Source organism: Meriones unguiculatus, chromosome 14 (genome assembly GCF_030254825.1).
Source record: "Meriones unguiculatus strain TT.TT164.6M chromosome 14, Bangor_MerUng_6.1, whole genome shotgun sequence".
Lineage (NCBI taxonomy): Eukaryota > Metazoa > Chordata > Mammalia > Rodentia > Muridae > Meriones > Meriones unguiculatus.
Window position 1 is genome coordinate 2,277,261 of NC_083361.1, and position 60,948 is coordinate 2,338,208.

A 60,948-nucleotide genomic window follows, 5' to 3' on the forward strand; every position below is an offset into this window, starting at 1 on the left:
AAAATAAAGTGCCCTTTTTAGAACAAAATCACAAAGCATAACCATAATTTTAAAAGTCCAACCCAAATTTTTACCAGTGCAAACAAATCCAATCTCTAAAATCAATATTAATTTAAAATGATACTTGTCTTCTTTGTCTAAATTAAATAGGATGATGAACAAAATTCATTACGACTAAGAAGTTCTGTAATTTTTCTTTCTTTGCCCTGACCCACACCATGTGGCAATTTCAACATGGTAGCGTCACATTATGTGTCATGGCAAGCCACATGTTTGCATTTTAAAAACAGTTGTGCTTCTATAGATCTTAGAAACACATATGCACACACACACACACACACAAATAATATATATATATATATTCTAAACAAGAGTTTGAATTTAACCTTTAAACATATCCAATAACTGTTAATCTGTAACCAAGACATACAGATCATATTAATCATTTAAGATAGGTCAGAAAGAAACATGTAATGGCCATACATACATTTAAACAGACAAAACTTTTCTTACTCCATCCAGCTGTAATTTCAAGCCCTTTGTTATCTGTTAAATCTACGAGGGAGTTTGGAACTTGCTGGCAGTGTTTCCTGGGTTGCCATATGATGGAGCCATCCCTTGTCATGCCTCCTTGCCTCTGCCTTCTCATGCTGACCCTGGAAAGGTAGTGGACACCACCACAGTGGAAGTTTACCATTGCTATTTTCTCTACCAGAAGGCAGGCTTGCACAAGTGGAGCTCATCTAAGCAGAGAGAGCTCCACACCTCTGCCCTCCAGGTAGAAATGTGCCCATCAGCCTGGGCGGCTCACTCCACACACCCCATTCTTGGCTGCTCTCTACCTATCCTGATTGAGGCATGCTCCCACCAGTGACCAGAGGTGCCTAGCTTGTAGCATTAGAATCACAGGGCAGGCAAAGTCACCATGGTGCATAGCTGGTTGGTCTTATTTCATCCATCTACACCAGCCTATATTTCCACTAGACCAGAAACCAGAGAGCAATGGTAGAGGTGCCAAGATTGAGGCTCCCTTGCCCAGGGACTAGGCAGGTGCTGTGCTGCTATGGGCAGGGTTGTTACCACTGGGTTGGGATTGTCTGGCCACCACAATACTGAAAGTATGCTCACTGGCTGCTACCTGGCCAGAGCAGTCCGGGACAATTTCATTCCTAGCCCCACCCTCCCATCCCCACCCTGGTGCCTGCCACCGGCACCAGAGCACCTGTCACCAAAGCGCCCACTGCCAGAGTGCCCACTGATCCTGCAGCAGTGGGATGTAGGGAGGAGGATAATGAGTGAGTGGAGGGGTCAGAAGGGGTTAGAGGAAGTCTGTCCCATAGCGTCCATCTTAAGTTGAAACAAAGACCAAGAAAACACAAGGAACAAGACAGACAGACAAATCCACACAAAGTAGCCACTCCACAACTGAAAACAAAAACGGAACCAAGTGCTTGGCCTCTGCTAGTGTCGGGGAGGGTAGTGTTGGGGAGGGCAGAAATGGTACACAGAAGTGAGAAGCCAACAAGGACTTGTTTTCTCTATTGAAAATTCCTCCAGAAATGAAATAGGGTCCCCCCCCTGAGGCAAACTCAACATCAGCCCCAAAGAGGTTTTTTGTAGATGAACAAAGAAGCCTGTAGCTGTTCCGCAGTTGGAAACAGAAGTGGATCCAAAAGCTCAAACTCATAGATTCATAGACTCCCTCTATGGCTTCTCTGTCATTGAAACCAAGAGTGGTGGGTGGTTTCTACCTGAACCACCTCCTGACAATGGGACTCTACCTGAGTTCCTGCCCCAAACTGACTAGCAGACAAGCCAGGAATATCTCTCTGACTTATTCAGTTGTGATCCCCAGGTATGTCTTTCCTAGTCACGTCATGCCACTTGTACAGACACCTCGAGGTTTTTCAGAACAGAAAGTAAACGCAAACACGGACACTGTACAGAGACAGTTAGACCATTACGGGCCTGCACAAGACCCTTGTTTGGGGGTCCTGGGGTCTTGGGGGTAACAAACAAGCCCTCAAATATTATTCCCAGTTCATAAGACCCCCCAAAGACCACCAGGAATCGACTCAGCTGCAAATACATGAGGGTTTATTCAATACAAGCTCAAGCTCAGGACGCAAACCTTCCTGTGGAATCAGAAGAGGAGTGCAGCCCTGAGGTCCAGGGGAATGGGATTTTTAAAGAAACAACAACAACAACAACAACAACAACAACAAACAAACCACAAGCCTGGGTCTCCAAGCCTTGGCATTAGATGATTGGGTAGGGAAGCTGACCTTTAAAATTATTGGCTTAGTTCAGGTACCAAGACCATAAACCGTTCTGGCCAGGCCATGTGGGCGGGTTGCTAGGAGATAATATCTCTTAAGTGTAAAAAGGACCGAAGAATGCCCAGTTACTCCCTGCAGCTGGCTGGACATATCTCAACATGGCCTTTCTTTTGTTTAGACTTATATCCAGGACCCTAGTTATATGGCTCCAAGATTGAAATTTTAAATCTTGGATCTTTCAGGACCTAACAGATATCTGCAGAACATTCCATTCAAACACAAAAGATTATATCTTCTTCTCAGCACGTTATGGAACTTTCTCCAAAGTTGACCACATACTCGGACACAAAGCAAGCTTCAACAAATACAAGAACATTGAAATAATGGATTAAAGCTAGACTTCAACAACAACAGACACAATAAAATGCCTCCAAACTAATAGAAACTGAATAACTCTCTACTTAATGACCACTGGCTCAGAGAGGAAATAAAGAAAGAAATTAAAGACTTTCTAGAATTCAATGAAAATGAAGGTACAACACACCAAAACTTATGGGACACAATGAGAGCAGAGAAAAGAGGAAAGTTCATAGCACTAAGTGCCTTCATAAAGAAAGTAGAGAGCTCATACTAGCAACTTAACAGCTCACCTGAAACCTCTAGAGAAAAAGGAAGCAAACACTGCCATAGCCCTGCCAGCAGAGTTGAGCAGTTATTGAGTGGGGAGTGGGGATTGAAAAAACAAAAATAAAAACACAAGACATAATGAGAGCCCACCCAAGAATGAAAACAACTGTAAAAGAAAAACAGCTGTGCTATTCCCATCCTTGCATTAAAGCCAGAGGCACGTAGCTCTTAGACGGCAGGATGAAAACTGCTCTGAGACAGACTTGAATTGAAACCAGAGGCAGATAGCTCTCAAAGGGCAGGGTGAGTTGTTTTGAGAACACTCACAAATGGCCAAAAACTGCAAACAACTAGCTGTAAACTATCTTCATGCTATTCTTGCTGACCAATCAATGTATAGAGCAAAAGTGGCCAGATTTTTAAGTATAAAAACCCTGTGCTTTGCATGTTTGGGGTCATCTCCTGCCTTTGGAGGGGAGACCCTATTGCAATTGGAATACAAAAAAAATCTCTTGCTTTTGTATCGAGTTGTGGTCTGTGGGAGTTTCTGGGAAGGGCACGATCTTGAACTCCTGAGCTGTGAGACCCCAGGTCTTACAATAAGGGATCAGCTCAAGAGGGCTGTCAGTAAAAACTGCTGCTGCCTGGTTTATTCTATAATTCTTTTCTTTAGTCAGAGCAAAGCACCTCAATACAATGAAGGAGTTCATTGAGAAGTCAAACTTGTTTACCTCGACCACCTCTCTTTGTGAACCTCACACAAACAAAAGGAAGGAGCTTGGCAAAACATCCTGTTTATCTCTGTCTCAAGGCAAAGGCCAGGGTGAAAACATGTTTTTTGCTGAAAACTCAGTAACAAAGCAGCCAGACAAACAAACAGCTCTCCACAAGTCTCCCTTTTTCATATTTTTACAGAGGACCATAGTTTAAGAGCTATGAAGCAGAAGATTGTGCCTGTCTTAGGTTGTCTTTCTTGAAAGATATATTTTCACCCATCAGTGGTACATGAATTCCATTATTCATGCTCTGCCTTAGGTTGAATATTCCTCAGAGAGTTCTTACTCGTTTTTGACTACCAACTTCTGCCAGGGTAGATGCTGGAGTTTAATCTTATGCAGATCAGCTTTAACATTCTAAAAGGCCTTGATGAAGGTTTTAATTATCACTGCTCCTGTTGTAGACGTTATTAATATTTACTATTTGTTTATCTTCTGGTAAAGCTGCTGTTAATCCTCAGCAGCTGTAGAACCAAATCACCACACAGAGACTGGGTTTTAGTTAACCTAGAACACAATGCTGGGCAATATTTACTGCCTCCTAAACCTCCAAGCCCTCAGTTTCCTAACATTTAGATTTCCCATATTATACTTGCTTTTTGTGAAATCTTAGGTCTGGTTCATGCTCCAAGTCCTCCAAGCTCTCTCCTCCTGCTCTGCTCTCCTCTTGCTCTCCTCTCCTCAAGCTCCTCCTCCTTCTCGCCCCTTCCTGTTCTCTAGCTCCTCCCCTCTTTCCTGTCTTCTGGCTCCTCCCATTGCACAACATTGTATCTAGTTGCTTTATTTGTGTCCTGTTTACACAAGAGTTGAGACAGGATGCTTATAGTGAGTATCACAATGCAATATCCAGATTGAAACCAGAGAGTTGGGGGTGGGGAAATCAGCATTTGAATTAACAAAGGTAAGGCATATACATTTTAAAAGAACATTATACCAACAGCTCCTAATAAGAGTAATAATCAAGTCCAGTAACACTCCATAAAAGTGACATAAAAGATGACACCTTATCAAAATATCAAGCCTGGGAAACATTCACAGGACCCATAATAAAACAGAGCTGTCAAAGAAACAGAACCTGTTGTCCATTTGAAAGCTTAGAAATAGTTTTTTAGTTTACATTGATGGGAAGAAACATTAAAGTTTGAGTCTTCTCCTGCTGATGTGAGATCAGCCTTGCCAGGCCACAAAGGAAAACAATGCAGCCAGTCCTAGTGATACCTGATAGGCTAGTGTCAGATGGAAGGGGAGGAGGACCTCTCCTATCAGTGGACTTGGAAAGGGGCATGGGAGGAGATGAGGGAGGAAGAGTGTGATTGGGAGGGACTGAGAGAGGAGCCTATAGCTGGGATACAGAGTGAGTAAATTGTAATTAATAAGAAATTTTTAAAAAGTGTGAGTCTTGTATAAAAATGTTAACATTTCCAAACAACAAAGCATAAGGAGGATTTACACAGGTAGTTACAGGGCCTCCCAAGAGTTTTTGTGGATCTGTATAGGTCTGCTCAAAACCAGAATCAGACCACCAAAGTCCCACAGTCAGTCCTCTTTCCCATTCTTCGTGATTTTGTTGAGAATTGTCCTGGTTACCAGACCAATCAAGTCCAGTCACATTGTATCTAAAAGGTTTCTCTGCCCAACATCTACTCCAGGGAGCAATGTAACAGGCACATAAACCCAATACAGCTCTCCATTCACCATCAGGACAGAATTCACCATGGTCAGCAGAAGGAGCATTCTCCCCCTGGGGAACATCTCCAGTAAATCGCACCAACCTTTCTGGGATCCACCAGGCTCCTTCAGTGGCCTGTGGAAAAGCATGAACATGCCCTCTTCCCCATGTTAATACAGGTTCGGGGCCCTGCCATATTCCACTAATTGGATCTTTTCATGTCACTTGGGAATAATTATGTTTGATATTAGGATGCCACAATCAATCAGCTGCAGAACAGACTTGTATATCCACATTCAAAAATTTTAAAGTAAAGAGAGCATGATTACGATAATTCTGTGGTGTTTGGGGATATAACTCCACCACCCTGTTTTTTTTATAATTGGTTCTTAAGAGATCCCTGGGCATGCTCCACAATTCCTTGACCTTGAGGATTTTATGGAATACCTATTTTATGACTTATATTCTTTTGAGCACAAAAACACTGAAAACCCTGACTAGTAATTTATCCAGTGCCATTATCAGTCTTTATAATGGAAGCAATACCAATTGTAGCAAAACATTTTAAGCAATGACTTATAAAATGTTTGGTGGTTTTGAAAGGGTTATACTAGCTTTGTAACCTATATGTCTTTTAAAGCCTATAATTTTGAGTTTTAGGTCCAGGTTAAGCTAAAGCCTCTTAGTACCTTTCCAGAGAGCAAAGAAATGTGACCCTATCTGTGAGGACAAATATAAAAAAAGGGCAAGCAAGCAATGACCTTCACTCAGCAAAAGAAGGACCAGACCCTTGTCCTTGAGATAGCGTTTCTTAGCAACGAACCTAGACTTCTTCTGAGTAGCTTTTGACCTCCAGCCAAAAGTTTGTAGCCCCTAATCTTCAAGGATGAGCTAACCACCCCCACTTAAATTGGAGCTGCATCCACACTTGGCAGGCCTGGCCAAGCCTGAGCACCTAAGACTAAACAATTATCTTACTTTATAACTTCCTCATCCAATCCTAAATTGCCAAAACTGCAACTTCAAATTTCCCACAATTTTTCTTTTAAAAACCTAAAGGCCTTTGTCTCCAGGTGCCACTCTTTGCTGACCAGCGGGGGTGACCCCATTGTACAATGGTAAATAAACCTCTTGCTTTTACAACAAGTCTTGGTCTGGGGGAGTTTCTGGGAAGGGCACGATCTTGAACTCCTGAGCTGTGAGACCCCAGGTCTTACATTTTTGGTGCGTTTGGCCGGGAAAGGGCGTGCCCCTTCCCCAACCCTCATCAGACTGAACTCGGAGGTCGAGCTCGGAACAGGTTAGTCTGTTTCTGTCTTACCAATCTGTTTCTTGTCAGAGATGGCTGCCATGAGGCAGCCTCTCAATTAGATTTCTGTGGTACCAATCTTTTTCAGTTTAGGCTCCTATCTGGACCTTTTTGGTCATCTGATCAGTCATTGCGATTGACAGATGTGTCAGAATATCGCTTGACTGGGAACTGGGGGATGCCCCACTTTCCATTTGGGAGGTTGGATCTGAGACGGTCCTCCTCCCATCTGATTTTCGTAGAGAACGACCGCCACCAGGCAGCTGTTCTGTCAGAGCACTGTGGTACCACTCACAAGGGCGTCCTTGTTTGATTACTTGCCTAATTTTTTGTGTTTCTGTTGTTGTTGCCTCTCTGACTCTTTTGACAGAGAGATGGTCTAGCTCGAGAGCATCTGTAGAAGGGGTTCAAGTCCCCTGAGTGGTTTGAGGCCACTCGCCTGGAACAGTTTTATCAAGGCAGACAGACATGTCATTAATGCCAAGTCCATAGGACATCCTGTAGGACACTCACTTGCCCCTTTCTGTGAACAAGGAGGAGCAGAGAGATTCTGCTCCCCCAGCAATTAAAATCCTGTGTTTCTCATGTATGTATGTATTTTTCTGTGTCTGTTTCTTTGTAGACTTGGACTGATGAAAATTTGGACAGAGGATAGTTAAAATTAGAACTAGTTCTCGGCCTGGGAGTGCACATGGCTGCATGGAAGGACACCAAGCAGTGTGCTCTCCCTCCCGAGGGAGCCAAGGAGGGAATGCTTTCAGGTGGCTGGGGAGACATGTGGAGCTGGGGCTGGAGCTTGGGCAGGCAGTGCTCAGGCACTTGAGCGTCTGTGGAATAACAATGCACACCCAGCAGGGCATGGGCTTGTTGCGCCATCCCCTTGTTGCAATGGACAGCCAAAGAGCATGGGGGAGGGGAGAGTCCCAGCCAGGAAGCAGGTTCAGGACCTGCAGGGGAGGTAAGCTACAGTAGAGCTCACAAGGGAGCCAAGGGAGCAGGCAAGGCTCATGGGCTTGCTGGGTGGAAGTCCTTAGACATGGCTAGGCGGGATTGGCACCGTAGCTGCTCCATGATAAGAGCTGCTCTGGCTGCCGAGAGTGAGGAAAAACTCCCCCCCCCTTGCCTTCATGCCAGCTTAGCAGGGAAGTGAGCAGCAAGAGCTCACCATGCCCTCTTGCTCCTCTCTTCCCTCCTCCCACCTAGGGGGCTTGCAACTTACAGATCAAACAGTAATTTAGAAAAAAAAAGCTGCACTTGCTGTAATGTTTAGAATTGCAGCTGAGTCTGTCTGTTTAAATATATGGCCATTATACGATTGTTTTGAACTGGTCTTAAATGGTTGATATGATAAAAAAATAATTGGGTATGTTTTAAGGTTAAATTCAAATTCTTGTTTTAAACACGTATATGTGCCTATGTGTTTGTAGGGTCTATAAATGCATATGTTTAAATAACAACAATGTAAATTGCCACATGGTGTGGCTCAGGAAAAGAACAAAGGTTGCAAAATCTCTGAGTCAAAATGATTTTATTTCCTTTTAGGATAAGAAGAAAGTCTTATTCTAAGTTGATATTGGTTCTGAAGATTGGGTTGTTTTCACTGATAAATTTTGGTCTTAAAATCTTGTTTCAACTTTTAAAATTATGGTTATGCTTTATAAATTCACTCCTAAAGAAGATACTTTGCTTTGATATTGCAGGGACGAGTTTTAAAAATTGTTTAGATGTTTAAGAGGATAAAACATTTACAGTTTATCAGTTTTTTTAAGCAATAACTCTTGGGCAGTCCAACAATGAACTTAAAACAGTTTCCCAACCCTTGGGGAAAAAAATTAATGGGAGTTTTCCTGTTGTCTGAAAAAAAAGAGAGAGTGAGCAAGAGATATTAAAAAAAATAGCTTGTCTAAAGCAAAAATGTTGGTTAAGCCAGAAAAAGAAAGCTAAAAACCTGAAGGTATATAGGATGTTGCAGAAGGTTAGTGGATGTATTATAAAAAGCCAGAGAGTTAATATGATTTAAAAAAAAAAACTGTATTTAAATATGTTATAATTCATTTAAAAGGCTGGTGATTCTTCATTGCAAAATTTTTTTTTATGCTCTTTTAAGGGGAAAAAATTCTGGCTGATAGGTTTGGTATGGCTAAAATACTTCATACAGTTTAAAAGTGTTCTGTACTGTTCTGTTATGCAGTTGGTTCTAAAACTTATTTGATCACTATGTTAAAACTTTTGGTTGTGGGGGATTATGAATGCTCCACAGTGTTTACGGTATCACCAACAGTACCTAATGGCTATGTTTGGTATTGTCAGTCACAGCCTGTGCTAACACATGGCTAGCTGCCATGATGGTTCAGGGATAGAGAGCACGTGAAGCTGTAGTTTTGCCACCATATTTGTTTAGGGCTTTCAGTTGAGTTCAGTTATACATGGCCAGCTGCCATGCTGGTCTGGAGATAAAGAGGGTGGAGGCATGAGTTCACCACCATTTTGTTTAGGTCTCTCAGTTATGTTCAGTCCTCTGATTACTGTTAAGTGCAAAGTTTTTTACTGTTCAATTTTAATACAAAGTGGTAGGATCAGCAAGATTTACTAGCCTTTCTATGAACTGTATCTGATTAAAAGGTTTGCTTTAATTTTAGTTCAAAAAGAACAGACTTAAAGCTACGCTAATGACTGCAGTTGGTTAAGGTGTTGAGCTTTACCTAGTGTCTTTGTATAGGTTTTTATAAGGTTAAACCTAAGATAAAAAACTATAAAGTTTGCCTATTTGTCTTAAAATATATAGTTCTAAAACATGCATCTCAGAAATATGCTAAAACTAGATTAAATAGTATTCTGTTTTATAGGACACAGTTTAAAACAGATGATAAAAACAAAGAGTAACTCAGATATGCTGGCCCTCAAGCTTATCAGAGATCTGATGAATATGGCATTTTAACTTATGTAAGTTTATTGTGGCAGAAGGTCCCAAAATCCTGGCAGTAGCTCCCCAAGGTCTCCGAGAAGATTTAAACAAGGACAGATGACTGCAACTCTGGATTGTGGAATGCTAACCATGGGCAATACTGCCCCAACTGGCCCACTGCTAGGGCCCAGCCTAAACTGTGGACAAAGCCGGGGACACCTGAAGAGCCATAGTCTCACATTGTGAGAGGCAAAGTGAGGTCAATCTCTCCTATTCCTCTTTCCACAGCAGCAGTTTCTCATTCTCTATGCCTGATGGCTGGACTGCCTCTGCTCAGAAAGCCAGGAGACCACATGAGCCAGGGACACTGCCTAGGTGATGGACTAACTAGTCATCTCTGTCATTTTGATTGGTACATTTACTTAGCTCATAATTTATCCTTCTCAGGTCTCTGATCACATTGACAGCTAGGCTAAAAGGCTAGGCTTAGTTAACAGTAACTTGGCAGCTAAAGAGCAGACAGTTAGGTTCACTATTAGCTCATTGGACAGTTCATTAGTTAGTTAAAACTAGTAGGTACTATATCTTTTGTGTAAAAGAAAAAAAAAACAGGTTTGCCCTGCTTACAGGCTTACATCAGTTGCCAATGTCTTATAATAATAGTTAAATAAAAAAAATATAAAGTTTATATAGGGTCTGAGGATATAGGAGTTCAGGTTATAAAAATCTAAAAAAATGTTGGTCTACATACTGATCAAAGTGAAAATTTAATGAATGTCAGGTTAACACTTAAGTAAAAAAAAAGTACAAGCAGTTTCTCATGAAGGCAATTTTACTTAGCCAAAATATAGGAGGGTTTACTCAAGGTTGCACAGAGCCTGCTGTCTGGTTACTATGGTTGCATGGAGTTTCTCAGGGTCAGAACAGTCTGCTGTAAGACCACCAAGGTCAGTCTGTGAGAGACTGGACTTTGGAAAATAGCCAAGAGGCTGAGTTCCGCTGCTCAGATGCCATTAACTCCAAAAAGGCTGCCACATGGACACACTTAAGTTGTTTATAAAAGATATAAAACAAAGAGTTGACTGGTACCAATTCTGTTGGATATAGTTTTTACCTGTTACTCTCAAAATGTTGCTGTATTAGATTTGCTGATATGTTACTTTTCTGAGTTTTTTAATATATATATATATATATATATATATATATTTCCTTTTGTGTACCAAAAATTCATATGAGTTTATAAAAATAAAAAAAAATCAAAAGGTCATGCTCGTTCTGGCATAGCTCAAATGGATTCCAGAAGAGTTTTTCCCTGCTGTTGGGATTCCTCACTTTTTCCATTTAACAGACAAATCTTAACTTCTGTCTCTAGTCTGAATTTGTCTCAGCAGATTTTCACCTGGTTGACTCTGGACTGCAAACTGAAATCTGGAGTTGTTGGAAGCTGACATGACTGCTCCCTGTCTCTTCAATTGGATCAACTAAGCAGAGACTGTTAAGGACTGCCTCATTGACCAGCCTTTGACTGGCTCCTAGTAAACTTTACCCATGTACTCTCCCCAACTTTTGGCCAGTATTTCAGCCTCTTTCAAACTGAGATAGCAACGATCAAATCATCAGCATGAAGAAATTCCAGAAGACGGATCATCGGCCCATTGTCCCATTCTACAGGCTGAAATGTTGAGTCAAAAGAAAAAACATTTTTTTTTCTTAAGATAAAATTCTCACTCTGCAGCTGCTTCATGATTGAAGCAGTTACAAGGAGAAGGGGGAAATGAAAGGGTTAGACTAACTTTGTAACCTATATGTCTTCTAAAGCCTATAGTTTTGAGTTTTAGGTCCAGGTTAAGCTAAAGCCTCTTAGTACCTTTCCAGAGAGTAAAGAAATGTAACCCTATCTGTGAGGACAAATATAAAAAAAGGGCAAGCAAGCAATGACCTTCACTCAGCAAAAGAAGGACCAGACCCTTGTCCTTGAGATAGCGTTTCTTAGCAACGAACCTAGACTTCTTCCGAGTAGCTTTTGACCTCCAGCCAAAAGTCTGTAGCCCCTAATCTTCATGGATGAGCTAACCACCCCCACTTAAATTGCAGCTGCATCCACACTTGGCAGGCCTGGCCAAGCTTGAGCTCCTAAGACTAACCAATCATCTTACTTTATAACTTTCTCATCCAATCCTAAATTGCCAAAACTGCAACTTCAAATTTCCCACAATTTTTCTTTTAAAAACATAAAGGCCTTTGTCTCCAGGTACCACTCTTTGCTGACCAGCAGGGGTGACCCCATTGTACAATGGTAAATAAACCTCTTGCTTTTGCAACGAGTCTTGGTCTGGGGGTGTTTCTGGGAAGGGCGCGATTGAACTCCTGAGCTGTGAGACCCCAGGTCTTACAGTTTCTCCTGCTAAGGAAGTTGCCAAGATAAATCCTGAAAATGTAACAATTCTTACAGGAACATAATCTAGTTTTTATAATTTTGAGATGTTCATTTGTTGTTTAGAATGTTTCTGATCCTAGGCTTTAAGTAAGTTAACTTTATGTTACAGATTTTAAACATACCCAATGACCAATAATCTATAACCAAGACATATAGAATATGGTGAACTTATACGTTCAAAACAGACAGGTAAAATGCCTTGCTATTTGTTGAATCCAATTTTTATGACCATGGAGGCTTTGTAGCAGAATTAACCATTAACTTTCTTACCAGAGAAACAGAGAGGCTGTTTTTGTTTTGTTTTGTTTTGTTTTTTGTTGGAGTGGCTTTAGCTGTAGCTTGACCTTGTTCAGCAAATTTTGACTTCCATCACAAATAATCTTCTCCTGCTAAACATTCTCTTGCTAATTACTTACAGTCTTCTGGGCAGAGGGCCTCGATAGACAAGGATTCTAACAGAGCTTTAACAAAAGTGGTGTATATGGAGCACATACATTTTCAATTCTTTTAGTTTTTTTTCTTTTACTGAGAAGCATTGTTTTCTTTTTTTATTAACTACAGTTTATTCACTTTGTATCACAGCTGTAGCCTCCTCCCCCATTCCCTCCTAATTCCACCCTCCCTGTTCTTCTCCTGTGTTCTTCCAGAACAATGATAGGGGAGGTGCTCCTTCCCTTCCATCTGACCCTAGTCTATTATTTTTCATCGGGACTGGCTTCATTCTCTTCCTCTATGGACTGGTAAGGCTTCTCCCTCTCAAGTGTGGTGATCAAAGAGTCAGCCCATGAGTTAATGTCAGAAACAGTCTCTGTTCCTATTATTGGGGAACCCTCTTGGACACTGAGCTGCCATGGGCTACTTCTGTGCAATGGTTCTAAATTATCTCCATGCATCATCCTTGCATGGTCTTCTATTCAACTCCATTGATCCATCACTCTGTTTCTATGCCAATACCATGCCATTTTTATTGCTATTGCTCTGTAGTACAGTTTGAGATCAGGGATGGAGATACCTCTAGATGATCTGTTGTTGTACAGGTTCATTTTGGCAATTCTCATTTTTTTTGTTTTTCCATATGAAGTTGAGAATTGTTCTTTCAAAATCTGTAAAGAATTGTGTTGGTATTTTGATGGGAATTGCATTGAAACTGTAGATTGCTTTTGCCAGAATGGACATTTTCACTATGTTAATTCTACCAATCCATGAGCACAGGAAATTTTTCCATCTTCTGATATCTTCTTCAATTTCTTCAGAGACTTGAAGTTTTTCATATATGTCTTTCACTTGCTTGGTTAGAGTCACACCAAGGTACTTTATGTTATTAGTGGCTATTGTGAAGGGTGTTGTTTCCCTAATTTCTTTCTCAGCCCTTTTGTCTTTGATATACAGGAGGGCTTCTGATTTTTTTTTTTTTTAGTTAATTTTGTATCAAGCCACTTTGCTGAAGGTGTTTATCAGCTGAAGGAGTTCTCTGGTTGAATTTTGTGGATTGCTCATGTATACTATCATATTTGTGAATAGTGATACATTGACTTCTTCCTTCTGATTTGTATCCCCTTAAGCTCCTTTAGTTGTCTTACTGCTCTAGCTAGTACTATGTTGAAGAGATACAGAGCGAGTGGGCAGCCTTGCTTTGTCTCTTATTTCAGTGGGATCGATTTAACTTTCTCTTCATTTAGTTTGATGTTGATATTTTAGTTGATATTTAGGCTTGCTGAATATTGTCTTTACTATGTGTAGGTATGTGCCTTGTTTCCCTGATCTCTCCAATACTTTAAACATGAATGGATGTTGGATTTTGTCAAATGCTTTTGCAGTATCTAAGGAGATGATCATGTGGTTTTTCTCTTTCAGTTTGTTTATATGGTGGGTTACATAGATGGATTTTCATATATCGAACCACCCTGCATACCTGGAATGAAGTCTACTTGGGTCTCTGTGAGGTTTAGTTATCAAGGTGACTGTGGCTTCATAGAGTGAGTTTGGTAGTGTTCCTTCTGTTTCTATTTTGTGGAATAGTTTGAAGAGTATTGGTGTTAACTCTTCTTTGAAGGTCTAGTAGAATTCTGTGCTGAAACCATCTGGCCGTGGCCTTTTTTTGGATGGGAGACTTTTGATGACCGCTTCTATTTTCTTAGGGGATATAGGACTATTTAATTGATTTACTTGGTCTTGATTCAGCTTTGGCAAGTGGAATCGATCAAAAAATTGTCCATTTCATTTAGATTTTCAAATTTTGTGGCATATAGGCTTTTGAAGTAAGACCTAATGATTGTTTGGATTTCCTCAGTGTCTGTTGTTATGTCCCCCTTTTCATTTCTTGTTTTGTTGAGTTGAATAGTGTCTCTCTGCTTTTTAGTTAGTTTCACTAAGGGTTTGTCTATGTTGTTGATTTTCTCAAAGAACCAGCTTTTGGTTTCATTGATTCTTTGAATTGTTTTGTTTGTTTTTATTTTATTAATTTCAGCCCTGAGTTTGATTATTTCCAGCCGTCTACTCCTTCTTGGTGTGTCTGCTTCTTTTTTTCCCTAGGGCTTTTAGGTGAGCCATTAAGTTGCTTGAATGAGATGTTTCAAATTTCTTCTTGAACACACTAAGTGCTATAAACTTTCCTCCTAGCACTGCTTTCATTGTGGCCCATAAGTTTGGATATGTTGTGCCTTCGTTTTCATTGAATTCTTGGAAGACTCTAAAGTCTTTCTTTATTTCTTCCCTGACCCAGCTGTCATTGAATAGTGAGTGGTGCAGTTTCCATGTGTGTGTTGGCTTTTTGATATTTCTGTTGTTGTTGAGGTCCAGCTTTATTCCATGGTGATCAGATAGGATACAAGGGATTATTTCAATCTTCTTGTATCTGTTGAGGCTCACTTTGGAGAAGGTTCCATGAGGTGCTAAAAAGAAGGTAAAATCTTTTGTGTTTGGGTGTAAGGTTCTGTAGACTTCTGTTAGGTCCATTTGATTCATGACCTCTGTTAGAAACATTGTTTCTTTGTTTAGTTTCTGTTTTGTTGACCTGTCTTTGTTGAGAGTGGGGTGTTGAAGTCTCCCAAAATTAATGTGTGGGGATCTATGTGTGATTTAAGTTTTATCAATATTTTTTTTTCCAAATGTGGGTGTCCTTGTATTTGTGGCATAGATGTTTAGGATAGTGATGTCTTCCTGGTGAAATTTTCCCTTGATGAGTATAATGTGTCCTTCCCCATCTTTTTTGATTAATTTTGGTTGAAAGTCCATTTTATCAGATATTAGAATGGCTACTCCTGCTTGCTTCTTGGATCCATTTGCTTGGAAAGATGTCTTCCAGCCCTTTACCTTCAGGTAATATCTATCTTTGTGACTTAGGTCTGTTTCTTGTATGCAATAGATTGTTGGGTCTTTTTTATGCATCCATTCTGTTAGTCTGTCCCTTTTTTTTGGAGAGTTGAGATCATTGATGTTGAGAGAGATTAATGACCAGTGACTGTAAGAGCCTTTGATATTGATGTTGGCTGTGGTAGTGTGGTTTGTGTGTTTGGCTACTGTTTGTTTTTCTATAATGAGGTTATTTATTTTTTGTGTTTTCCTGAGAATAATTGGTTTTCTTGGGTTGTATTTTTCCTTCTAGTATCTTCTGTAATGCCGGATTTGTGGGTAGGTGTTGTTTTTGTTGTTGACTATCTTGTTTTCTCCATCAATGATGACTGAGAGTTGTGCTGAGTATACTAGCCTGGGCTGACATCTGTGTTCTCTTAGGGTCTGCATGATATATGTCCAGGCCATTCTGGCTTTCATAGTCTCTGCTGAGAAGTCAGGTATGATTCTGATGGGTTTACCATTATATGTTACTTGGTCTTTTTCTCTTGCAGCTTTTAGTATATATATTTTTTGTTCTGTATGCTTACTGTTTTGATTATTATATGGCAGGAGGATTTCTGGTCTAATTTATTATTTAGGTGTTCTGTAGGCCTCTTGTGTGTTTATAGCCCTCTTCTTTAAATTGGGAAAATTTTTCTTCTGTGATTTTGTTGAAAATATTTTCTGGGCCTTGAAAATGGGCATCTTCTTTTTCCTCTATTCTTATTATTCTTAGATTTTTCTCTTTTCATGTTGTCTTGGATTTCTTTGATGGTTTGTGTCAGGAATTTTTTAGATTTATTATTTTCTTTGATGGATACCTCAATTTCTTTTATTGTATCTTCCACACCTGAGATTGTTTCTTCCATCTATTGTAGTTTATTGGTTATGCTTACCTCTGTAGTTCCTGTTTTCTCTCCTAAGTTCTTCCTCTCTATGATTTCCTCCGTTTATGATTTATTTTAATTTTCCCAATTCTATCTTCAGATCTTTCACCGTTTTGTTGATTTCCGTCATCTGTTTGACTGTATTTTCCTGTTTTTCCTTCAATTCCTTCACCTGTTTGTTTTAACATTCTTCTGTTTCTTTTATTTCTTTCTGTGACTTAATTATTTCCTCTCTGAAGGACAGAAACTGTTTGGCAGCAGTTTCCTGTATTTCTTTAGGTATGGCCATAATCTGTTTGACTTTCTCTTCCTCTAGTTCTTTACATATTTTATTTGTTTCCACCATTATCGTCTTCATAAGCATAGATGTAAGGTCATTTTCTTGAATTTCACTTATGTTGGGATGTCCAGGGCTACTTGCCCCTGGATAACTGAGTTCTGAAGATGCCATATTGCTTTGCTTTTTGTTGGTTGTGCTTTTATGCTGGCCTCTACCCATTTGTCTGTCTCAGGTGTTGGCCACTAATTTCTGGTTCCTGCTGGAATCCTGGGGTGGAGAGAACCCCTTGGCAGGGTTCTGATGCAGGTGTGGGTCTGCAGTTCCTTCTAGGATGGCAAGTAGAACACACAGGCACAGGTGCATGGCTCCACCTTGCTGCTGACTATGTACCTGGTTGCCTGCAGGAACCCAGGTTCTTTTCCCGAGAACTTTTTGGTATAGGGGTGTTGGCTGAGTGCTCTGAGTTTAGACCTGCTGTTCCTCTCCCCGTGGGGCTTCCACCCGACAAAGAAACTCAGTCTCTGGTGCCCTGTGGACCTCAGTTCAGTCTGGAACGGTGAGTCCGGTGTGCAGGTAAGACTGTGCTGGCGGCTGGACACCGCTCTCTGTGCCAGTGGCTGCACTCCTGCAGGACCCAGGTCCTTTTCTAAGGATTGTGTGGGTGACCTAAGGTCAATCCTGATTGCTTCCTTCACCATGAGGTTTTCTCTAGACTGGAAATCCTAGTCTCTGGTGTTGTGAAGCCTACAGTTCAGTCTGGGTAGGTGATCAGAGCACACAGATGTCTGGCTCTGGGCTGGCGACTCAGTGCCTGGTGGGACCTGGAAACTCTTCTGCAGTTTAGCTGAGTGACCTGAAGATTGAATCCCACACTGTAGGTTTCCTCTCACCTGGGAAACACAATCACTGCTGTTTTAGGACTCAGAGTTCCGTCATCACTGTGCAGATCCTGCTGTGCTGCTGGTGAGAAAGATGTCCTTTGGCGCTGCCATCTTAGATCCTCCAGAAAAAATGCCTGTTCCATTTTTCTCTTGAATTTTACTCCCCATGCCTGTTTCTCTTTATTTATGGTCCATGCTCACCAATGCCATGGTGCCTTTCAGTGTTTCCCCATATCTTAGGTCCCTGTGCTGGTGCCACACTGCTGGAGCACCCCAGGAGAGTCAAAAAGTTCCTAAGGGAGAAGTGAAGATTGAATAAAAAAAATAACACAAGACACACAGGGTCAACTCGAGAGGACTGTCACCTGGTTTATTCCAGGATTCCTTTCTTTAGTCAGAGCAAAGCAACTCAGTACAATGAAGGTTCACTGAGACATCAAACTTGTTTACCTTGACCACCTCTCTGTGTGATCCTCACACAAACAAAAGGAAGAAGCTTGGTAAAACATCCTGTTTATCTCTGCCTCAAGTTGAAGGCCAGGATGAAAACGTTTTTTTGCTGGAAGCTCAATAACAAAGCACCCTGAAAAACAAGCAGCTCTCTACATCACACCAAGAGGAATCTCTGGCAGGAAATAATCAAACTCAGGGCTGAAATTAATAACCTAGAAACAAAGAGAACAATACAAAGAATCAACCAATCCAAGAGCTGGTTCTTTAAGAAAATCAACAAGAAAAACAAAGCATTAGCTAAACTAACTAAAGGATAGGAGAACATCCAAGTTAATAAAATCAGAAACGAAAAGGGGGATGAAACAACAGACACCGAGGAAATGCAAAGAATCATTAGATTGTACTGATTATATTGTGTACACCACAAAATTGGAAAATTTAAATGAAATGGATAATTTTCTTGATAGACACCACTCACCAAAGTTATATCAAGATGAGGTTAATAATTTAAAAAATGTAAATCCCCTAAGGAAAAAAAAGCCTTCCAACTAAAATGAGCCCTGGGCCAGATGGTTTTAATACAGAATTCCACCAGACTTTCAAAGAAGAGCTAACACCAATACTCCTCAAACTATTCCACAAAGTAGAAAGAGAAGGAACATTGCCAAGCTCATTCAATGAGGCCATAGTCACCCTGATACTTAAACTACACAAAGACCCAACAAAGAAAGAGAATTTCAGACCAATCTCCTTTATGAACATTGAGGCAAAAATACTCAATAAAATATTTGCAAAGTGAATCCAGGAACACATAGAAAATATCATCTACCATGACCAAGTAGGCTTCATCCCAAGAAAGAATGGCTTGTTCAACATATGAAAATCCATCATTGAAATCCACCATATAAACAAACTGAAAGGGAAAAAAAAACACACATAATCATCTCATTAGATGCTGAAAAGTCCTTTGACAAAATCCAACAGCCTTTCAAGTTTAAAGTCCTGGAGAGATAAGGGATTCAAGTACATACTAAATGCAATAAAGGCAATATACAGCAAGCCAATAGCCAACATCAAGTTAAATAGAGAAAAACTTAAAGTGTTCCTGTTAAAATCAGGGACAAGACAAGGTTACCCATTCTCATTGTATCTCATCTATATAGTGCTTGAACTTCTAGCTAGAGCAATAAGATAAGTAAAGATCAAAAGGATACAAATTGGAAGAGAAGAAGCCAGAGTATTGCTCTTCACAGATGATATGATAGTATAAATAACTGACCCCAAGATTCTACCAGAGAACTCCTACAGCTGATAAACCCCTTCAGCAAAGTATCTGGATGCAAAATTAATTCAAAAAAGTCAGTAGCCATCCTTAATACAAGTGACAAAAGGACTGAGAAAGAAATTAGGGAAACAACATCCTTCACAATAACCACAATAACATAAAATATCTTGGTGTGACTCTAACCAAGCAAGGGAAAAACCTGTATGACAAGAACTTCAAGTCTTTGAAGAAAGAAACTGAAGAAGATTTTAGAAGATGGAAAGATCTCCCATGCTCATGGATTTGTAGGGTAAACATAGTAAAAATGGCCATCCTGCCAGAAGCCATCTTTAGGTTCAATGCAAGTCCCATCAAAATTCGAACACAATTCTTTACAGGCCTGGAAAGACCAACTATTAACTTCATATGGAATAATAAATGACCCAGGATAGCCAAAACAATTCTGTACCAAAAAAAAAAGAACGTTTTGTGATATCAACATCCCTGATTTCAAGCTATACTATAGAGCTATAGTAAAGATAAATAAATAAATAAATAAATAAATAAATAAATAAATCTGCATGGTGTTGGCATCGATACAGAGAGGTTGATCAATGAAACCAAATTGAAAACACAGAAATAAACTCATACTCCTATGTTATGCCTAGATCACGAGATCCCCAAAGAGAACACCAGAAACGAGTCTGATGCAAACACCAGGAACAGAAATCTGATGCAAACACATGAGGGCTTTATTCAAGCTTAAGCGCAGGCTGTCCATTGTCCCTGCTCCAGCAGGTTAGAAAGCACAGTCTCAAGCCTCAGGAGGGCAGAGTTTTTAAAGGGAAAAACTGCATGTGGTGAATTCCAGCCTCCTGGATTTTTAAGTATAAATTCCATGCAAAATGTGTGTGTGTGTGTGACCTGTGCATGTAGAAATACAATTTATTACATTCTTGCCATTTCCCCTGCTAGTCCTCACTCCAGATTGACAGTTGAATGGCCTTTGCTGTACGTTTTTCCTTTCTCTCTGTTTACAAGCAAGGTGGGAGCTTGTTGAGAGAGACTCTACAGTGCTCTGAGTGCGGCTGGAGAGGCGGGGCTGGAGAGGAGCACAGGTGTGCACAGCAGCTCGCACTGGTCTTTCTTGCTGTCTCCTTGCTCTGTGCTCTTCCTGGGTCATTGCCTCCCAGAAAACAGGCCCATTGTGCATTGCCTCAGGGAAGGGGACATTGTCTATTGTCTCCTTTTCTGTGCAAAGAAAGTCCAAAAGGAGATCGATCAGGTGATCAGCTCACACCGCCTACCAACCCTTGATGACCGCATCAAAATGCCATACACTGAGGCAGTCATCCATGAGATTCAGATTTTTAGATCTACCCCAATTGGAGGGCCACACCAAAGACACAGATTTCTGAAGACACCTGCTCTCCAAGGTGAGAGCAGCTGTGATTCTTCATCTCTACTCCATGAGCATACTCATAATAACCAGCCTCACCCCCTTTGTGGTTTCCCAGTATTCTGTGCTTCTTAGGAACTGACTGCTTTGCATATGGAGTCAGTGTATGTCAACATCTTTTTAACACTGAACTCCTGTCACACTCCTAGAACTCCTAGAACTTTGTAACTCCTAGAACGCTGAAGTGTACCCCATCCTGAGTTCAGCTCTCCGTGACCCACGGTACTTTGAGCAGCCAAACATTTCCAATCCTGCCCACTTCCTGGATGCCAATGGAGCACTAAAGAAAAATGATGCTTTTATGCCCTTCTCCACAGGTGAGACAGACCTGTGATTCCCTTTCCAGACACTAGAGGGAAGGCCCAGCCTTCTGGGACACAAACAGAAATAGGTCCCTGTTACCTGAGTCTATTCCAGCTGCTTTGCCTGTACCATCCTATCCACCCTGGCTAAAAGCACCTTGAAGGGTCCCATCCTCATCTGGAGGAATTTGAAGGAAATATTTAAGCCCTGTAAACCTGACCAAATTCATTTTCCATTTTTTCTTTTATGATTAGAGTAAATCCTTTTTAAACAAGTTAAAACCTCTCTCTCTCTCTCTCTCTCTCTCTCTCTCTCTGGTTTTTCGATACAGGGTTTCTCTGTATATCCTTGGACATCCTAGACTCACTCTGTAGACCAGGCTGGCCTCAGACTCACAGAGCTCCTCCTGCCTCTGCCTCCCTGAGTGCTGGGATCACAGGCATGTGCCACCGTGCCCGGCCCAGTGCAAAAGCAGGTTTCTACCACTGCTCCAAAAATAGAGGATTGACAGGGGAGATGGGTGCACACAGCATTTCCTTGTCAGGGAGTTGGAGATGTCTTCAAGCCAGTGCAGTAGTTCCTATGCAAAGTCTTAAAAATGTCAGAAGATAGCTCCTTCACTTTAGAATCTGTAATGACCTAAGTGAGCCATCAATTCTTTTTAGTTGCATCAAATCCATTAATTGAGGTACTTTTCCTGATAGACTTGTGCTTATTTTTTCTTTTTCCCTTTTACTGCAAATAGGTTCTTTCCCTACATAATATATCCTCATTACACTTTCCCTCCCTCTACTCCTCCCAGTTCCTTCCCACCTCCTCTCCCATATGGAGCCACTCCCTTTCTGTCTCTCATTGGAAAAGAACAGTCTTCTAAGAGATAGCAAGACATAACAAAAGAAAATGTAATACAACAGGACAAAACTCACCACATTGAAGTTGGACAGCGCAAACCTACAGAAGGAAAAGAGCCCAAGAGCGGGCAGGAAAATCAGATACCCACTCATTCACACACTTGGGAATCCCATAAAAGTACTAACTGAAAGCTATAATACATACACAGAAGACTTGGTGCGGACCCGTCTAGGCCCTTGAATACTGCTTCAGTGTGTGATTTCCTGTGAACTTTGATCAGGATGATTTAGAGGCCTTGTTCTCCTGGTGTCCTCCACCCCCTCTGGCACATATACTCTTTCAGAGACATTTTCCACAGAGTTCCCTAAACTCTGAGAAGAAGCATTTTATGGAGACTGTTGGTATAATGTGGTTTTTTTTTTTTTTTTTTTTTTTTTATAGATACACCTTACCCTTGTTCATTCAAATACTGATTTCTCCCCCACCCCACCCCCAACTCTCTGGTTTTAATCCGGATATTGCATTGTGATACTCATTCTAAGCATCCTGTCTCAACTCTTGTGTAAACAGTACAAAATAAAGCAACTAGACACAATGTTGAGCAGGGAGGAATCAGAGGACCGGAAAGAGGGGAGGAGCCAGAAGGCAGGAAATGAGTGGGGAGGAGAAAGGGTGAGAGGAGAGTTTGGAGAGAGAGCTGGAGGAGAGATCTTGGAGGACGTGGAGCATGAACCAGACCTAAGATTTCACAAAAAGCGAGTATACTGTGGGAAATCTAAATGTTAGGAAACTGAGGGCTTGGAGGTTTAGGAGGGAGTAAATATTGCCCAGCGTTGTGTTCTAGGTAACTAAAAACCCAGTCTCTGTGTGGTGATTTGGTTATACAGCTGTTTAAGATTAGCAGAAAGCTTTACTAGAAGATAAACCAATAGTAAATATTAATAGCCTACAACAGGAGACATTCCATTTAGGCCAGTGTGCTCCAAGGGCTCTTTCTCTACCTATGTAATGTCTGGGTGTTGGGTTTCTTTACTTGCTCCCTTCTGCCTTGCAGGAGGAAGCCTTTGTGATGATAGCTCAATAAGGCAAAATTTATGACTAGCAGAATGCCTTTAAGAGGATTGTTCAAGGTTTCTGAATAAACTGCATTGAAAAAAAAATGCCCACAATAATAAAGGTGTTACTGTATTAAGAAACAAAAAAAAAAAAGATTTATTTTATTGTTAATTTTTTGACCAGTAGTATTTATTTGGTTTTATCCTAGGACTCAGGATATCTCATCTCTTGTTCTTGGTTACCCCAGAAGTGCTGGGTATTCAAACCAGACATCAGCTTTGTACCGCCACTGCTCCCCAGCACATTTCGCAGGCAGGACAGCCTTGTACACCAAAGGTTTCATGGCTGGGTTGGTGTACACATTTCTCTTTCAGTAGCCTGCAGAGTTCATGACGCTAGAACATGGGGGTGAAGGTTCTATGTAGGCACCAGCTTGACCTTCCCATGTTCAGTGAGTTGTGTGGGCTTTGTCTTCAGGAATGGGTCCTTGCTGTCATTTGCAGAGAGCAACAGATTGTCTTGCCAACAGCCTGGGTTGTTTGGGGATTTCCATGGGACCCTTTTGTCTGACAACTCAATTGGATGTAACTCAGTCCCTCCTGGTACTAGAAGCTTTACTTAGTGACAAGAGATGGACATTAGGGGCTATGTCTCCCTCATTGTTTAGACACTTAATTTGGTTCACATATATTTTAGAAAGTTTCCAGTGCACTAGGTTTTCCTACTACCCTTCAGACACCCTTAAATTCTAGCTCCACATTTTATCTATCAAACCAATTTCCCCTCCCTACCTGATATTCCCATTCCTGTTTCTTCTGTTACCTCTAGACCAACCATAAAAATCTGTTTTCTCCTCACAAGGAAATCCATGTCTCCCTCCTAGCCCCTTTGTCAATAAATAACCTATTTGAATCTATGGATTATAGATAATATTTTGTCATCATATATTTAGAGGCTAACATCCACATATAAATCAATATATGCTATACTTTTCTGAGTCTCAGTTACAGCACTCAGGCTGATTTTTATTCTAGTTCCATTCATTTGTCTGCAAATTTTATGATGTCATTTTTTAACACCTACATAATACTTCATTGTATAAATACACCACATATTTTTAAATTTGTTCTTTTGTTGAGAAAAATGTAAGTTGTTTCCAATTCTGTCTATTATGAATAAACCAGAGATGAACATGGTTAAGCAAGTGTCTTTATGGTAGAATGAAACATCCTTTAAGTATATGCCCAAGAGTGCTATAGCTTCATCTTGAGGTAGATGGATTCCCAATTTTCTGAGGAACCACCACTCTGATTTCCATAGTGGCTGGACAAGATTGTGCTCCAACCAGCAGTGGAGGAGTTTACTGCTTGCTCCATGTCCTCACTAGAATGGGTTGTCATTTGTGTCATTGATCTTAGACATTTTGACAGGTGTAAGGTGGAATCACCAAATAGTTTTGATTTGCACTTTTATGATGGCTAAGGATATTGAGCATTTCTTTAAGTCTTTCTCAGCCATTTTAGTTTCCTCTATTGAGAATTCTCTGTTTAGATCTGTACCCATTTTATAACTGGATTATTTTTATATCTCATTTCTTTATTTTTTTGGATATTAGTTCTGTATTGGATGAGAAGTTGGTAAAATTCATTTTCCATTCTGTAGGCTGCCACTACATCCAATTGATGTTGTCCTTTTCCTTGCCTAAGCTTCTCAGTTTCATGAGCTCCCATTTCTTAATTTTTTATTTTTAATTTTTATTTATTCATTTTACATCCCAGCCATAGCCTCCTTCCTCTCCTCTAGGACCTACCTTCCCTCTCTGTTTCTCCTATCCTCCTTCCCCTACTTTTCATAGAAGGGAAGGCCCCTCTTCCCACCTACACACCCAGGTATATCAAGTCACATTGGAACTGAGCACATTGTCTTCCTCTGTGGCCTGGCAATGTGGCCCTGCCAAGGGGAAGTGACCAAAAATTAGGCAACAGAGTCCATGTCAGAAACAGCCTCCATCCTCCTTAGAAGGACCGTGTTGCCCATTGGCTACATCTGTGTAGGGGTCCTAGGTCAAGTCCATGCAGGGGTCCTTGGTTGGTGCATCAGTCTCCACAGGACCCCCTGAGCCCATGGTTAGCTGGCTTTGTCAGTCTTCTTGTGGAGCTCCTGTCCCTTCTTGGTCCTTCTATCCTTCCCCCTCACACTTCCACGTGACTCCCTGAGTTCAACCTAACATTTGGTTGTGCGTTTCTGCATCTGTTTCCACCCAGTTTCTGGGTGGAGCCTCTAAGAGGACAGCTATGCTAGGGTCCTGTCTGCAAGCATAGCAGAATATCATTAATAGTGTCAGGGGTTGGCTGACTCTCATGGAGTGAGTCTCAGGTAGGGCCAGTCATTGTTTGGACATTTCTGCAATCTCTGCTTTATTTTTGTCTCTGCACATCTTGAAGGTAGGATAAATTTTGGGTCCAAGCTTTTTGTGGGTGGTTTGGTGTTCCACTTCCTCCACTAAAAGTCATGTCTAGTTAGAGGGTGGCCTTTTCAGTCTCTGTGATCCCTGTTACTAGGAGTCTCATCTTGAGTCACCCTCATATCCTCGCAAGAGCCTACCCTGTGGTAGGTCTTCAGCTTGTCACAAAGAAGTCCCCACCCATAGTTTCTCTTCTCTCTGCAATCCCTACTTCTTCCACCCCCTTTATCCCCGGGTGTGATATTGACCATCATTTCTCTCCATACTCCCTCTCTTACTCTGTTCCCTCTCTTCAATCACTTCAGCTGTCTATTTTATTTCCACGTCTGAGTGGGAATTACACATTCTCCCTTGAGTCCCCCTTATTACTTACCTACTTTGGATTGTAGTATGAATATCCTGTACTACATGGTTAATATCCACTTGTAAGTGAGTACATATCATGGGTATCTTTCTTGGTCTTGGTTACTGTTCTGTCCAGTTCATGAACCCCAAAAGACCAGGAATAAACAGACTCCTCTGTAAATACATGAGGTTCTTTTTATTGTAAATTACAAGCTGCAGCTTGGGCCCACACACCCCCACTGCCAAAGCAGTGGGAGCCGAGCATGCCGTGCTCAGGTTAGTTGGGTCATTTAAAGATTCTGGTCCCTCCCAGCATGCCCAAGTCAGGGGCAATTCCTGCCTGGCAAGCATCTATTGTTCAAAATGCTACATTTTGAATTGATTGGCTATAAGGAAGGTTTCCAGACCATTAATGATCTGGTGTCCCTCCCTAGGGGGATGGGCCAGTTTTCTAGCAACTGTATCTCTAGTGGGTGGGGAAAGAATGCAGTGAGGTGGCCCTTCCCCTCAGGGCATTACTGTCCTTCTTTACCTACCTAGTTCAGGCCTTAATAATAGCTGCTAAGTTTTAATCTTTTGGTCTCTCAGTTACCTCACTCAGAATAATCTTTTCTAGTTCCATGAATTTGCCTGCAAGTTTCATGATTTCCTTGTTTGTTAATAGCTGAGCAGTATTCCATTGTGTAAATGTACCACAATTTCTGTATCTATTTTTCATTTGAGGGACATCTGGGCTGTTTCCAGTTTTGGGCTATTTTGACTAAAGCTGTGATGAACATAGATGAGCAAGTGTCTGTACTGTATGGTAGAGCAACTTTTGGGTATATACCCAGGTGTGGTATAGCTAGGTCTTGAGGTAAGCTATTCAAAAATTTCTGATAGCACCAGACTAATTTCCAGAGTGGCTGTGCAAGTTTGCACACCTACGAACAAGAGAGGAGTGTTCCACTTTGTTCACATCCTCACAATGCCCTGTCACTTGTGTTTTTGATCTTAGCCATTGTGATGGGTGTAAGATGGAATCTCGGAGTTGTCTTGATTGGCATGTCTCTGATGCTAAGGCCACTGAGCATTTCTTTAAGTGTGTCTCATCCATTTGAGATTACTCTGTTGAGAATTCTGTTTCATTCTGTACCCTATTTTAAAAATTGAATTATTTGGTTTGTTAGTGTTTAATTTCTTGAGTACTTTGTAGATTTTGGATATTAGCCCTTTGTCAGATGTAGGGCTGGGGAAGATCTTTTCTCAATCTGTAGGCTGCTGTTTAGTTCTATTGCTGATGTTCTTTGCTTTACAAAAGCTTTTCAGTTTCATGAGGTCTCATTTACTGACTATTGATCTTAGAGCCTGAGCTGTTGGTGTCCTGTTCAGGAAGTTGTCTCCTGTGCCAATGAATTCAAGGCTCTTCCCCACTTTCCCTTTTAATAGATTTAGTGGTTTTGAAAGGGTTAGGCTAACGTTGTAACCTATATGTCTTCTAAAGCCTATAGTTTTGAGTTTTAGGTCCAGGTTAAGCTAAAGCCTCTTAGTACTTTTCCAGAGAGTGAAGGAATGTGACCCTATCTGTGAGGACAGATATAAAAAAAGGGGCAAGCAAGCAATGACCTTCACTCAGCAAAAGAAGGACCAGACCCTTGTCTTTGAGATAGCGTTTCTTAACAATGAACCTAGACTTCTTCTGAGTAGCTTTTGACCTCCAGCCAAAAGTCTGTAGCCCCTAATCTTCATGGATGAGCTAACCACCCCCACCTTAAATTGCAGCTGCATCCACACTTGGCAGGACTGGCCAAGCTTGAGCTCCTAAGACTAACCAATTATCTTACTTTATAGCTTCCTCATCCAATCCTAAATTGCCAAGACTGCAACTCAAATCTCCCGCAATTTTTCTTTTAAAAACCTAAAGGCCTTTGTCTCCGGGTGCCGCTCTTTGTTGACCAGCAGGGGTGACCCCATTGTGCAATGGTTAATAAACCTCTTGCTTTTGCAACGAGTCTTGGTCTGGGGGAGTTTCTAGGAAGGGCGCGATCTTGAACTCCTGAGCTGTGAGACCCCAGGTCTTAAATTTTTGGTGCGTTTGGCCAGGAAAGGGCGTGCCCCTTCCCCAACCCTCATCAGACTGAACTCGGAGGTCGAGCTCAGAACAGGTTAGTCTGTTTCTGTCTTACCAATCTGTTTCTTGTCAGAGATGGCTGCCATGAGGCAGCCTCTCAATCATATTTCTGTGGTACCAATCTGTTTCAGTTTAGGCGCCTATCTGGACCTTTTTGGTCATCTGATCAGTCATTGCGATCGACAGACGTGTCAGAATATCGCTTGACTGGGAACTGGGGAACACCCCAGTTTCCATTTGGGAGGTTGGATCTGAGATGGTACTCCTCCCATCTGATTTTCATAGAGAACGACCGCCACCAGGCAGCTGTTCTATCAGAGCACTGTGGTACCACTCAGAAGGGCGTCCTTGTTTGATTACTTGCCTGATTCTTTGTGTTTCTGTTGTTGTTGCCTCTCTGACTCTTTTGACAGAGAGATGGTCTAGCTCGAGAGCATCTGTAGAAGGGGTTCGAGTCCCCTGAGTGGTTCAAAGCCACTCGCCTGGAACGGTTTCATTAAGGCAGACAGACAAGTCATTAATGCCAAGTCCATGGGACATCCTGTAGGACACTCAGCTTGCCCCTTTCTGTGAACAGGGAGGAGCAGAGAGATTCTGCTCCCCCAGCAATTTAAATCCTGTGTTTCTCATGTATGTATGTATTTTTTTCTGTGTCTGTTTCTTTGTAGACTTGGACTGATGAAAATTTGGACAGAGGACAGTTAAAATTAGAACTAGTTCTTGCCCGGGAGTGCACACGGCTGCATGGCAGGACACCAAGCAGTGTGCTCTCCCTCCCGAGGGAGCCGAGGAGGGAATGCTTTCAGGTGGCTGGGGAGACATGTGGAGCTGGGGCTGGAGCTTGGGCAGGTGGTGCTCAGGCACTTGAGCGTCTGTGGAATAACAACGCACACCCAGCAGGGCATGGGCTTGTTGCGCCATCCCCTTGTTGCAATGGACAGCCAAAGAGCATGGGGGAGGGGAGAGTCCCAGCCAGGAAGCAGGTTCAGGACCTGCAGGGGAGGTAAGCTACAGTAGAGCTCACAAGGGAGCCAAGGGAGCAGGCAAGGCTCATGGGCTTGCTGGGTGGAAGTCCTTAGACATGGCTAGGCGGGGATTGGCACCGTAGCTGCTCCATGATAGGAGCTGCTGTGGCTGCCGAGAGTGAGGAAAAACTCCTCCCCCTTGCCTTCATGCCAGCTCAGCAGGGAAGTGAGTGGCAGGAGCTCACCATGCCCTCTTGCTCTTCTCTTTTCTCCTCCCACCTAGGGGGCTTGCACCTTACAGATCAAACAGTAATTTAGGAAGAAAACTGCACTTGCTGTAATGTTTAGAATTACAGCTGAGTCTAAAAAAAAAAAAAGTTTTGTCTGTCTGTTCAAATATATGGCCATTATACGATTGTTTTCAACTGGTCTTAAATGGTTAATATGATCAAAAATAATTGGGTATGTTTTAAGGTTAAATTCAAATTCTTGTTTAAAATACGTTTATGTGACTATGTGTTTGTAGGGTCTATTAATGCATATGTTTAAATAACAACAATGTAAATTGCCACATGGTGTGGCTCAGGAAAAGGACAAAGGTTGCAAAATCTCTGAGTCAAAATGATTTTATTTCCTTTTAGGATAAGAAGAAAGTCTTGCTCTAAGTTGATATTGGTTCTGAAGATTGGGTTGTTTTCACTGATAAATTTTGGTCTTAAAATCTGGTTTCAACTTTTAAAATTATGGTTCACTCCATAATTCACTTAAAATTGTGAATTCACTCCTAAAGAAGATACTTTGCTTTGATATTTCAGGGATGAGTTTTAAAAATTGTTTAGATGTTTAAGAGGATAAAACATTTACAGTTTATCAGATTTTTTAAGCAATAACTCTTGGGCAGTCTAACAACGAACTTAAAACAGTTTCCCACCCTTGGAAAAAATAAAAAAAAAATAATGGGAGTTTTTCTGTTGTCTAAAAACAAAGAGAGAGTGAGCAAGAGATATTAAAAAAAATAGCTTGCCTAAAGCAAAAATGTCTGGTTAAGCCAAAAAAAGAAAGCTAGGAACCTAAAGGTATGTAGGATGTTGCAGGTTAGTGGATGTATTATAAAAAGCCAGAGAGTTAATATAATTTAAAAAAATGTATTTAAATATGTTATAATTCATTTAAAAGGCTGGTGATTCTTCATTACAAAATGTTTTTTTTTTAAAATACTCTTTTAAGGAAAAAAAATCTGGCTGATAGGTTTGGTATGGCTAAAATAATTCATACAGTTTAAAAGTGTTCTGTACTGTTCTGTTATGCAGTTGGTTCTAAAACTTATTTGATCACTATGTTAGAACTTTTGGTTGTGGGGGATTATGGATGCTCCACAGTGTTTGCTGTGTCATCAACAGCACCTAATGGCTATGTTGGTATTGTCAGTCACAGCCTGTGCTAACACATGGCTAGCTGCCATGATGGTTCAGGGATAGAGAGCACATGAAGCTGTAGTTTTGCTGCCATATTTGTTTAGGGCTTTCAACTGAGTTCAGTTATACGTGGCCAGCCGCCATGCTGGTCTGGAGATAAAGAGGGTGGAGACATGAGTTTACCACCATGTTGTTTAGGTCTCTCAGTTATGTTCAGTCCTCTAATTAGTGTTAAGTGCAAAGCTTTTTACTGTTCAATTTTAATACAAAGTGGTAGGATCAGCAAGATTTACTAGCCCCTCTATAAACTGTATCTGATTAAAATGTTTGCTTTGATTTTAGTTCAGAAAGAGCAGACTTACAGCTATGCTAACGACTGCAGTTGGTTAAGGTGTTGAGCTTTACCTAGTGTCTTTGTATACATTTTTAAAGGTTAAGCCTAAGATAGATAACTATAAAGTTTGCCTATTTCTCTTAAAATATATAGTTCTAAAACATGCATCTCAGAAATATGCTAGAACTAGATTAAATAGCATTCTGTTTTATAGGACACAGTTTAAAACAGATGATAAAAACAAAGAGTAACTCAGATATGCTGGCCCTCAAGCTTATCAGAGATCTGATGAATATGGCATTTTAACACATGTAAGTTTATTGTGGCAGAGAGTCCCAAAATCCTGGCAGTAGCTCCCCAAGGTCTCCAAGAAGATTTGGACAATGACAGATGACTGCAACTCTGGATTGTGGTATGCTAACCACAGTTTCATGTTAAGGTCTTTGATTCACTTGGATCAAAGTTTTGTGCAGGGTGATAAGTATGGATCTATTTGCATTTTTCTACATGTAGACATCCAGTTAGACCAGCACCATTTGTTGAAGATGCTGTCTTTTTTCTATTGTATGGTTTTGACTTCTTTGTCAAGATGACAACCAAGTGTCCGTAAGTGTGTGGGTTTATTTCTGGGTCTTCAATAGAATCCCAGAGATCCACCAGTCTGTTTCTGTGCCAGTACCATGAAGTTTTTATTATTATTGCTTTGTGTTACAGGGAGTAAAGATACATCCACAAGGTCTTTTATTGTACAGAATTGTATTAGCTATTCTAGGTTTTTTGTTCTCCCATGTGAAGTTGGGAATGGTTCTTTCAAGGTCTATAAAGAATTCTGTTGGTAATTTGATGGGAATTATATTGAATTTGTAGATTGCTTTTGGTAGGATGACCATTTCCACCATGTTAATCCTACCAATCCATGAGCATGGGATATCTTTCCATCTTCTGATATCTTCTTCAATTTCTTTCTTCAGAGACTTGAAGTGTTTTCTGAACAGGTCTTTCACTTGCTTGGTCAGAGTCACACCAGGGTACTTTATGTTATTAGTGGCTGTTGTGAAGGGTGTTGTTTCCTTAATTTCTTTTTCAGCCCATTTGTATACAGGAGGGCTTTATTTTTTATTTTTTGAGTTAACTTTGTATCTAGCCACTTTATTGAAGGTGTTTATCAGCTGAAGGAGTTCTCTGATAGAATTTTTGGGTCACTCAGGTATACTGTCATATCATCTGTGAATAATGATACATTGACTTCTTCCTTTCTGATTTATATCGCCTTGATCTCCTTTAGTTGTCTTATTTCTCTAGCTAACACTTCAAGAACTATGCTGAAGAGATACGGAGAGAGTGGGCAGCCTTGCCTTGTCCCTGATTTCAGTGGGATTGATTTAACTTTCTCTCTGTTTAGTTTGATGTTGGCTATAGGCTTGCTGTATACTGCTTTTACTATGTTTAGGTATGTGCCTTGTATCCCTGCCCTGCAGGAGCCTCCATGACTTTCCAGGTGGCCCTGTGGCAGTCACTGATGTATGCTAGAGATCAGCCCCAGCAGAGGGCAGGGCATGAGAAGGGTCAGTGCAGCAGGTGATGTGAAGAAGTTGCTGCTGATGGCAATTTAAATCTTTTTCTGAGCCTCTGAGAATGTATTATCTGAACCTGCATTTGGGAGACAGGCTGCTGGGGAGGAGACTGACTACTCAGGGCCACAGGGTTTATTTATATTTCTTATAACAGTAATGACATCATTTTATATTTGCATTTTAAAGGATATCTAACAGGTAATTATCATGAAGGATAAATCAAAACACCCTTGAATGATCATAATCATAAAGTTCAGTGATCTCAAGTGCTGTACCAAAGACAAAATTCTATGTGGGGAGAAGAGGTTTTTGATCTTTCCTCTTACACAACCTTGTGGTCACTGGTACTGGACAATTCAGAGTCTGAAATAAGCTAGTTCATAACTTACAATAAGCAAAACAGAAATTCTTAACAAGCTGCCCTGTAAACTATTGTAAGTTGTCTTATGATTACAGTGTTCCAAAGAGAAGTAGGTTCAAAAGCCCCAGGCATGCCGGGCACAAACAACAATCTCTCCTGTGTCCAGCTGAAATGTCCAGTTTTATGCATATCTCTGGCCAAAGACACATTTGCTTTCTCTGACAGCATTCAGCAGAGCACTCCATGATGTCATGAATGCTCTTGTAATTTAAGATAGCAGCATAAGCAAATGGGCCACTGTGGAAGACAAAAGCAGGGGGCTTCCTTATGCTTGATAATATCACATGGTCTTTCCCAACTAATTTCCTAAAAATGTTAGAAAGTCCCACTCCCAGCTTTGTGACAATTTCTTGTGATCAAGACCTGTGAAGGCTCTGATTCAAGAAACAAGGTGCTGCAAAACCTGCACTCCCGGTCTCTGTACCGCTCCCTCCCCCAAAGAGACTCACAGACCGCGGTTCCATGCAAAAGCAAGAGGCAGTTTATTCTGATCGCGATGGGGGTCATCCCTTCAAAGCAGGAGACGACCCCGAGCATACAAAGCAGAGAGTTTTTATACCTAAAATATCAGGCCTTTACATTGACTAGTCAGCAGAAAAGATAGCAGTTATGCAGCTGGCAGCTTACAGTTTCAAGGACAGTCCTCCCATCTCTCCCATCTCCCGGTTTCGCGGCTGGCAGCTTACAGCTCCAAGGACAGTCCTCCCAGTCCCGGGTCCCTTATCTTAAAACAAGCTCGTCCAGTCTTTTGAGGAGGGTCATCTGGTCTGGCCCCTGCTCAAGATTTAGTAGCCCTTAATTGCCTGACTTGTTCTTCTTTCTTAGCTGGCCCTTATTCAAGGTCCAGTTGTTTTTCTTTCTAGTTTGGGATGGTCCCATTTCTCAGTGGAGTGGAAGTTGGCATCTGCTGGGATTCCATGAGGGGCTTGCCTAGAAACCACAAGGGCAAGGCACACTTCTAGCACCCAGAGGCTTTGTTCTATGCTGTCCCACTCACCACTCATTTCAGCATCCCCGGGACCAGCAACCACTCTTCTGCTATCCTGAAGAGATGACTGGTTGCTGAGAATGCCACGCATGAGAGCCAGAGAAGCACATGCCTAGTTTTGTTTTGTTTGTTTGTTTTAACATAGGCATTTAGTGCTATGAACTTGCCTTGTACAACCGCTTCCACTGTGTCTAGGATCGGGTATTTCATGTATACATTTTCTTTTCTTTTATTTGTTGTTTTTATTGTTTGTTCTTTTTGTTTTCTTTTGAGACAGGTTTTCTCTGTGTAGCCCTGGCTCTCCTGGATTTGCTCTGTAGACCAGGCTGGCCTTGAACTCATAGAGATCTACTTGCCTCTGCATCCCTGAATTCTGGGATTACATGCATGCACCGCTGTGCCCAGCCTACATATTCATTTTTCATTGAATTCTAGAAGGTCTTTAATTTCTTCTTTATTTCTGGCTTGACCCACTTTTTTATTCAGTAAAGAGCTGTCCAGTTTGATGAGTTTGTAAGCTTGCTTTTGTTGCTGATATCCTGTTGTAATTTGTATTGGTCTGACAGGATGTATGGTGTTATTTCAATTTGGTTTTATATGCTGAGATTTGCTTTATGTTTGAGGATATGGTCAATTTTTGAAAAAGCTTCATGAGGTCTAAAGAAGAAGGTGTATTTTTGTGTGTGTATTTGGGTAAAATGCTCTGTAAATTTCTGTTGCTTTCATTTGGTTTATAACATCAGTTCCCTCCAGCATTTCTCTGTTGATCTTCTGGGTGAACTATCTATTGTTGAGAGTGGGGTTCTGCCTCTATTAGTGTGTGAGAGGCAATATATGATTTAAGCCATACTGTTGTTTATTTTACAAACTTCAGTGTCCTTGTGTTTGGAGAATAATCGATAGAAATGTAAATGTTCTGTTGGTGGATTTTTCCTTTAATAAATATATAGTGCCCTTCCTTATGGCTTCTGGTGTAAGTTATTTTGTTAGATCTAAAAATGGCTACACCAGCTTGCTTCTTAGGCCCCTTTGATTGGAATGTCTTCTTCTAGCCTCTCAACCCGAGGTAATGTCTATTCATGATATTGAGGTGCTTCTCTTGAATGCAGAAGGATGGATCCTGCTCTTTGCATCCATGCTGTTAGTGTGTGTGTGTGGTTTTTTAATTGGGCAATTGAGATCTTTGCTACTGAGAGATATCGATGACAAGTGATTGTTGATTCCTGCTATTTTGTTGTCATTGTCGTTTGGTGGTAGTGGTGTGTGGTGGATGTGTATGTGTGCCCCTTCTTTTCATTTTGTTGGTCTGGATTATTTATTCCCTGTGTTTCTTCATGTGTAATCTCTTCAGGTTGTAGGGCCAGATTTTTAGATAAATATTGTTTAAGTTTGACTTTGTCATGGAGTATCTTGTTTTTTTCTATCTATGGCCATGGAAAGTTTTGCTAGGTACAGTATTCTGGGCTGGCATCTGTGGTCTCTTACAGTCTGCAGCATGGCAGGCTGGGTCCTTCTGGCTTTTAGAGTCTCCATTGAAAAATCTGGTGTAATTCTAATAAGTCTGTCTTTATATGTTACTTCGTCTCTTTACCTTGCAACTTTTATTTATTTTTATTTTTTTATTTTTTTACTATTAATTACACTTTATTCATTTTGTATTCCCCCATAAGCCCCTCCCACCTCCCCTCCCTATCCCGCCCCCTTTCCCCCTTTCTCATGCATGCCCCTCCCTAATTGGGAGGTCCTCTTCTCCTTCCTTCTGATCTTAGTCTATCAGATCACCTCAGGAGTGGCTGCATTGTCATCTTCCATGGGCTGGTAAGGCTGCTTCCCCCTCAGGGGGAGGTGATCAAAGAGCAGACCAATCAGTTTATGTCAGAGGCAGTCCCTCTTCCCTTTACTATGTAACCCACTTGGACACTGAACTATCATGTGCTACATCTGTGCAGGGGTTCTAGGTTATCTCCATGAATAGTCCTTGGTTGGAGTATGAGTCTCTGGGAAGGTCCCTGTGTTCAAGTTTTCTGGTTCTGTTGCTCTCCTTGTGTGGTTCCCACCTTGCAACCTTTAATACAATATTTCTGTTCTGTACATTTAGTGTTTTGATTAATATGTGTCAAAGGAACTTTTTTCTAGTACAATCTATATGTTTTTTTGTATGTTTCTTGTTGCTTTGTAAATATCTCTGTAGGTTAGAAAATTTTTCTTTCATGATTTTGCTAAAAATACTTTCTGGTTCTTTGAGCTGGGATTCTTTTCCTTCCTCCATTCCTATTATTGTTAGGCTTCATGGTATCCAAGATTTCCTGGATGTTTTTTTTTAATTTTTTAATTTTTTTATGTATTTATTTTTTTTGTCAGCAGTTTCTAAGATTTAATGTTTTATTTGGCCAATGTATTAACTTCTTCTATTGTATCTTCAATGCTTGAGATTCTTTTATCTCTTGTATTTTGTTGGTGGAGCCTGGCTGTGTCGTTCCTATTTGTATGTCTAAAATTTTTGTTTCCAGAATTCCCTGTTTGTGCTTTTCTTTATTGATTTTATTTCCATTTTCTAATCTTGAATAGTTTCTTTTTCCCTCCCACTGTTTGTGTTTTCCTGTAAGGGTTTTGTTCATTTCCTCCCACTGTTCCTGTTTTCCTGGATTTCCTTATATGATTTGTTCAGTTTTTCTTTAAAGACCTCGATCATCTTCATAAGGCTGTTTGAAGGTTTCTTCTTGGGCTGCAGCTATGTTGGAATATTCAGGGCCAGCTGTGACAGGGTTGCTGTAGGAAGAATAAAATCTCACTTCAGCGTGTAGTTTACTTGCCTATTGTGTTTGGTGAGTTTGTTACATACAGAAGCTGCTGTCAGCTGAACTGAGTCAGTCTAGTAGACTCTATAAAATATAAACATGGAAACTCTGAGTTTATGTTACTTTCTTTTGAGAAAAGGGATGCTCTAGAAACAATTCCTTAGCCTTTATTTGTCCCCAATTCCCCACTACTGCATGCTCTTATCCTAAGTTGGAATCTAGGGCCCTGTATATGTTAAGGAAGTTTCAAAGAGCCCACACCTCTAGCTCTCCCTGGTACACTGTAGAAGGTGCTCTCTTGATGAGCCTCTCTGCCTTCAAACCCCTCACTGAGAGATTTTAGGAAAGTGCTTTCCTGCTAAGGCATGTCTCAGCTAAGAATTTTCTAGTATTGAGTGTCCAGGAGACTTCAGTGACCCTGAGATCAGCCCTGCTCTTAGCTTTGTCCACTATAATGGCCTCCTTTCATATATTATCTCTAGAGTTGGAGACACATTGGGCAGTGAATAATAATAATAAGTGAATAATAATAATTAAGTAAATAATAAATAACTAACTCTTTGTATAACAATCCCAAGCTTTTTTCAAATTTTTATTATAATTTTTTAAATTTTTATTAATTATAGTTCATTCACTTTGCATCCTCCTGTACCTATCTCCCTTCTCCCCTCCCAATACCACCATCCCTCTTCCTCACCCGTGTCCCTCTCCCAGTCCACTGATGAGGGAGGTTTTCCTCCCCTTCCCTCCAATCCTGGTCTATCAAGTCTCATCAGGAGTGACTGCATTGTCTTCCTTTGTGGCCTGGTAAGGGTGCTCCCCCCTCAGGGGGAGGTGATCAAAGAGCAGGGCAATCAGTTCCTGTCAGAGACAGTCCCTGTCCCCATTATTATGGAGCCCACTTGGACACTGAGCTGCCATGGCTACCTTTGTGCAAGGGTTTCAAGCCATCTCCATGAGTGGTCCTTGGCTGGAGTATCAGTAAAGTCTGTGCCAAGACTTTTTGGATCTGTTGCTGTCCTTGTGGAGCTCCTGTCCTCTCCAGGTCTTACTCTCTCCTATTTCTTTCATAATCATTCTGGCACTTTCTCAGACAATTAGGAATAGCGCTTCCTCAAGATCCAGCTATACCACTCCTAGGCATCTATCCAAAAGTATTCAACAAGGACATCTGCTCAACCATGTTTGTAGCAGCTTTATTTGTAATAGCCAGAAGCTGGAAACAGCCCAGATGCCCCTCAGTTGAGGAATGGATACAGAAATTGTGGTACACCTACACAATGGAGTATTACTCAGTGATAAAAAGCAAGGAAATCATGATTTTTGCAGGTAAATGGTGGGAACTGGAAAAGATCATCCTGAGTGAGGTATCCCAGAAGCAGAAAGACATATAGGGTATATACTCATTCATAAGTAGATATTAGACATATAATATAGGATAAACATACTAAAATCTGTATACCTAAGGAAGCTAATCAGGAAGGAGGACTCTGGCTAAGATGCTCAATACCCATTCAGAAAGGCAAAGAAGATGGACATAGGAGGAAGGAGAAAACAGGGAACAGGACAAGAGCCTACTGCCTCTGAAAGGCTTTACCCTGCAGGGTATCAAGGCAGATGCTGAGACTCATAGCCAAACTTTGGGTAGAGTGCAGGGAATCTTATGAAAGAAGTGGGAGATAGTAAGACCTGCAGTCCCAAGTTTTAAAGAAAACTTGGCATGTAAAGAAAAAGGACAGAGAAATGTTTTTTTAAAAAAAGTTTTATTCTCTAACTTTAACAATATACACACAAGAATAATTACATATAAGAACTTCACGTTTTTAAATATGCTTATGTACAATACATCAAATAATAGTCAAACAAAATAACCTTAAATTTTCATCAATATACAATAATTAAACAAAATAACTTTAAATTTCTATCAATATACATTAATCCACATGAAAGTAACATGATACATCAAACGACCAAAAACTTCCACTCCACATTTTGAAAATGGATCGTGTTCTTAAAATTACTTATCTGATGGCAAAGATACCTTGTGGGTGCTCTGTGAAAACTGTCCAAGTCCCAGTTAGCTGTATCTTTTTCTGTCCATTGTCTGTCCAGTTTTTGTGTTGTCTATCCAGTGTCTATGTTGTCTGTCATTTGGGCTAGCCCTTTTGAAATTGATTTTCATGCAAATTTTGGAAAAATCGGTAACTGAGGCACTCTGTGAGAGTGAATTGCCTGCGTCATTTGCTTTGTGAAGACCTTCATGTCTCAGCTGATAAGAGGTTTTCCTTGGTCGGACCTAATCATTGTAAGTTTTGTTGGAAACCATATTTTGTCATTCCCTGTAGATACATAAGAATAGCAACACCCCCATCTCAGAACTATTGCAGGTTTCCATTCTAATGTCAACACATCCTTCCAGTATATTGGTTGACCTAGTTCCTCAGTGTCTCTCAGCTACTGTTTTCCATTTTACTAACATTAAGAAAATTTAGAGATGACAAAGCATTATTTAGCCTGTCCCTGGCAGTTTTTACACTTCTTTTTTTATTTAATAAGCATTTGTTTTAAGGTACAACTGAGTCTTTTTACAGCTGTTTGTTCTGTAGGATTGTGTGGTGTACCACTAATTGCTTTACATTGTAATATGCAAAGAATTGCTTCATCATATTGGATATATGTGTGGGAGCATTATCAGTCTTAATTATGCAGGCACCAGCATAACTGCCATTATTCCCAACAAGTGTTGGGAATCAGCCTTTTCAGAATGTAAAGCAGTTGCCCATTGAAACTCTGAGTATGTATAATGGTGTGGTGTATAAATCTTTGTTTTCCAAATTCTGAAAAATGAAAACAATCCATCTGCTGGATTTCATTTCTTTTGGTACCCCTAAGGTTACTACCAGCAGTTAACAGAATTTGGTTATATACAGAACACATAAGATTTTTTTAATTATTATTTCTTTGTCTTGTTGCCAAGTGATAGAATTTTTTTTATTTAAACCTTTGCCATTAACATGATGTTTCTCACGAAATTAGGAGTCTTATAACAGATTCCCTGTTAGAAACTGGTCAGTTTCTTATTTCCTTGTGCTAATGGACCTGGCAAACCTGTATGAGACTGAATACGAGTAATATATAATGAATAGTTTCTACTTCTGATGGCCTGTTGTAATTGCATAAATATTGAAGTTAATTCTGATTTATCAGGAACAAATTCAGCAGTTTCTTTATGCAAAACAACTCTTTCTGCATATAAAGAACCAGCAATCATATTAAGAGATTCAAGAAAAATCTAATAATACTATAAGAATTGCATACAATTCAAATTTCTAAACTGAGGTATATACTTTTTGGTCACCTTGCTTATTTCGTCAGACTTAAAACTTGCCATTCCCAGCTTGTTTTCATCAGTACAGTATGTTGGTTCCTCTGGATTTGGCGCTGTCTTTACAGTACATAGAAGAATCCAATTAGTTCTTTTTAAAAACTATATAGTCTATTTATATATTTGTTGTTAATTTCTCCCTAATAGTTACTACAAGCTCCTTGCCAGTCTTTATTCTTCACCCATAACATAATCTCAGCATTAGTAAGAGGTACTATAATTTCATCTGGGTCTATTCCTGACTATTGATGTAGTCCTATTCTACCTTTATAAGTAATTCAGAAATCTTTTTATATATGTCTTCAATTTTTTAGTTGGTTTGTGTGGTAAGAAAATCCATCCATAATATTATCTTCCCTTTGTATAATAAGCCCAGCAGGAGAACGAGTTGAAGGTAAAATGACCAAAATACAATCAAGTTTAGGATAAATTCTGTCCACATATGCATCTTTCAGTCTTTGCTCTACAAGAGTTAACTTTTTTTCTGCTTCAGCTGTTAGACATTGTGAGCTGTCTAAGTTTTAATCTCTTTGTAATGTTTGAAACAAATTACATAACTCGTAAGTACCTAATCCAAATGTGGGCCTCAGCCAATTAATGCCTCCCACTAATTTTTGAAACTCACTAAGAGTTTGCAATTGGTCCCTATTGATCTCTACGTTTTGTGGTCTAAATATTTGTTGACTGATTTTATAACCCAAATAACTAAGTGAATCTCTTTGTATTTTTTCCCTGGAACAATCTGTAAGCTCTGGCATGGCAGAATTTTTGGTGTTTCCTTAAACAAAATATCATCCATGTAAATGATAGATGATAAATGATAGATTGAAGAAATTGCTTATGAATTATTTCTGATATCTGTTTATTGGATCATCGTTGTTCAGAGTAGGTACTGAGAAAAAAATCCTTTCTCTATCCTGCTCATACACAGATATTATGAAAAAGCAATCCTTCAAGTCAATTATTATTATAGGCCATGATCCTGGTAACAAAGAAGGTAAAGGAAGTCCAGGCTGTGAAAGGGCCCATTGGTTAAATTACTCTATTCAGCTGTTCTTAAATCCACTATCATTCTCCATTTTCCTGATTTCCTTTTTAGAACAAACACTGGGGAATTTCATGGGCTGGTAGACTCTTCTATATGTTGAGCCTCCAGCTGCTTTTGTACCAGTTGTTCAGATGCCTGCAATTTTTCTTTCATTATGGGCCATGCTCTTGCCACACAGGTCTCTTAAATAACCAATTTAGGGGCAAGGCTGTTGGTATCTCAGCAGTGGCTCCTATTATAAACTTGAAAACTCCCTGTGATGTCTTGTGTTTGGACAATTAGCACAGCTTGTGATTATTCTTGATCACACATTTCAATACCTTTCCCAGGAACATCTACTATATCACCCCTAATTTCCTCATTTGCTACCCCTGGGATTGCAGGAATATTAATTTGAGTACCCCATTGTTGTAAAAGATCCTGTACCCATAAATGTATGGATATTTCAGCCACATAGAGTCTCAACTTCCCTGTTTGCCCTTCAGTTCTCACAGATTTAATCCATCAGACACTTTGTTTATTTTTCCTAAGTTACCTATTCCCATAAATGGTGTATAAACCTTCTGAAGTGGCCAATCTGAATTCTAAGACCTTTGGGAAAGTATACTGATGTCAACTCCTGCATTCACCAAACCTCCTATTTCAACACTATTCATTTGCACCATTAATTTGGGTCTCTGATTGTTAACCATTGTTTACCAGAACACAATTTTTCCAGTACTCCTCAAAGTCCCTGTTCTTTCTACTGGATCAGCCTTGTTTTTTTGATGTAAGGAAATAGTAACAGCTGAGCAATTCTATCCCCTGCACTAATTTGCATTTCCTTTTTCACATATGCCATGATTTTAATTTCTTTCTTGCAATCCCCATATAACACCTGGGTGCAAAATTAATGCTTGAAAAGTTGATCCACTTCTTCAGAGGATTATTCCTACTGCCCGGAAGGTAAAGGACTGCAGGCACCAGTGGTTATTTTGTAACATTAACTCTTGGGGATAGTGTAATAGATGTGTCTGTGGCCACACCCTAAGGTGCACTGCCTTCAGCAGCACACATAAGAGCCATAACACTTAGTTTTGATTTACCTGCCCACCTGACACCTCCTGGATGACTAAAGGAAGGTGGCTCATGTTGTTTGCCAGAGGACTTCAAGCTGACAGGCCCATCCATTCGTTTCCTGGCAAGAGGTTACCTCATATGTCTCTTTTGGACCTACAGTCCCTAGACAAATATTTTTCCTTGTCACAGCAGCTGCAAAACTCTGGAAGCTTTTGCATTCCATTGCAGCCAGAAACTGCTTGTTCTCTTCTCTGAATACAATTTTCTCCAGAGTCAAGGCACCTGCTACCTTGAGCTCTTACTCTTTTAGCTTTACAATTTCTTTGGAGATGGCCAAATTCACCACAGTTAAAACACCAGGAATTCTGATTTCTAGCTCTGGCTTATCCTATGAAACTGGCATTCTGTTCCTGAGAGCAAATAGCAGTTGTCTCTCTTACCCATTTGTCTACTGGGGCTGCTTGTGCTTTTAATTGTCTAATTGTCCTCTTACATTCAATCTTTGCATTTTCAAATGCCAAGCTCTCTATTAATGACTGTCTGGCTTTCATATAGCTCTATTGACAGCTGAAGTCAATTTCTGTAAGAAGTCAGTGAAGGCTTCTCCGGGGCCTTGTATTACCTTAATAAATGTAGTGATCTTTTTCCTCGGGCTGCAGCATGATGTTGTTTAATTATGACATCATCAGACCAGATTCACTCTTGTAAATCAGCATGATGCCCTTCACCAAGCACTTGGTCTTTAACAACGTTTATCCCCCTGCTATATTCTGTTGTTCTATTTTTGTGACTTTGTTCCTTCACCAGGATAACCATTGTTATTACTGACCAGCTTCTAGCACAGCTGTCACCAATCTTTTCTAATCTTGGGGAGTAAATCTGTTTTGTACAGCCCAGTTTTTTTTTTTAACACTTCTTTTAAGAACGGGGAATGAATCCCATGCCATATAATAGACTCTTTAAAAAGCATTAGATCTTGTGTGTCTATTGGATGCCATGTCATCTCATCACGACCTCGAGCACTCTCATTGGCAGGCATACACTGCACAAAGTCTGTGAAGGCTGATGCTCCCATGTAGCCCCAGGTGACTCCTCTGGTGGTGCCCTTGGCTCACAGTAACCCATTTTCCCTGAGCAGCCTCCTGCTCTTCCCGGACCCTTGCCTCACGCAGGTGCTCTGGGCACCTAACAGTGAAAGTGTATGGAGCAGAGCAGGGCGGCAGTCTAGTTTCCTTTCCTCTTTCATTGTGTGGTAAATTCTCAGTCTCAGACACCAGGCTTGAATGCTGTAGTTCTGCCACTGGCTCTTTTTGCTTTCCAAGCACTTCAACCTCTATTCACAAACTCTCTGGGTACATAGACTGTAAGACCTGGGGTCTCACAGCTCAGGAGTTCAATCGCGCCCTTCCCAGAAACTCCCCCAGACCAAGACTCGTTACAAAAGCAAGAGGTTTATTAACCATTGTACAATGGGGTCACCCCTGCCAGTCAGCAAAGAGTGGTACCTGGAGACAAAGGCCTTTAGGTTTTTAAAAGAAAAATTGCGGGAAATTTGAAGTTGTAGTTTTGGCAATTTAGGATTGGATGAGGAAGTTATAAAGTAAGATAATTGGTTAGTCTTAGGTGCTCAAGCTTGGCCAGTCCTGCCAAGTGTGGATGCAGCTGCAATTGAAGGTGGGGGTGGTTAGCTCATCCTTGAAGATTATGGGCTACAGACTTTTGGCTGGAGGTCAAAAGCTACTCAGAAGAAGTCTAGGTTCGTTGCTAAGAAACGCTATCTCAAGGACAAGGGTCTGGTCATTCTTTTGCTGAGTGAAGGTCATTGCTTGCTTGCCCCTTTTTTTATATCTGTCCTCACAGATAGGGTCACATTCCTTCACTCTCTGGAAAGGTACTAAGAGGCTTTAGCTTAACCTGGACCTAAAACTCAAAACTATAGGCTTTAGAAGACATATAGGTTACAAAGTTAGCCTAACCCTTTCAAGACAACTCTGCAATCATTTCTAAAACAAGAATATTGAGGGAACCTTCTAAGTTTTCAGCTTTATTCCCAATCTTTTTCAAAATGGAATATATGAAGACCATGACGCAAAACCAAAAACTCTCCTCTAGGAGGAAGGCAGGAGGGAACCCATTGGCAGCCACTGTTTTGCCAGTCTTCTTAAACAATATTGCCAACCCATCAAGACCTGCCAGTTCCTCTGTAGCATTAGAAGCAAAGTTACCCATTATGCCTAAGCCATGGCTGGGCACCACCTGCAGACTTTGATTTTTCCAAACCCTACTTTATTTAGGGTTCTTACCTATTTCTACCTCCCTTCCAAGCCACTGACCAGCAGTGGGGGGAAAATAAAGGTTTTAGAAAAAGGGGTTTGTGGACTTTTTTAGATGTAGTTCCTTAGAGCGATTCCACTCTTCATTGTTGGATACCAACTGTCCAGGCAAACAGGAAACACCAAACAGGGACACAAATCAATGGCAGCAGCATAATTCATCAGAAACAACAAGAATCCACCAAATTGGAATGAGTCAGCAAAAGCAGCAAGACTAGTCCAGAGTGCCAGGAGACATTCTCTGGAGCATTTTCTCTTTGCAAAGTGCAGTGTTGAAAAACAAAGACCAGCAATGTGATGGTTTCTGTTGCAAAATGTAGCAATCCAAAAGTGTTGTCTCCCTGTCTGTAAGCTTCTATTTATCAGAATCTAGGCAAGGCTGCCTTAAAAAGCATACCCCTTGCACCAGACAACCTCTAGCAAAACATCACATGCCCTCTCACCTGTCTGTTTTCAACTGACAATGAACTAGAAACACTTCCACATCCCACCTTTGGAAACAAAACAAAACATGCATTTAAAAAAGAAAAATGTTCACTACAATCAATATAGTGTGAGACAGAAGACAGTGACCAGAAATGCACATGCTTTTTCTTGCAAGGCTCCAGTCACCCCGACCCTCCCTTCTCTCTCCCATCTGGAACCAGGAGAAGTCCAACCAACACACGAGTTGCACCACCAGAACCTCCTGATCTCTGTGCTCTCTCTTCTTTGCTGGCACTGAGACCAGCAGCACCACACTCCGCTATGGCTTCCTGCTCATGCTCAAGTTCCTCCATGTAGCAGGTGAGCCACAGGTGGACAGTTGGGGGATAGTCTATATCTGTTCATGCTGCAGAGGTTTGTGTGCATGATAGAGACATTGGCCTCTTACACCTGGAACGTTGAAGGCTTTGATCTACTCCTTAACTACGCTAGTGCTGTGGGTGGTGTGTAACAAACACTTAGCTGACCCGTTTTCTGTTGTTTCTCCTATCAATTAAAGGATGATCTATCCACCACTACATCCGTCCATCCATTCATCTACCCGTTCTTCTAATCCTCCTTCATTCCTTGTCTTTACATCCATCCATTCACTCACCTTTCTACCCATCCACATTTTCATCCATTTACCATTCTAATAATTTATCCACTTATCTGTTATCAATCCACCTATCTATTTATATGTCTATTCACCCATTCATATAATCATCTGCCTATCTTCTCTACATCCACAGATAATTAATTCTTAATTTTTTAAATTTCTGATTCACCCAAGGACATATCATTCATTTATTGACTTGGATTAATCAACTCCCGAGTTTTACTCTTTTTTATTATTATTATTATTAATTACAATTTTTTCAATCTGTGTCCCAGCTGTGGCCCCCTCCCTTGTCTCCTCCCAATCTCACCCTCCCTCCCTCTTCTCCCCCTATGCCTCTCCCCTAGTCCACTGATAGGGGAAGTCCTCCTCCCCTTCTATTTGACCCTAGCCTATCAGGTCTCATCAGGACTGGCTGTATTGTCTTCCTCTGTGGACTGGTAAGTCTGCACCCCTGAGGGGTAGGTGATCAGAGAGCCTGCCACTGAGTTCATGCCAGAGAAAGTCCTTGCTCCTCTTACTAGGAAACCCACTTGGAGACTGAGTCTACGGGCTGCATCTGAGCTGGGGTTTTAGGTCCTCTCCATGCATTATCCTTGGTTGGGGTATCAGTCTCTGCAGGTCCCCCAAGGCTCAGTTTTTATGGCACTGATGGTCTCCTTTTGGAGCTCCTGTCCCCTCCAGGTCTTTCTATCTCCCTATTTTTTGATAAGATTTCCTGCACTCTGCCCAAAGTTTGGCTATGAGTCTCAGCCTCTGCTTCAATACCTCGATCAGTAGAGTCTTTCAGAGGCCCTCTGTGGTAGGCTCTTGTCTCGTTCCCTGTCTTCTGATGTCTATCACATTTGTCCTTCTGAATGAGGATTGAGAATCTTCTCTAGGGTCTTCCTTGTTTAGCTTCTTCAGGAGTATAGATTTTAGTATGTTTAACCAACATTATGTGGCTAATATCCACTTACGAGTGAGTATATACCATGTGTGTCTTTTTGTTTCTGGATTACCTCACTCAAGATAATCTTTTCTAGATCCCACCATACTACCTCAAGACCTAGTTATTCCACTCCTAGGCATATATACAAAATATGCTCAAGTTTACAACAAGGACATTTGATTAACCATGTTTGCAGCAGCTCTATTCGTAATAGCCAGAAGCTGGAAACAACCTAGATGTCCCTCAATGGAGGAATGCATACAGAAATTGTGGTACATTTGCACAACGGAATACTACTCAGCAATTAAAAACAAGGAAATCATAAAATGTGTGGGCAAATGGTAGGATCTAGAGTTTTGCTTTTTGATCAGAGACAGCTGAGTAAGCTATTTGTCATTGATTCATTGGATCATTCATATGCAAACCTTTTCATCCTTAATCCTCCCAAAAGGCCTTTGCAGTCATTCTTCATGTGTCTACCCATTTCTCTGTGTATCCATTTAATAACTAACTCATTTATTTGTGATTTCTTTATCATTCAATACACTCATCTGCTAAGTCTTACATTTACTCTTTTATTCATTCAAACATTTCTCCATTAAATCTAACATTTACTGGATTATAGATTAGTTGTGTCTCTTGATTGATTTGTGTATGAACTATTTTGATTCATTAATTGATTATTATACTCTCTAATAAGTAGAATATATATATCTAGATTTTATTTTGCTCATTTCTGTCACTCATCAATTTTTCTTTTCATTAACTGATTCGTCCATTTCTTGGTGGCTTACATACTCACATTTTAAAAATAAAAAAAAAACCAAGTTGACATTATTGTGAGTAGGCCTGCCAAAGCTCATTCGTAGAAACAAGAGAACAACATTTTATATTTGTTTCCCTCCTTTCACGTGCACATTAAGATCTGGGTTTCAAGGTCAGGAGGACAAGCTTGCAAGTCAAGTGCATTCATTTACTGGATGAGCCATTTCATCAGCCAATGTATTCCTATTTTGTCTGCAGCTATAAGTAGATTAATTTACTTCCCTTTTATTCTTAAAAACATAGTCTCAGATTCTTAGCCTGGATATAAAATTTTATTTATTTTTTATTAATTATTTCAATGTACATCTTCCTCATAGGCTCCTCCCTCTTCTCCTCCCAGTCCCACTTTCTCTCCTGCATCTCCTGTCCCCTATTCTTCTGAACAGAGAGCCCCCCTACCCAGAAACCCTACCTCATCTATTCAGATGAGGACTGAGTTCCTCTTCCTCCCCTGTGGTCTGGTAGGGAAGTCCCATCAGTGGGAAGTGAGCAAAAAGCAGGCAACATAGACCATGTCAGAGATATGCCCTACTCCCTAACTAGTGGGCCACATGAAGCCTAAGATGCCCATTGGGCTTATCTTCTTGGGGTCTGTGCATTGTAGTATGTCTCTCCTGTACTATAGGACTAAAATCTGCTCATAAGTGAGTATATACCATGTGTGTTTTTTTGGATCTGTGTTACCTCACTCAGGATGATCTTTTCTAGTTCCATCCATTTGCCTGAAAATTTAATGATTTCTTTGTTTTTAATGGCTGGGCAGTATTCCATTGTATAAATGTACCACAATTTCTGTATCCATTCTTCAACTGAGGGACATCTGGGTTGTTCTTTATCCATTCTTTGGCCAAGGGACATCTAGGTTGTTTCCAGTTTCTGGCTATTACAAATAAAGCTGCTATGAACATGGATGAGCAGTAACAGGCAGTTTTTATTACTATTGCTCTGTAGTATAGCTTGAGGTTAGGTATGGAAATACCTGCAGAAGTTCTATTATTCTATGGGAATGTGTTTGCTATTCTAGGTTTTTTGTTTTTTCATATGAAATTTAAAATTGTTTTTCTAAGGTCTGTGAAAAATTGTGTTGGTATTTTGATGGGGATTGCATTGAATCTGTAGATTGACTTTAGTAAGATGGCCATTTTTACTGTATTAATCCTACTAATCCATGATCATAGTAGATCTTTCCATCTTCTGGTATCTTTTTCAGTTTCTTTCTACAGAGATTTGAATTTCTTGTTATAAAAGTTTTTGACTTCCGTGGTTAGAATTACCCCCTAGACACTTTATATTATTTGTGGTTATTGGGAAGGGTATGGGTTCCCTAATTTATTTCTCATCCCATTTGTCATTTGTATGCAGGAGTGCTATTGATTTTTTTTTTAAAGTTAATTTTGTATCCAGCCACTTTGCTGAAGGTGTTTATCAGCTGATGGAGTTCTCTGGTAGAATTTTTGGGGTCACTCATGTATACGATCATATCATACTACCTCAAGATCCAGCTATTGAAGATGCAGCATATATTGAAAGATATAAGATCCAGCATATATTGAAAGATGCTAAACCACACAACAAGGACATTTTCTCAACTATATTCATATCAGCTTTATTCATAATAGCCAGAATTTGTAAACTACCTAGATGTCCCTCAACTGAAGAATGGATACAGAAAGGGTGGCACATTTTCACACTGGAATACTACTCAGCTATTAAAAACAAGGAAATCATGAAATTTGCTGGCAATGGTGGGAACTAGAAAAAAAAAATCATCTTAAGTGAGGTAACCCAAAAGCAGAAAGATACACAGGAAATATACTCACTTATAAGTAGATATTATCCATATAATATAGTGTAAACATATTAAAATATAAAAAAACTAAACAATAAGGAAGACCCTAGGGAAGAGGCTGAAACCTCACTAGAAGAGCAAAAAGGATAGACATCACAAGTAGGAGAAAATAAGGAACAGGACAGGAGCCTTCCACAGAGGTCCTCTGAAAGAGTCTACCCATAAGGGTATCAAAGGAGATGTTGAGATTCATAGCCAAACTTTGGACAGAGTGCAGGAAACCTTTTGGAAGAAGAGGAGATAGAAAGACCTGGAGGGGATAGGAATTCCACAAAGAGACCAACAGAGCCAAAAAAAAAAAAGCCTGGGCCCATGGGGTCTTAAGAGACTGATACTCCAACCAAGAACCATGCATAGAGAGGACCTAGACCCTTGCATAGAGGAAGCTGCTCAGTTTCCAAGTGGATGCCCTAGTAAGGGGAGTAAGGGATATCTCTGACCTAGTCTCAGTAGCTGACTCTTTGATCACCTCCCCCTGGGTGGGGGAAGCAGCCTTACCAGGCCCCATAGGAAGATGATGCAGCCAGCCTTAATGAGACCTGATAGGCTAGGGTCAGATAGAATTGGAGGAGGACTTCCCCTATCAGTGGACTAGAAGAGGGGCATAGGGGGAGAATAGAGTGAAAGGGTGGGACTTGGAAGAGATGAGGGAGGGGACTACAGCTAAGATACAAAGTGAATAAATTATAATTAATTAACTAATTAATTAAAAATAAATCTGTGCCCATTTTATAACTGAATTATTTTTATATCTAATTTTTGAGTTCTTTATCTATTTTAGATATTAGTCCTCTATTGGATGTAGAGTTGGTAAAAATCATTCTGTCAGCTGCCACTATGTCCAAATGATGGTGCCCTTTGGTATTACATAAGCTTTTCAGTTACATGAGCCCCATTTATAAACTAATGAGGTTAGCATCTGTGCTACCATTTTCTGTTAGATAATCTCCTCCTGTGCTGATGATTTCAAGGCTAGTCCCCACTTTTTCTTATATTAATTTTAGTGTGTTGGTTTTATATTCAAGTCTTTGATCCAAAACTTTGGAGTTGAATTTCGTTCATGGTAACAAAGAGGGATCTATTTGCATTCTTGCACATGCAGCCATCCGATTTGACGAGTACCCTTTATTGAAGATGCTGTCCTTACTTCGAGTGTGTATTTGTGGCGTTTTTATAAAAGATTAGGTGTCCACAGGTGTGTGAATTTATGTCTGGGTCTTCAATTTGATTCTATTGATCAATATGTTTGTCTTTATGCTAATATCATGCTGTTTTTATAAAAATAGCTTTATAACATAATTTAAAATTGTTAATTGTGATACCTCTAACATTTCTTCTATTGTTCAAGGTTGGTTTAGCTATTCTGTGCATGCATGTGTGTGTGTTTGTGTGTGTGTGCACATGTGAGCACAAGCACACATGCATGCATGCGTGTGTAAGACCTGGGGTCTCACAGCTCAGGAGTTTAATCATGCCCTTTTTAGAAACTCCCCCAGACCAAGACTCGTTGCAAAAGCAAGAGGTTTATTAACCATTGTACAACAGGGTCACCCCTGCTGGTCAGCAAAGAGTGGCACCGGGAGACAAAGGCCTTTAGGTTTTTAAAAGAAAAATTGCGGGAGATTTGAAGTTCTAGTTTTGACAATTTAAGATTGGATGAGGAAGCTGTAAAGTAAGATAATTGGTTAGCCTTAGGTGCTCAAGCTTGGCCAGTCCTGCCAAGTGTGGATGCAGCTGCAATTTAAGGTGGGGGTGGTTAGCTCATCCTTGAAGATTAGGGCTGCGGGCTCTTGGCTGGAGGTCAAAAGCTACTCAGAAGAATTCTAGGTTTGTTGCTAAGAAACGCTATCTCAAGGACAAGGGTCTGGTCCTTCTTTTGCTGAGTGAAGGTCATTGCTTGCTTGCCCTTTTTTTATATTTGTCCTCACAGATAGGGTCACATTTCTTTACTCTCTGGAAAGGTACTAAGAGGCTTTAGCTTAAACTGGACCTAAAACTCAAAACTATAGGCTTTAGAGGACATATAGGTTACAAAGTTAGCCTAACCCTTTCATTTCCCTCTTCTCCTTGTAACTGCTTCAATCATGAAGCAGCTGCAGAGTGAGAATTTTATCTTAAGAAAAAAATTTTCTTTTTTTTTTTGACTCAACATTTCAGCCTGTAAAAGGGGACAATGGGCCGATGATCCATCTTTTGGAATTTCTTCATTCTGATGATTGGATCGTTGCTATCTCAGTTTGAAAGAGGCTGAAATACTGGCCAAAAGTTGGGGAGAGTACATGGGTAAAGATTACTAGGAGCCAGTCAAAGGCTGGTAAATGAGGCAGTCCTTAACAGTCTCTGGTTAGTTGATCCAATTGAAGAGACAGGGAGCAGTCATGTCAGCTTCCAACAAGTCCAAATTTTAGCTTGCAGCCCAGAGTCAACCAGGTGAAAATTTTCTGAGACAAATTCAGACTAGAGACAGAAATTAAGATTTGTCTGTTAAATGGAAAAAGTGAGGAATCCCAACAGCAGGGAAAAACTTTTCTGGGATCCATTTGAGCTATGCCAGATCTAGGTCTCATGACCTTTTGATTTTTATAAACTCATATGAATTTTTGGTACACAAAATTAAAAAACTCAGAAAGGTAACATATTAGCAAATCTAATACAGCAACATTTTGAGAGTAACAGGTAAAAACTATATCCAACAGAATTGGTACCAGTCAGCTGTTTGTTTTATATCTTTTATAAACAACTTAAGTGTGTCCATGTGGCAGCCTTTTTGGAGTTAACGGCATCTGAGCAGCGGAACTCAGCCTCTTGGCTATTTTCCAAAGTCCAGTCTCTCACAGACTGACCTTGGTGGTCTTACAGCGGGCTGCTCTGACCCTGAGAAACTCCGTGCAACCATAGTAACCAGACAGCAGGCTCTGTGCAACCTTGAGTAAACCCTCCTATATTTTGGCTAAGTAAAAGTACCTGCGTGAGAAACTGCTTGTATTTTTTTTTTTACTTAAGTGTTAACCTGACGTCCATTAAATTGACACTTTAATCAGTATGAAGACCAACATTTTTTAGATATTTATAACCTGAACTCCTATATTCTCAGACCCTATATAAACTTTATATATTTTTTTAATTTAACTATTATTATAAGACATTGGCAACTGATGTAAAGCCTGTGAGCAGGGCAAACCTGTTTTTTTTTTCTTTTATACAAAAGATATAGTACCTACTAGTTTTAACTAATTAATGAACTGTTCAATGAGCTGATAGTGAACCTAACTGTCTGCTCTTTAGCAGCCAAGTTACTGTTAACTAAGCCTAGCCTTTCAGCCTAGCTGTCAATGTGATCAGAGACTGAGAAGGATAAATTATGAGCTAAGTAAATGTACCAATCAAAATGATAGAGATGACTAATTAGTCCATCACCTAGGCAGTGTCCCTGGTTCCCGTGGTCTCCTGGCTTTTTGAGCAGAGGCAGTCCAGCCATCAGACATAGAGGATGAGAAACTGCTGCTGTGGAAAGAGGAACAGGAGAGATTGACCTCACTTTGCCTCTCACAATGTGAGACTATGGCTCTTCAGGTGTCCCCGGCTTTGTCCACAGTTTAGGCTGGGCCCTAGCAGTGGGCCAGTTGGGGCAGTATTGCCCAGTGGTTAGCATACCACAATCCAGAGTTGCAGTCATCTGTCGTTGTCCAAATCTTCTCGGAGACCTTGGGGAGCTACTGCCAGGATTTTGGGACTTTCTGCCACAATAAACTTACATATGTTAAAATGCCATATTCATCAGATCTCTGATAAGCTTGAGGGCCAGCATATCTGAGTTACTTTTTGTTTTTATCATTTGTTTTAAACTGAGTCTTATAAAACAGTATGTTATTTAATCTAGTTTTAGCATATTTTTGAGATGTATGTTTTAGAACTATATATTTTAAGAGAAATAGGCAAACTTTATAGTTATCTATCTTAGGCTTAACCTTTAAAAATGTATACAAAGACACTAGGTAAAGCTCAACACCTTAACCAACTGCAGTCGTTAGCATAGCTGTAAGTCTGCTCTTTCTGAACTAAAATCAAAGCAAACATTTTAATCAGATACAGTTTATAGAGGGGCTAGTAAATCTTGCTGATCCTACCACTTTGTATTAAAATTGAACAGTAAAAAGCTTTGCACTTAACACTAATTAGAGGACTGAACATAACTGAGAGACCTAAACAACATGGTGGTAAACTCATGTCTCCACCCTCTTTATCTCCAGACCAGCATGGCGGCTGGCCATGTATAACTGAACTCAGCTGAAAGCCCTAAACAAATATGGCAGCAAAACTACAGCTTCATGTGCTCTCTATCCCTGAACCATCATGGCAGCTAGCCATGTGTTAGCACAGGCTGTGACTGACAATATCAAACATAGCCATTAGGTGCTGTTGATGATACAGCAAACACTGTGGAGCATCCATAATCCCCCACAACCAAAAGTTTTAACATAGTGATCAAATAAGTTTTAGAACCAACTGTATAACAGAACAGTACAGAACACTTTTAAACTGCATGAATTATTTTAGCCATACCAAACCTATCAGCCAGATTTTTTCCCCTTACAAGAACATAAAAAAAAAAAAACATTTTGTAATGAAGAATCACCAGCCTTTTAAATGAATTATAACATATTTAAATACAGTTTTTTTTTTTTTAATCATATTAACTCTCTGGCTTTTTATAATACATCCACTAACCTTCTGCAACATCCTATATACCTTCAGGTTTTTAGCTTTCTTTTTCTGGCTTAACCAACATTTTTGCTTTAGACAAGCTATTTTTTTTTAAATATCTCTTGCTCACTCTCTCTTTCTTTTCAGACAACAGGAAAACTCTCATTAATTTTTTTTCCAAGGGTTGGGAAACTGTTTTAAGTTCGTTGTTAGACTGCCCAAGAATTATTGCTTAAAAAATCTGATAAACTGTAGATGTTTTATCCTCTTAAACATCTAAACAATTTTAAAAACTCGTCCCTGCAATATCAAAGCAAAGTATCTTCTTTAGGAGTGAATTTGTAAAGCATAACCATAATTTTTAAAGTCGAAACCAGATTTTAAGACCAAAATTTATCAGTGAAAATAACCCAATCTTCAGAACCATTATCAACTTAGAATAAGACTTTCTTCTTATCCTAACAGGAAATAAAATCATTTTGACTCAGAGATTTTGCAACCTTTGTTTTTTTTTTTCTGAGCCACACCATGTGGCAATTTACATTGTTGTTATTTAAACATATGCATTTATAGACCCTACAAACACATAGGCACATATATGTGTTTAAAACAAGAATTTGAATTTAACCTTAAAACATACCCAATTATTTTTTTTATCATATCAACCATTTAAGACCAGTTGAAAACAATCGTATAATGGCCATATATTTAAACAGACAGACTCAGCTGCAATTTTAAACATTATAGCAAGTGCAGTTTTTTTTCCTAAATTACTGTTTGATCTGTAAGTTGCAAGCCCCCTAGGTGGGAGGAGGGAAGAGAGGAGCAAGAGGGCATGGTGAGCTCCTGCTGCTCACTTCCCTGCTGAGCTGGCATGAAGGCAAGGGGGAGGAGTTTTTCCTCACTCTCGGCAGCCAGAGCAGCTCCTATCATGGAGCAGCTAAGGTGCCAATCCCCGCCTAGCCATGTCTAAGGACTTCAACTCAGCAAGCCCATGAGCCTTGCCTGCTCCCTTGGCTCCCTTGTGAGCTTCACTCTAGCTTACCTTCCCCACAGGTTCTGAACCTGCTTCCTGGCCGGGCCTCTTCCCTCCCCCATGCTCTTCGGCTCCATCGCAACAAGGGGCCGCGTCAAGCCCATGCCCTGCTGGGTGTGCATTGTTATTCCACAGACGCTCAAGTGCCTGAGCACTGCCTGCCCAAGCTCCAGCCCCAGCTCCACACGTCTCCCCAGCCACCCGAAAGCATTTCCTCCTTGGCTCCCTCGGGAGGGAGAGCACACTGCTTGGTGTCCTGCCATGCAGCCATGTGCACTCCCGGGCCGAGAACTAGTTCTAATTTTAACTATCCTCTGTCCAAATTTTCATCAGTCCAAGTCTACAAAGAAACAGACACAGAAAAATACATACATAAATGAGAAACACAGGATTTAAATTGCTGGGGGAGCAGAATCTCTCTGCTCCTCCCTGTTCACAGAAAGGGGCAAGCTGAGTGTCCTACAGGATGTCCCATGGACTTGGTATTAATGACATGTCTGTCTGCCTTAATGAAACCATTCCAGGCAAGTGGCCTCAAACCACTCAGAGGACTCGAACCCCTTCTACAGATGCTCTTGAGCTAGACTATCTCCCTGTCAAAAGAGTCAGAGAGGCAACAACAGAAACACAAAGAATCAGGCAAGTAATCAAACAAGGACGCCCTTGTGAGTGGTACCACAGTGCTCTGATAGAACAGCTGCCTGGTGGCGGTCGTTCTCTATGAAAATCAGACGGGAGGAGGACCGTCTCAGATCCAACCTCCCAAACGGAAAGTGGGGCGTCCCCCAGTTCCCAGTCAAGCGATATTCTGACACATCTGTCAATCGCAATGACTGATCAGATGACCAAAAAGGTCCAGATAGGCACCTAAACTGAAAAAGATTGGTACCACAGAAATCTAATTGAGAGGCTGCCTCATGGCAGCCATCTCTGACAAGAAACAGATTGGTAAGACAGAAACAGACTAACCTGTTCCGAGCTCGACCTCCGAGTTCAATCTGATGAGGGTTGGGGAAGGGGCATGCCCTTTTCCGGCCAAACGCACCAAAAATGTAAGACCTGGGGTCTCACAGCTTAGGAGTTTAAGATCGTGCCCTTCCCAGAAACTCCCCCAGACCAAGACTCGTTGCAAAAGCAAGAGGTTTATTAACCATTGTACAACAGGGTCACCCCTGCTGGTCAGCAAAGAGTGGCACCGGGAGACAAAGGCCTTTAGGTTTTTAAAAGAAAAATTGCGGGAGATTTGAAGTTCTAGTTTTGGCAATTTAAGATTGGATGAGGAAACTATAAAGTAAGATAATTGGTTAGTCTTAGGTGCTCAAGCTTGGCCAGTCCTGCCAAGTGTGCATGCAGCTGCAATTGAAGGTGGGGGTGGTTAGCTCATCCTTGAAGATTAGGGCTGCGGGCTCCTGGCTGGAGGTGAAATGCTACTCAGAAGAATTCTAGGTTTTTTGCTAAGAAACGCTATCTCAAGGACAAGGGTCTGGTCATTCTTTTGCTGAGTGAAGGTCATTGCTTGCTTGCCCTTTTTTTATATTTGTCCTCACAGATAGGGTCATATTTCTTTACTCTCTGGTAAGGCACTAAGAGGCTTTAGCTTAAACTGGACCTAAAACTCAAAACTATAGGCTTTAGAGGACATATAGGTCACAAAGTTAGCCTAACACTTTCACATGTATGTGTTTCCATATGAAGCTGAGAGTGATATTTTCAAGATCTGTAAAGACTTCTGTTGAAATTTTGATGGAGACTGTATGGATTCTGTAGATTGCTTTCTGTAGGATGGCCATTTTTTCTGTTAATCCAATTGTTCAATGAACATGGGAGATCTTGCTATCTTCTCCCATCATCTGCTGTCTTCTTCAAATTCTTTCTTCAAATACTTAAGGTTTTTATTATACAAGCCATTCACTTGCTTGGTTAGAGTTATCCCAAGATATTTTACAATATCTAAAGCTATTGTTAGAGTGGTTATCTTCCTTGTTTCAGTTGCAGTCTGTTTGTCATTTGTATATAAGTGGGCTACTGGATTTTGTGAATTTTTTATCTAGCCGTTTTCCTGGAAGCATTTATCGGCTGTAGGACTTACCCAGTGGAATTTTTTGGGTCCCTTATCTATACTATAATACCTGCATATGATACTCTTTCTTCATTTCTGTTTGTGTGCCCTTGATCTCCTTCAGTTGCCTTATTGTTTTAGCTAAGACTAATACACTGAATACATGTATAGAGAGTGAATAACTTTGTCTTGTTCTGAATCTTATAAGAAATGCTTTGAGTTCCACTCCATTTAATCCCATGTTGGCTATAGGCTCACTGTAAGCTTCCTTTATTATGTTTAGTTATCTCTAATCTCTTGTATCTCTAATCTCTTCAGGACTTTTATAATGAAGCATTATTAGATTTTCTTTTCAATATAATGAGATGATTGTGTGCTTTTTATTTCTTTCAGTTTGCTTATATGGTGGGTTGCATTTATTGATTTTTATATATTGAACCACCCTGAATCTATAGGATGAGGCTTACTGGATCAAGGTAGAAGATGTTTTTAATGTGCTCTTGTATCCAGTTTGCCAGTATTTTACTGAGTATTTTTGTATCTGTGTTTATTAGGGAACTCTGTAATTCTCTTTCTTTGTTGAGTTTTTGTGTGCTTTGGGTATCAGGATAACTGATCTCATTAAATGACCAGTGTTCCTTCTGTTTCTATTTTGTGGAATAGTTTGAGGAGTATTAGCATTAACTCTTCTTTAAAAGTCTGATAGAATTCTCACTTAAAACCATCTGTCTCTGGGCTTCTCAGTTGGGAAATGATTAATGACTGCTTCTATTCCACTAGGGGTTGTAGGTCTGGTTAAATTCTTTTCTGTTCTTAATTTAACTTTGGTACTGGTATCTGTTGAGAAAAGTATCCATTTCTTTTAGATTTTCCAATTTGGTGAAATACAAGTTTTTAAAGTCTGTCTTTATGATTCTTTGAGTTTCCTTAGTGTCTGCTGTTATGGCTCCCTTTTTACTTCTGTTTTGTTAATTTAGATATTGTCTTTGCACTCTTTAATTTGGATAAGGGTTTGTTGATTTTACTAGTTTCCTCAAAGAACCAATTCTTTATTTCATTGATTCTTTGTATTGTTCTTTTGTTTCTAGTTTATTGATTTCAACCCTCAGTTTGATTATTTCTTTCCATCTACTCCTTTTGGATATGACTTCTTTTTGTTTTAGAGCAGTGGTTCTCAACCTTCCTAGTGCTGAGACCCTTTAATACAGTTCCTCATGTATTCCTAACTCCAAATCGTAAGGTTATTATATTGCTACTTCCTCTTCTATTGTTCTTAGATTTGGTCTTTTCATAGTATCCAAGATTTCCTGGATGTTTATGTCCAGAGTTTTTGAGATTTAACATTTTCTTTAACCAGTGTATCCATTTCTTCTATCAAATCTTCAATGTTTGAGATTCTTTCTTTCATCTCTTGTATTTTGTTGCTGAAACTTGACTATGTAGTTCCAGTCTCAATTCCTTAAACTTCCATTTCCAGAGTTCTCTCAGTCTGGGGTTTTTCTTTATTGAGTTTATTTCCATTTCAGCTGTTGAATAGTCTTTTTCCCCCTTTCATTGTGTTTTCTGTAAAGGGTTTGTTCACTTGCTCCTACTGTTTGTGTTTTCCTGGATTTTGTTAAAGGATTTATTCATTTTTCTTCAAAGACCTTTACCGTCTTCATACAGGCTGTTTGTTTTAAGGTCTTTTTCTTGGGCTACAGCTGTGTTGGAATATTCAGGGCCAAGAGTGGCAGGGTTGTGGTAAGAATAATATTATGTCTGTGTGTAGTTTGGTTTACTGTTGTGTTTGGTTAGTTTGTTAAACAAAGAAACTGTCTTCAGCCAAAATTGGTCAGTTTAATGGACTCTATATTATGGAAACTTTGTGTTCACAGTTCTTGTGTTTTGAGGAAAGGGATATTCTAGCCTTTAGTTGCCAACCATACCCCCTAGACCCAAACCATCATATGTTAGAGTTGGAACACAGGGTTGTGAATATGTTAAGCAAGTTCCAAAGACTCCACACCTCCAGCTCTCCCTTACTGCATTACAGAAGGTGCTCTCCTGATGAGCCTTTTTGCCCTCATTCCCTCAGGGGTTTTAGGAGAGTGCTTACCTGCCAAACCATGTCTCAGGTAGGAATTGTTTAGTCTTGAGTTTCCAAGTGACTTCAGTGACCTTGCAATCAGCCCTGCTCCTGGCTCTGTTTAATATAATGACATCCTTTCAATTTTATCTTTAGAGTTGGAGACACATTGGGCAGTAAGACAAAACATGAATTGTTCATATAACAGTCCCAAGTTTAGAACGTCAGTCATGTGGAGAAGAGGGACAGGGAAATAATCAATACAGAGGAAAGGGCAGTAAAATAAATCCCAACAAAGAGAGTCACACAAAGCAAGACAAAGAAGCTACAACAGGAGGAGTACTGTAAGAAACAGAGAGTTAACATGAGACAGAAGAAAGGTGATGAAGTGGAGGTGGAAGAACAAGAGAGGGAAAGAAAAGAAAAGTAATTTGAAGAAAGATACAACTATAGATAGACAAAAGAACATGAGAGAGAACACAGAAGGAAGAGGTGACAAGCTATCCTTAGAGAAAGGAGATGATTATGATGGTCTCTAGGGAATTTAGAAAGACACAAGCAGAGAGAATAGATCAAAAGACACATTGTGGGATAAATACAGATACAGGTTCAGGGAGACTACTGGGAGGGGAGAAAGAGAGAGAGAGAGAGAGAGAGAGAGAGAGAGAGAGAGAGAGAGTCTAAAGTGCTACTTAAAAGGTATCCAAATAGCCAGCTAAGACATCAGGACATTGTGTTGAGAGTAAGATAAGTCAGTAAGCTGTTCTGGAAAAATATGGGTCACAGAACCAGTTCTAGGAGAACCATCTCAGAGAGCTCCTCCACAGTTTTCTAAACTCCTATTGCCTAAATTCTAGAAAGAGTGCTTTCCCTAAGTTCTCCCACACAAGCACTAATCCCCAACAGCCTATAGGGCACAGGGGTTGCTGAAAAATTTGTCCTGCACCTGGAGACCCCAGACAGTCGGTTGCAGATCGAAAATCATTGAGGAACAGTGTAGGCTCAGCTGCCTGTGGGGGCTTTTAGGCTCTTGTTGCTCTATGGTGCTTCATACCTGAGGTTACAAACCAGCAAGGCTCTGCATACCCCTGGGAACCCATAGATCCCTCGGCATTCATCTATGGGTGCCATAGATCTCTTGTCATTTGTACCTGCCCATCATCAAATGTATAAACAATTGGGCTTGGGAACTTGTTCAAGCTCCTTAATCTCAAGGTAAAGAACAAAAGGGGGCAGACAGAAAGGGGATGAGGGAATGAGAGACAAAAGGTCAGGGAGAGAAGATAGGCAAAAGACACACACACACACAGAGGGAGGGAGGGAGGGAGGAAGAGAGGGAGGGAGGGAGAGAGAGAGGAGGGGTTCTTGCTATGTAGCCCTGGCTGTTGTGAACCCATCATCTTCCTACTGCAGTAATTAATATTTAAGTACTTGTGTGCACATACATGTGCACTGGAGTGAGTGTGTGGGTTTATGTCAGAGAACAATTTGGGGAAGTTGGTTCTTTTATTCCAGCAGGTGGGTCCAGAAGCTTGAACTCATTTCCTCAGAATGGATAGCAGGATCTTTTCTGTGTTAAAGCATTTCACTGGTCTTTGCACCAATTCTTTAAGGTGTTGAAAATTTTCTTACATTCTCACTTAAATTTCAGGTTGATGGTCAAACTCATTTTTGTTCATTGCAATGGGCCAAGTTGCCTAAATGGGATTAAGGATGGGACAGACCAATGATTGTATTGTGACCTGGGCCTCACGTGAATCACCTTCTGTGCCCAAATTCTGTGCCCACAAGCACGTTTGTCTTGGGAAAGGCATTTCCTGCAACGAATTGTTCCTTTTCTTCACCACCATCCTCCAGAACTTCTCAGTGACCAGCCTTGTGACTCCTAAGGACATTGACCTCACTCCCAAAGAGAGTGGTGTTGGCAAAATACCCCCAACATACCAGATCTGCTTCTTGGCCAGATAATGGGGCTAAGGTAGATAGGTGTCCCCAGTTCTATAGAGAATGGTCCAACTTTCTGTCTCTGAGAGAACTGCTGGGAACCAGGCCTAGGTCACTGTTCACATCCTTTGACCTATTGCAGCTTCTCTAAAGCTCTGATGCATGTTCTTCTCATGGTGAATAGCACCAGAAAAATCAACAAGCAATTATTTTTTTTTTCAATGCATTTTATTCAGGAACCTTGAACAATCATCTGACCCTGGGGAAAGCCAGCCCACAGCTTAAATAGCCTCTGGGTAGCCAACCCCAGTGTGCCACATGGGCAATGCAGATAGGTCCACATACATGGAAGCAAGCCAGATCCTCGGCCTTAGCCAAATGTGGAGTTGTTTGTGACAGAGAGCACTCACCATCGGGAAGGTGGAAGGCGGAAACCAGCTCC

The 60,948-nt window shown here is 40.5% G+C and overlaps 1 pseudogene; it reads left to right on the plus strand.

The window, feature by feature from the left end:
- The first annotated feature begins 16,886 nt into the window (after positions 1-16,886).
- Positions 16,887-60,530, plus strand: LOC110566205 (cytochrome P450 2B1-like; annotated as a pseudogene).
- Positions 60,531-60,948: the final 418 nt, after the last annotated feature.